The 72,089-nt window shown below is 43.9% G+C and overlaps 1 protein-coding gene across 2 annotated transcripts; it reads right to left on the reverse strand.

The window, feature by feature from the left end:
• Nucleotides 1–20,513: 20,513 nt before the first annotated feature.
• On the reverse strand, nt 20,514–34,381 carry LOC142587933 (BEN domain-containing protein 5-like). 2 transcript variants are annotated; one of them, XM_075699312.1, is made up of 4 exons: nt 34,000–34,381; nt 32,592–32,691; nt 26,261–26,474; nt 20,514–20,638 (listed from the first exon to the last, which is right to left on the reverse strand). In XM_075699312.1, the coding sequence occupies exons 3-4, from the start codon at nt 26,448–26,450 to the stop codon at nt 20,529–20,531; spliced, it is 300 nt and encodes a 99-aa protein (XP_075555427.1). In that variant the 5' UTR covers nt 26,451–26,474; nt 32,592–32,691; nt 34,000–34,381; the 3' UTR covers nt 20,514–20,528. The 2 variants fall into 2 exon arrangements, with proteins under 2 accessions (XP_075555427.1, XP_075555425.1); XM_075699310.1 differs by having other exon boundaries at nt 32,605–32,691; nt 34,000–34,378.
• Between the last annotated feature and the right edge of the window lie 37,708 nt (nt 34,382–72,089).

Here is a 72,089-nt window from a genome sequence, read left to right on the forward strand (position 1 = left end):
ATATCATCAGCGAATCGCAAGTTACTAAGGAATTCTTCATTAACTCTTATCCCCAATTCTTCCAATATAGGTCTGTGAATATCTCCTGTAAACACGCTGTGAATAGCATTGGAGAGATCGTATCTCCCTGCCTGACGCCTTGATTTATTGGGATTTTGTTGCTTTCATTATAAAGGACTACGGTGGCTGTGTAGCCGCTATAGATATCTTTCAGAATTTTTACATACGGCTCATCTACACCCTGATTCCGTAATGCCTCCATGACTGCTCAGGTTGCGACTGAATCAAACGCCTTCTTGTAATCAATAATAGCTATATATAAGGGTTGGTTATATTCCGCACATTTCTCTATCACCTGATTGATAGTGTGAATATGGTCTATGGTTGAGTAGCCTTTACGGAATCCTGCCTGGTCCTTTGCTTGACAGAAGTCTAAGGTGTTCCTGATTCTATTTGCGATTACCTTAGTAAATAGTTTGTAGGCAACTGACAGTAAGCTGATCGGTCTATAATTTTTTCAGTCCTTGGCGTCCCCTTTCTTATGGATTACGATTATGTTAGCGTTCTTCCAAGATTCCGGTACGCTCGAGGTCAGGCGGCATTGCGTATACAGGGTAGCCAGTTTTTCTACAACAATCTGCCCACCCTACTTCAACAAATCTGCTGTTACCTGATCCTCCCCAGCTGCCTTCCCCCTTTGCATAGCTCCAAAGGCTTTTTTACTTCTTCCTGCGTTACTTGTGGAATTTCAAATCACTCTAGACTATTCTCTCCCCCTTTATCGTTGTGGGTGCCACTGGTACTGTAGAAATCTCTATAGAACTCCTCAGCCACTTGAACTATCTCATCCATATAAGTAATGATATTGCCGGCTTTGTTTCTTAACACATACATCTGATTCTTGCCAATTCCTAGTTTAATCTTCACTACTTCTAGGCTTCCTCCGTTCCTGAGAGCATGTTCAATTCTATCCATATTATACTTCCTTATGTCAGCTGCCTTACACATGTTGATTAACTTCGAAAGTTCTGCCAGTTCTATTCTAGCAATAGGGTTACAGGCTTTCATACATTGTCGCTTCTTGAAGAGATATTTCGTCTCCTGCTATAGCTTACTGGCGTCCTGTCTAACGGAGTTACCACTGACTTCTATTGCACATTCCTTAATGATGCCAAAATATTGTCGTTCACATCTTCAGCACTAAGGTCCTCTTCCTGAGTTAAGGCCGAATACCTGTTCTGTAGCTTGATTTGGAATTCCTCTATTTTTCCTCTTACTACTAACTCATTGATCGGCTTCTTAGGTGCCTGTTTCTTCCGCTCCCTCCTCAAGTCTAGGCTAATTTGAGCCCTTACCATCGTATGGTCGCTGCAGCGCACCTTGCTGAGCACGCCCACATCTTGTATGATGCCAGGGTTAGCGCAGAGTATAAAGTCTAATTCATTTGTAGTCTCGCCATTGGGGCTCTTCTACGTGCACTTTCGGCTAACCCGCTTGCGGAAAAAGGTATTCATTATCCGCATATTATTCTGTTCTGCAAACTCTACTAAAAACTCTCCTCTGCTATTCCTAGCGCCTATGCCACAGTCCCCCACTGACTTGTCTCCAACCTGCCTCTTGCCTACCTTGGCATTGAAGTCGCCCATCAGTATGGTGTATTTTGTTTTGACTTTAAGCATCGCCGATTCTACGTCTTCATAGCAGCTTTCGGCCTCCTGGTCATCATGACTTGGTGTAGGGGCGTAGACCTGTACGACCTTGAATTTGTACTTCTTATTAAGTTTCACATCAAGACCTGCGAACCTCTCGTTAATGTTATAGAACTCCTGTATGTTACCAGCTATATTTTTATTAATCAGGGGTCGGAGTTCTAGTTCTCCTCTCTCCGCTAACCTCCTGTAGCACAGGACGTGCCCGCTTTTTAGCACTGTATATGCTTCATTTGCCCTCCTAACTTCACTGAGCCCTATTATATCCCATTTACTGCCCTCTGTTTCCTTCAGTAGCACTGCTAGACTCGCCTCACTAAATAACGTTCTAACGTTGAACGTTGCAAGGTTCAGCTTCCAATGGCGGCCTGTCCGGATCCAGGGATTCTTAGCACCCTCTGCTGCGTCACTGGTCTGGCGTCACTGGTCTGCTGCGTCACTGGCGAAACAACTGGCCGCCGTGGCCAGTTGTTTCGCAGCTGCTGGGGACTGAGGGCCGGATTTTGATTGTTATATTCATAAAGCAGGTTGTGGCTAAGTAATGCAAGTAGGTGAGTGCGTCGTCTCCAATTTCAATGTATTTTGTTTTTCGTATTTCTGCCGTGTAGACAAGCAAAGGTTCTCGAATCTTGCCATGTTTGGACCTTGCCTTCTTTAAAACATGGTGCATTCCATTTTTCTTCATGAGCGATTAATTTGGCCTTAGCGGATACCGTCGGATTTCATGCCGTCACAGTGTTAAGTGGCAGGCAGGTGTCGTAGCCAAGCGTTTTTGTTTTGGTTTACCAAGGCACTTAACATGATGAGAGTGGTTTTTTTTGCATTGGATAAGCCTAATTTACAGTGCAGGTAACATTATTATTCTCTATAGCATTTCTTTAGCTCAGGTACGACAGTTTGCCAAGCAGATCTCGCTCACAGGTTCTGGCCTTCCCAGCGTTCGACGTGATAAATTCATCATGTGATTTCAAAATAACTTTCACTTTAGAATCTTAATGAAGTTCCTGCACGGTGCGCGGTTTCGCCATTTCGTACGACATCGGTTTCCACAGACAGTTTTATACAACCCTTCTCGAATAGCAAATTTTAGCAAAATGCGTTCTTATCCGTGCTGCTATAGCTACACTCAACAAGCAGCAAAAGAAAAGAAATAACTACATTGGATTCTCGGGACTATGATTCCGTACGCTGAGCACGCAAACATTTCATTCTATCCGTCACTATTGCAGACAGAATTCTGAAACTTCTTCACTCGGCAATACATCGAGGTGCCCGCATGCAAGAAATATAAGTTGGCGCACTTCATCCCGATTTTCTTTTGATTCACGTGGAACGCCCGTAAACGTACCTTGGAGTTCCCGACAGCCTGATTGTGTGTGCCTTTCGCGGTCATGCCACTAATATTTGCTCAGCAAGAGGGCCGCACAAAAAATACCGATGTCGGCAACGAACAGCGAAACCCGGAAAAGCTTGGTCGAGTGCAGGTTTCTCACTTATCTCACTCAACCGTCACTCTCGCATTTTCTCACTTAACGAAGACTCTCAATCATACTTTTTCTTCGATTTGGCGTCCACTAGGAAAGATTAGAATGTAAGCACTGAGGTTGTCTGCAGCGGAACGTTCATGTATGAATGCACATCTCCTTACGTACGAGCTTGGGATGAAATAATGTTGACAAAACAACAAGAGAACTGACGTTTCGCTTATAGAGCACTTGGCGAGAAAATATTTTTATCTTGGTATCGTAACGTACGAACTGTATGTTCATTTGTCTGGGTGCCATAGTGAGCCAACATATGGACATAGAGAAGATTAAACGTGCGCTATTTATCTTAATTATTTATAATTGTCGACTTTTCACGCGCAGTTACCATTAGCGTTAAAATAGTACGTCATACCTCGAATCAATAACGTGCAGATGTGTGCACTTAAAGATAATGCGCAGCTATAGATTACTGGTAAACAGCATTTTATTAATAGAATACTCCCGATCGAGATACTGCGTTTCTGTAATATATATAATATTTATCCTATGCAATACCAGGAACTACCAGTTAAAGATAGAGCAAATTGGTAATCAAAATTTGTCTCTTGCAAAAATGGAATATAGAAAGACAGGTACGATCGCCACGTCCATGTTACCAAGGAATCTTTAAAACCTTCGAACTGTTAAATTTGCAAGTTCGCTACCTTGGCCATTCAACTAACAGCTTCTGTGATAGCCACTTCAGTGGTCGAATATAAGAGCAGTTGTCCTAGTTACAGTGTCCGCGAAACTACCAGCGAGACACAGCAAAAAACTTCTACTGGAAGCTCGTACAATTGCAATTAGAATTTTTTGATACATTAAGCCAGTTTTCATGAAATCTGTCTCTCTGTTCTCCGTTAGCCTGGTTGACACCTACTAGCGTCTTTTATTGGTAGTGCATTGTCTACAGGATGGAACATGATATGCCGAACCAAATGGGTCCAACACTAACCACCGAAACAACTTGGGGCACGGGGTGTCCATCTTTGTTCGTCCATCTTTGGGACGCGGGGTGTCTATACTTGCCATCTTTGTTTAACCTATCTGACGACAGCTTGGGTCACTTAGCATGAGCCATTCTTTATGTGCTGATCTGGCAGGGAAAAAATTACATTAATATTTCGCAGGTGCGGGGCGGAATTCAGCCCGAATTATACATAATCAGACAACCTTGTCTGAATAAGTACTCAGACACGTGTGAGCCTCGTCTTTGAGGGTCCAACCTTAATCTGAGTGACATGCTCATTTTTGTAGCTTTGTTTCACGCTACACCTAAAATGCCCCCACCTCCTCCCCCCATATACCTGAGAAATATGAGTTCCATTGATACCTTTTTGCCAGGACTGAAGAAAAATGAATCTGGGTTTTTATGCAACAACATAGGTCTCTGGAGAATCCAACATTCACCGCAAAATGAAGGCTACACATGAGCTCACACTTTCAAGAGTGAATAAGTATTTGATTAAGAAGGCTGCCTCCTTGGTAAGCAAGCTTCCTTGCAATATATGAAGAGTTTTGAAATCAGGGAAAACTTAAGCGCTTCTTCTTGTCGAACTGCTACTCATTTGAAATTAGCTTACTGGCCCCTAGAGCAATTTAGCAGTAGGCTGCCGTGTAAAGGAAGTGACAAAATACTGTTACACGAAAAGAAAATATGAACACGGGTAGGAGCAATTATTTGATACATTACAAAGATGAAAAAGCAAGACATGAAACTAACGCAAGATATGTATCAGCGGATAATTTTATTTATTAACAAAAATGATTATATTGTTCTTATATACATTTATCTCGAAACTCTAGCACGCAGTGCTTCTGCTTGGCCAATCATATCAGCGAATAAGGCTGAACAACACTACAATAGTGCGAAAGTAAAAATTAAAGTGAAAATAATATTATGATAATAATAATAATTTGCAGCACTTGAAAAATAAGTGCTATACTTTGTCTTCTTTGACAACACTGAATGAGGTACAAGAGAAATCAGCTGGCGCACATTATTACATATTGCAAACATGTGTACATATTTAAAATAAAGAATAAATGTGCAGCAACAAGGTCAGTTTCAGGTTAATGATCTCTCTGTTGGGAAAGTAAACCATGAAGAGCCTAATAATAAGCTTCAACGGTTCCGTACGCGAACGTAATGCAAGGATTACTTTATGATTTAACGATTACAGTTAGATTTTCAGTTTTTTGTAGAAAAATACACCGCCTTTTTAACGATTTTTAGCATCCCTAATGCTATCTATATAGTTAAATTTTTCTGGAATGTACTTACATATGTCCCCTATTATTGACGCGTCCACTTACAATAATTAGTATCGATTGTCGGTGTAACATGCCGTTCTCCTTGTGTGATTGTTTTAGCTATCACAGATGATTTTTTTTATAATTCACATTGTATCCAGAACAAAGTTTAAGCGTAACGGTATAACTGGTGTGAATTAAATATCTGAAAGTTAGTAATGATAATCATAGATGCAATTGTTTGTAATCGCGAATCGAAAGCTATATGTCTTGCTATTCTTGGAAGAAGCTTATTAATCTTATCTCTCCTACACAGCAAGCCACCACCACATATTGTCAAGCCACATCGGAGGCCGCTTTTGCCCTATCGATTTGTACGCCTTACACTGTGCATTACCAGTCGCTAAGTGTGACACCCTATATATGTATGATAACGCTGCCCTTATACTTGTTGCACACTCGTGAAACGTCCACGTGTGATGTGGGGTTACAATTAGAGCTCTCGTAATTAGATACGTGTAAGTAAAGCTGTATGGTAAGGTAAGCTGTATGGCATGTTAGGCTATATCTGTCGAAACTTCTATTCCGTTCCGTCATCATTAAAGTTAATTTTGTACAAGACGCTAATTAGAAGTAAAATGGAATTCGCTCCATCAATTTAGGACCCATATGATGAGGCACTAAGCCAGTCTCTCGAACGTGTTCAAAATATTGTCTCCCATTTCATCTTAAGCAATTATAACCGTACGGCGAGCGTAAATTCTATGAAAAACATCCTGCAACTTCCACCGCTTTCTGCTCGTCGCAGAAGGTCTCGCCAAGCTCTGTTTCGTAAAATATGCTTACCATAATTCATATCTGCGCGATGATCTTCTTTCATCCCTAACCTACATATCACCTCGCATTGATCACCATCACTAGTTGGAGTGCCGCAGTGTCAGTGTCGCACTAGACCTCGCCATCAATCTTTTCTACCTAGGAGGTGTCAAGAACGGAACCACCTTCCCGGCAGATTGATTGCTATTGAACACCACGCACAATTTTGTACGGCCATAATCGACACCATCGCTTCGGGCTTCACATGTCTATGACTACGTGACTTGCTGCCTTCTTTGTTTTCTTTGTTCTGTACCTTTTTTTTACAACACTGCCCTCTGTAATATCTTGTGGTCTTGAGGGTATAATAAATGAAAGAATTTCGAATACACATCAGATTTCGTTTTACCTTTGTTCACGAACATGTTATTGGCCATCCAGCTTAACAACTTACTTATCTCTTCTTGCAGGAGTGCCGTTTCTTCTAGATACGAGAGGGTGCGCAGGAACAAGCGCAGTGTTTTCAGCATATAGATACGTATATGAAATTACTATGAGAGCATTAAGGTCATACTTATACATGTTGAACAGCAAAGTATGGGCACATTGAGCCCTGGGGCATGCCATGTTCTACTGGAAGTCTTTTTATCTATTGCGCTTTCTAACCTAATACAGCGTTACTTTTCTGCCGAATAGTCATCGAACAATTCAGCAATTTTCCTGCGTAAACCCTTAAGCTTTAACTTTTCACTTCGTCAGACAACATGTACAGTATCACAGGCTTTGGTCATGTCCAAAAATAAAATTAATGTTATTTGATTCTTGCCTAGCGCTTTGTTAAAAACGTCACTAAAGGTTTCTGCTAAATATATGGCTGCCTCAATATTTCTTGAACCCGGTTTTGAACCCCACGTTTATTTTAAATACCAACCAAAACCTATGAAGTATACTTTGCCATGGGGCTTTAGGAAACTCAAAGATCGCTATATGTCCGTAGTAGTTATGGTCAGTATTAGCACCCTGTTTATAAACTGACCGCGTAGCTGATATTTTCATTTTAAATAGAATCTCGCCTGTTGAGAAAATACCGTTGAGTATACGAAAAATACTAACTGATGATGTGTGGTGTTTTTTGGCGCAAGGGCCAAGTGTGGCCAAAGAGCGCCAGGCCGGTGCTAATGTGTTCGCAATGGAGCTATGATTGACGAATGCAGATGATACGGTGGCTGTATAGGAGCCTAAAAACAGTTGCTCTAGTGTGCATAAAAACCTATAGAAGATAAAATTATGCCAATGATTAATGGGCTGTACAATGAACACGAAATACGCATTGTGAGATAATTATCAGATAGTGACATATCTCATAGATATACTTTTTGCAATAAGCACTGCTGCCTTAACATAGCCCTTGGGATGCAAGGGCCTGGAGGCACGTGCTTTGCAAGACAACGATCACAGCGGCATCCTCTAAGAAGAGGATGTGCTATGAATTTATGGGGCTAAAAACTTGAAAGTCTGCATCGTTCAAGAAAGCTATGACGGCTGTGGTGTCAAAGAACGCTTCTTCACCAAGAAACATTGCTGGATGGAGAGGGGTGTGGTGGCGATATACAAGAGGAAAATGTCTCTTTCTCTCAGCTTCGCATTCCCGACACTCCAGGAGTACGTGAAGAACGGTCAGCCTCTCACCACATCTACCACACGTTGGAGGCTCATTTCCTGTCAGTAAAAAATTGTGGGTGCCATAGGTGTGTCCTATCCTGAGTCGACAGAATAGGACATCAGTACGTCTTGTTTTCGTTTTCGGGGGCCAGAAACCTAACTTTGGCTTAATCAAGTGAAGCTTATTCTTAGTTTCCATGTCCCATAAGCGTTGCCAGTGGCTTCGCAGATTCTTCCGTAAGAGAGGCTTCAGATCTGTAACAGGGACCGCAGCCGTAGGAATAATTGCATGTGAGGTGAGTGATGTAGCCATTTCGTCAGCTAGTACATTCCCCTCGATGCCTCTATGGCCAGGTACCCAGCATATGATGACATGCTGGCCAGCGATATACGCTCTACAGAGAATGGAATATAGTTCAGTAAGTACAGGGTTTTTGTGTTTACAGAGTGACTTCAATGCTTTTACGACGCTTAAGGAGTCTGTGAATATAATTGTTTTTTGAAGATTTGATTTTCTGATATGTTTCACAGCCGACAATAGTGCGTGGGCCTCAGCCGTAAATATACTTGTTTCAGGGTGCAGTACACCGGATTCAGAGAAAGATGGACCAATGGCTGCATAGGACACCCCGGCATGCGACTTAGAGGCGTCAGTGTAAAACTCTGTGCACGAGTACTTGTACTGTAGTTCTAAGAAATGCATTTTAATATGTGTCTCTGGCGCATGTTTAGTGATCTCTACAAAGGATGTGTCACACTCTATCAGCTGCCACTGCCATGGTGGCAACAGTTTCGCTGGAGCCATAAGACAATATTCAAGCACCGGAACACCCATTTCCTCACTAAGGTTCCTTGCACGCAAAGAGAACGGTCTTCTCGCTGCAGGTCGGTTATTGAAGAGCATGGCATCGGTCATATCGTTTACGCATAAATAAGAGGGGTGTTCAGGGTTTGAAATTACTTTGAGGAAATATGTAAAACTGCTATATGATCTCTGAAGATGGAGTGACCATACATTTGCTTCTGCATAAAGGCTTTGTACGGGGCTTGTCCTGAAGGCTCCGGTCGCGAGGCGGATTCCTAAATGATGGACAGGATCCAACATCTTTAAAGCACTTGGTGTAGCGGACTGATATACTATAGCGCCGTAGTCAAGACGTGAGCCAACGAGACACCTATACAAGTTCAAGAGACATTTCCTGTCACTGCCCCATGTTGTACTTGATAGAAGTTTCAATAAGTTCATTGTCTTGAGGCACTTAGCCTTCAAGTATTTAATATGCGGGATGAATGTCAGTTTAGAGTCCAGTATAATGCCGAGAAACTTTTGCTCGGCGCGTACCGGTAATCTGCTACCAGACAGCTCAATAGCAGGACATGATACTATTCCTCTCTTATTCGTGAAGAGAACGCATGTACTTTTCTGTGGGCTCAACCTAAAACCGTTTTCTTCAGCCCATTTTGCCACTTTATTTAGGGCATGCTGGACATGTCGTTCGCAGATAGTTAAGTTGCAAGATTTAAAACCAAGCTGCACATCATCTACATACACAGAGTATGACATTGTTCGTGGGATAGCCATGCCCAAAGAATTTATTTTCACAATGAAGAGTGTGCAGCTTAGCACACCACCTTGTGGAACCCCAGTTTCCTGGGTGAAAGACCTTGACAAGGCATGGCCCACCCTAACACGAAATGTGCGGTTAGAAAGGTAACTTTCAATGATACTTAGCATACTCCCGCGGATACCCATAGCGGAAAGGTCTCGAATAATGCCGAAGCGCCATGTGGTGTCGTATGCTTTCTCCAAATCAAGAAATACGGAGAGAAAAAACTGTTTATGTATGAAGGCATCCCTTATATTAGCCTCAATGCGGAAAAATACTAACTGCTCTAAGTGTTCTAATATATACACGTACGTCGATATGTGTTATGCAATTTTAACCAGTTGGTTTATAGTAAGTTATTGTAGCTAACATACTATGCAGTTCTGTTTGTGTCTTCGCAGGCAAAAATACTGAGTCGAAATGCCTAAAGACGAGATTCCTCGTGCGAAGTGCCACAAACAACAATCAACTCAGCGACAGAGGCAGCGGGAGTGGACCGAGGAAGAAGATACGGGCAAAGAATTGCGACTGCCGCAACAAAGAAGGCAATTCGTTGATTTTAAACGTCCCAACGAAATTGCTGAACAACGGCAGAAGCGATTTGAGGAAGACTGATTGCACAAAGGTGCTAAGCGCACTGCCGAAACTAATGAAGAGCGACACGCCTCACTATAGCTGCGGACGCTGCATAGCAGCATAGCAAGGCCGACGAAAGTCTGCCTTTGGCAATGGCTGAGACGTCCATCCTCAAGCCGGGCTTCATCAACAATCCGTTAGGCTTTGCGTGTTCTATGTGTGACAGACTGATATGGGAATGATTTAGACTACTTCATGGTCTCCATTTAGCAAGCGACCTTTGCTTCGGCCTTTCGCGATGTTGCGAAAATGTCGGGATAATGTACATTCGCAAGTTATTTCGCGGTTGGCGCAGCCAAATAATCTGTAACTATTACTTTATGGTGATGTATCGCTAATTAGCTCACGTTTGTATTGTAATTCTCGAGGGAACTTTCTGTTTGATCGCAGAGGCATAGAGTGCAATTATTGTCAGGTTTTGTGGGCTAAGATTGCCTAATATGATTACATTATCGCACAGTGGAGTTACTACCACGTTACCAATGTGACCGTAACGAAAACCAGAAAAAAAAATGACTGTCATTGTAGTTGTTTTCCAGCATTCAGAAGCCACTTGAACAAATTAGCAACTATGAGAGAAGGAAACAGAGAACTCGCTCGATGAGGCTGGTGGTTATAGGGGCGGGTGCAATGTTTGCTCAAAATACGCACCACACGCACGTACTTACAAAAGCGCAGGCGAACACAAGCGGTCACATACTAGATTTTCATTGACTTTTATGCGGAACTAGTGTGAATATTGGATGTGAAGTAGATAGCTTCTGCTTTGAGCCCTATAACTGAGCGTTGTTCTGGCTAATTCTTTGTTCTGTCTAAAGTTCCGCTTCAACTTGGTAGAAGAAAAAAATGTTAATGGCCCAAAAATACAGAAAGGAAATCATCATCATCATCATCATCAGCCTGGTTACGCCCACTGCAGGGCAAAGGCCTCTCCCATACTTCTCCAACAACCCCGGTCATGTACTAATTTTGGCCATGCCGTCCCTGCAAACTTCTTAATCTCATCCGCCCACCTAACTTTCTGCCGCCCCCTGCTACGCTTCCCTTCCCTTGGGATCCAGTCCGTAACCCTTAATGACCATCGGTTATCTTCCCTCCTCATTACATGTCCTGCCCATGCCCATTTCTTTTTCTTGATTTCAACTAAGATGTCATTAACTCGCGTTTGTTCCCTCACCCAATCTGCTCTTTTCTTATCCCTTAACGTTACACCTATCATTCTTCTTTCCATAGCTCGTTGTGTCGTCCTCAATTTGAGTAGAACCCTTTTCGTAAGCCTCCAGGTTTCTGCCCCGTAGGTGAGTACTGGTAAGACACAGCTATTATATACTTTTCTCTTCAGGGATAACGGCAACCTGCTGTTCATGATTTGGGAATGCCTGCCAAACGCACTCCAGCCCATTCTTATTCTTCTGATTATTTGCGTCTCATGATCCGGATCCGCCGTCACTACCTGCCCTAAGTAGATGTATTCCCTTACGACTTCCAGTGCCTCGCTGCCTATTGTAAATTGCTGTTCTCTCCCGAGACTGTTAAACATTACTTTAGTTTTCTGCATATTAATTTTTAGACCCACTCTTCTGCTTTGCCTCTCCAGGTCAGTGAGCATGCATTGCAATTGGTCCCCTGAGTTACTAAGCAAGGCAATATCATCAGCGAATCGCAAGTTACTAAGGTATTCTCCATTAACTTTTATCCCCAATTCTTCCCAATCCAGGTCTCTGAATACCTCCTGTAAACACGCTGTGAATAGCATTGGAGATATCGTATCTCCCTGCCTGACGCCTTTCTTTATTGAGATTTTGTTGCTTGCTTTATGGAGGACTACGGTGGCTGTGGAGCCGCTATAGATATCTTCCAGTATTTTTACATATGGCTCATCTACACCCTGATTCCGTAATGCCTCCATGACTGCTGAGGTTTCGACTGAATCAAACGCTTTCTCGTAATCAATGAAAGCTATATATAAGGGTTGGTTATATTCTGCACATTTCTCTATCACTTGATTGATAGTGCGAATATGGTCTATTGTTGAGTAGCCTTTACGGAATCCTGCCTGGTCCTTTGGTTGACAGAAGTCTAAGGTGTTCCTGATTCTATTTGCAATTACCTTAGTAAATACTTTGTAGGCAACGGACAGTAAGCTGATCGGTCTATAATTTTTCAAGTCTTTGGCGTCCCCTTTCTTATGGATTAGGATTATGTTAGCGTTCTTCCAAGATTCCGGTACGCTCGAAGTCATGAGGCATTGCGTATACAGGGTGGCCAGTTTCTCTAGAACAATCTGTCCACCATCCTTCAACAAATCTGCTGTTACTTATCCTCCCCAGCTGCCTTCCCCCTTTGCATATCTCCTAAGGCTTTCTTTACTTCTTCCGGCGTTACCTTCGGGATTTCGAATTCCTGTAGACTATTTTCTCTTCCATTATCGTCGTGGGTGCCACTGGTACTGTATAAATCTCTATAGAACTCCTCAGCCACTTGAACTATCCCATCCATATTAGTAATGATATTGCCGGCTTTGTCTCTTAACGCATACATCTGATTCTTGCCAATTCCTAGTTTCTTCTTCACTGTTTTTAGGCTTCCTCCGCTCCTGAGAGCATGTTCAATTCTATCCATATTATACTTCCTTATGTCAGCTGTCTTACGCTTGTTGATTAACTTCGAAAGTTCTGCCAGTTCTATTCTAGCTGTAGGGTTAGATGCTTTCATACATTGGCGTTTCTTGATCAGATCTTTCGTCTCCTGCGATAGTTTGCTGGTATCCTGCCTAACGGAGTTACCACCGACTTCCATTGCACACTCCTTAATGATGCCCACAAGATTGTCGTTCATTGCTTCAACACTAAGGTCCTCTTCCTGAGTTAAAACTGAATACCTGTTCTGTAGCTTGATCTGGAATTCCTCTATTTTCCCTCTTACCGCTAACTCATTGATCGGCTTCTTATGTACCAGTTTCTTCCGTTCCCTCCTCAGGTCTAGGCTAATTCGAGTTCTTACCATCCTGTGGTCACTGCAGCGCACCTTGCCGAGCACGTCCACATCTTGTATGATGCCAGGGTTAGCGCAGAGTATGAAGTCTATTTCATTTCTAGTCTCGCCGTTCGGGCTCCTCCACGTCCACTTTCGGCTATCCCGCTTGCGGAAGAAGGTATTCATTATCCTCATATTATTCTGTTCCGCAAACTCTACTAATAACTCTCCCCTGCTATTCCTAGTGCCTATGCCATATTCCCCCACTGCCTTGTCTCCAACCTGCTTCTTGCCTACCTTGGCATTAAAGTCGCCCATTAGTATAGTGTATTTAGTTTTCACTCTCCCCACCGCCGATTCCACGTCTTCATAGAAGCTTTCGACTTCCTGGTCATCATGACTGGATGTAGGGGCGTAGACCTGTACAATCTTCATTTTGTACCTCTTATTAAGTTTCACAACAAGACCTGCCACCCTCTCGTTAATGCTATAGAATTCCTGTATGTTACCAGCTATATTCTTATTAATCAGGAATCCGACTCCTAGTTCTCTTCTATCCGCCAAGCCCCGGTAGCACAGGACATGCCCGCTATTTAGCACTGTATATGCTTCTTTCGGCCTCCTAACTTCACTGAGCCCTATTATATCCCTATTATAGGAAATAAAAAGATATAAAACGAACTCTGCAATCAGCTATTATTATCATCGAGAGAAGATGGGGAACGAGACACCCGATTTTCTTCAATCACGACCATATAATGCCAAAGGAGAATGACGCTTCATTGTCGGTCATCTTTATAAGGTCTTGTCATGATTATACACACATAAAAATATTATAATTGGATATTTCCCTTTCTTGTGTGCATGCAAGTCTTAACCACTCTTTATGAGATCACTTCGGATCTATGAAACACGTCTACACGTCTGCTGAATGTAAGTACCTCCGAAATGATCCACTCCAGAAACAAATAATGCGCAATATTGATGCAATGCAGAGTGGTGTGGTTTCAACCGACTGTGTACATCGAGTAAGCGTGACTCTGTTATCCGTAAAGAAACAGCAAACCATGACACAAGCCTGCATACGCAATAAACGCTCATAGGTATCTTCAATGTAGACATACATCCTAATGTATTAGTGCGTGAAATTTCACACCAATTATTTCTGACATTTGGCCTATGCAAAGCTTCGTAACGCTTTGTGACGAATAATGTTTTCACCAGTGAACTAAGACCAATCAAATGTCGTGCGGCGCTGCATCATCGATTGCTACCACAGCGCTACTTCAGCCTCTATCCAATTTTTTAATTTTTTTTTTGCTGCCTCTGCACATCATGTATACTGCATGGCTCGCATTGTGGCTAATGGCTCGTTTGGAACTTCCCACATATTTTTTTTTTCAGAGAAGAAGGCTAATAATGCAGATAAGCTGCAGATTATACGCTCCATTTAAGCCTAATTACTTTACGGATCCGCAGTATGTTGAGTAAGGATCAAAAGAAAATAAGAGCGATGATGTAAAGAAGAATCAAACAGTACCCATGCGCTGAAATTATGCTGAGCAATAGAACGTACCATATTCTGGACTCAAGATCCTTTGTAAATGATCTCCTAATTAGAGGCTTTGTTATGGTCCGTGAATAGCTGTAAACACTTCTCCTAACCAAAAGAATGAGAAAAGATTACCGGGACAGAAATTCAAAATCTACAAATTATGAAATCATTTATCACGAGGCCTATTTAAAGTTACCTATTTGTATAGAAGATGTTATATAAGGCACTGGAACTTTTGAGGGTGTTCAATCACGAAACCGCAGCGACAAGGAACTTTCGAGAAGAGAGTTTTATGCCGTATTTTACGCTAGCAGTAGCATTATCTTCCGGCTCAACTTATAAGCCGCACGTTTAGGAGGGTCCCATCCATTTTGAGGATTTAGAAGAGGCGAGAATGTGATATTCTACAAAGAAAAGCACATTTCATAAAGGGATTCTAAACAAAAATAATTCTACCTTGGCTTTGCTGCTTTGAGCTTTCTCCTCCCGAAAGCTATTTACGTTTCCTAGGTTCTTCTGACAGCTTAAGAAGCTTTGCGACTTACAAATCGCTGGATACGATGGAAAATTGGCCTTCTTTTATCCTCTCTTGGTATTCAATTGTTTTTTTCTCCTCTGAAGACTTAAGGAATGGTCCCTCGAAAAAAGAAATCTGTGAGTAGGCTGAGAAGGTGTAACTTTTTCTAGATTCTCATTGTTACTGCACTAGAGAGAATGACTTGTTGAAGAGCCAGTGAAGAAAATATACGGTTGTATTGTACCTGGCGCATTGTCTCATATCTACTATATAATATATGACATCTTGGGCAATACAATAATATCTTCAAGCTGTTTCTGGCATGTGCATACAGGCTTGTTAAATTCACGTGCGAAATTGAAAAAAAGTTTTAGTACCAGCCAACAGGATAGCAACCACAAAAATATGTCACCGCCAGACGGCACCGTATTACATAACAAATCATGTACCACTCCATAAGGAAAGCCCTACATCGCGTCCCTGAAATAGTGAACACCAGAGCCAGCGTGAAAGTTTACAGGATGAACGGGCGTAGGTTCACTCCTTTCGTTTAGCGCTCGCTTTCGGTTTATGGTCCAATGTGCTCGCGCAAACCTGCTCTTCTTTGCGCAACGTTGACACAGTTTGCAAGTAATGTAGCTATTCGAGTTCCTTGGTGATTCATCGGAGAACCAAACGCTGGGTGTTGCGTATAAGGAGAGGCGATGAGGGAACTTTGCCCACTTTGCTTTAGCTCACGGCATTCATTGGGACAGGAACTGTGTGGACATTGCAGGTGACATCTTTTTTTCCCTTCGCCTTCGCCCGGATGTTGGATACAGAGTCGAATTGAGGTCACATTTTATTGCAGCTCGAGGTTGAGTTGAGAAGGACGGTGGCTTGATGCGCGCCGTCTCACCGCAAGCATAATATCGGAGGTCACGTGATCAAGAGCATGCTAGGGGTAAAAGGTGAGCGTGCGCTTCCGCCTATAGGTCGACCGTGGCTGCGCGTGACTGTCCGCGTGACAGGACTGGTGCGCCGGTCACGTGACCTAATTTCGTGGCAATCTGCGCGAGGCGCAAAGGTGATAGCGAGCCTACATGGCCGATAGCTTCATTTGTGCTTGGTTTTCCGTCACGTAGTGCTGGAGGTAGCTTAATCTTAAGTTCACAAGATGCGTTGAAGCGAGAGACAGCACGAAACGTTCGCTGACAGCCATCGGCGCTCTTCATCACGGCAGCGTTTCGACAGCGAGTATCCCGCGGTCATCGAGTGAAATCGCTTCATGCTTGTCGGTGCGTGCGTAACACCTTGCTTGTTAATATAATGACTAAGCGACTCTTTACTGCAGTCGTTGCGGCGGTTAAATCTACGAACCTTACTCGCTGTAGTTGTATAATACTTTGCTATCGCTCGCAATGTTTCGCCTTTTGGGGCAAGACACCAACTTTTTTTCATTTAGAAGTTGAAACGGTCTTTGCCCCTGGCCAATGTGAGGCGCCATGTGAGTTACAAGTAGTAACCAAGAGCTACAGTGAAAAATATATTCAACGAGCACTTCGCCGCATTGATAGATTAAAAACATGTTTTCAGAACTCCCTACCTTATTACACGTCCGTGTTTCAACTTCTAAATGCTAATTCGTTAGAAGCAAACAAAATGGATTCATCGCTGACGCACTGGTCATATTAGCTCTCTATATATTGGGGCTCTGTTATCTGTTATAATCCACAGGTTGCGCCTCGTGTAGGTCGTGTGTTCATGGCTTTCTATGCCCTAACAGGGCTGGGACTTTGAGAAAAAGCGCTGTGACTGCAGAGGAATCGTAGGACGCACAAGCTATTTAGTGCGGGAGTATAATAGATGAGAAAAAAAACTGCTAAGCTTGAAAGAGAGGGTATCTGTACTGTATATACCTCATCGCCTCTCCAGGAATTAGCATTTGTTTATAGAAAGTCACATATGGAAGCTTCAGAATTTTCAGCGAATGGTATTTAGTAAAACACTAAGTATTACACCCGTGGAAGCGTCTGAATTCTTTATTATTATGTGTAAGGAAAATTCCAGGAATCGCTGTTAATTATGGCGTCGCGTACAAATGAAGACAAGATGTCGGTACAGCCGTCAGAACATGTTTCGGGAAAGAAGACTGTCAGTGAAAAGTCAGAAAAAGAAAGTGAAGCCGAAAAGCGAAAAAGGTAGGGCGCTGCACCTAAAAACTGACTATATCCCGGAAAAACTGTTGTTCTCATCTGATCAATTTCTTCGTGTGGAACGTCAGTCCGACACAATCCGACTAATACTCACACATTATGACGCTTATCTAAGAATTTGGCCGTTATGCTTGCCAGGAACAGGAACAGCGTGTTCACCACATTTGTCAAGCCAATCACACCACTTGATCTGAGAAAGACAATGATTTTCATAAAATAATTTCGCTCATAAGTTCAGCCCTCTACCTTCAAGTTAACCCCGTGTTTTTTACCGTTCCTCCACTTACAACCTCCACCTCAACCCATAAAATTGTATGCAAGCCCCGTTCCACGACAGAAATCAGTGGGCCTCATTGAGATTTCTCGGGAATTATTGAATAGCGTAGCGCCGTTTTCGTTCAGGGCGTAGTGCGCCACTTAACAAGATGGAGTGGAGGAAGAGATTTGGGTCACGACCCGTTCAAGAAAACGCAGTTAGTGTGTTCCTTCACTTGGTGCCATTTTCTTTCTTTCTGTTCACCACCACTTCTCCTCCCCCCTTCCCCCTTGGGTAGTACCAGAGTCATCCATAGTAAGCAGAGTATGTAGAGTCTGACAACCAATAAAGAAAAAGAGATATACACGGCCTATACTGTCCATATCACGTGCTCTGATTCCTCGTCAACATTACAGAGCCTTACTTGTGTCGTGTTAGTCGACCAAATTGATCTCTCTCGACTATTCCGAAGCTAGGACGACGTACCGCCCAGTTCGTCACTGAGAAGAAAACTGTCGGCGAACGGCCGAGGAGTCACCACGGTGCACTTTAGTTTGCCCCACGTGGAACTCGGTATGTTGTAATATCTTTACGCGCGCACACTCACCACGATACCGTAAAAGAAGCGCCAAGCAGATAATAACATTTCCTCTTAGAAAGGAGAACGGGCTATCGCTCTTTCTACAGCAAGCAATGAGTACACAGTGACTGATACTATTGTGAAAAACTTCGAAGCTGCGGAAGTGAATCGCACACGAGTGCTGCGAGTCAACAGGGGGACACGTGGCCAAAAAAAATATAGAGAGGATCAGTTTGCTTGTCAGCGAAATGAACGCAAGCCGTCCACTCAGATAAGCTTTCCCAGAAGAACAGAGCTGAGAAAGATACATAAAGAAAGAAAGTAGCAGGAAACTAGGCCAAACAAAACGTAAGAACGAAAACGGACTATGACAGAGCATTTGAAGAAAAGATAGGTGGACAAGGAATAGCGGAACGACGTTTGCTTTACATGTGTCTTGTTGAAGCGTTTACAAAGATACACAAACACCCGGACCCTTTCCACAGATATTCGATGGGTCTCTTTTTGTGCGGAGCACTTTTTTAGGAACTGATATCTAGGCCCCTGCTCCCATGCACTGTCAAACTTCGCGTAAATATGCCGTGTCCTTTCACTTACTTTCTTAACAACTTTTCATGCGTTGAAGCGGGAAAAGGAACTGGAACGCCGATGTATTTCTTCGCAAAGCTCGGGAATTATTATGTCTAAACTTGTGCCATTTTGAGAACTAGTTCCAATTGGATCTTCCTTGCAAGCTCCCAGGTTAAAATTTATAAATTGCAATATCTGCTGTAATTAGTTCTAAGCATAATTACATAATTTTGGGTAATTGTTCACTTATTCGTTTCAATTTCTAGCCCACATATTTTCCGCCTGTTCGGTCACTCTAGCTAAAAGATTATAATTACGCTATCTGGTCGCAGATAATTTTGAGGACAGGGCATGTGTCCGGCACTTATGACACGCAGGGGTGCTACACTTGAGTGAAGCCTTCTGGTATGAAACACGCAATTATATCCGGCTTAGGATACACGGGCCTTCTCTCTACAAGAACAGCGCATTCGATATTTTTGTGTAGTGAAAAGGCTTTTAAAAAATTACACCAAACTTTAAGCTTGGAAGTTCATTTGGAAAAGTTATCGACAATCGTCTCCGCGTACTGGAGGCGCGAGTAAGAATGCAGTGACAAGCTTTCTTTGTTCCATTCCCATATGAATTACAGCAATTTTGAAGCAATGTAATTCTCGCGCACTGGAGTGAGAGATGGAGTTTCCTTTTACACACCTTTGTTTCAATACATTTGTGTACCAAATTGCGTAGCAGCACCGAGACGTGTCACCAAATAAATATGTGTATAGCTTCGCAGTCACACAACAGCGAAAAGTTTCTTCGCTCTGTGCGAGAGCTATTTACTTGTTTTCTTTCTTTGAGTAGCCCTTAACGCTATCAGAAAGCGTTCTTCAAAACAGGAAATACCCGGCGTTTTGGAAAAGCTTTATAAACGTGCAGGCCTCAAGTGCCAGGGAAAAAAAAGTTATTCGGGCACTTTCAGTGGCATGTCTTCGAGCTCCCCTTTGTAATTGAGCGCACACGTCTGATAACCAGTATTTTGAAGAAACCGTGCAGGATATGCGATTTGAAAAAAAAAAACACAATTTCCCATGATTACGGGGTGATTGCTACCAACAATGAGAAGCTGCCCTATTGAAAATTTGCCCGATGCTGGGCATAGTGGAATCCATCATCCATCATCATGGTGGATTATGGTAGTGGGTGGCATGCTGGGTGACGGGTGGCATGCTGGGTGACGGATGGCATGGTGGGTGCTGGGTGACATGGTGGGTGACGGGTGGCACGGTGGGTGCTGGGCGGCATGGTGGTTGCTGGGCACGGCGGGTGCTGGGCAGCATGGTGGTTGCTGGGCACAGTGGGTGCTGGGCGGCACGGTGGGTGATGGGTGGCACGGTGGGCACTGGGTTGGATATCATCGTGGGCGCAGCACGTCAAAGGCAAGTTGTGTGATGAATTGAAGGAGCAGCCATTGCCATTCGGAAGCTCATGACGGGTTATCTTTATGTGATGTTGAGTCTTGTGAAGTGTACAGTCTGTATATACATGTTGCCAAGATGCGGCTATTTTCATGCCATAACAAATCAATATGTAAAGCACCATACTACGTAGCATATCATCACACTTTATTGAAAAAGCATCACTTGACTTGTACTGTATTTACTTTTCCACTCGCTTGCTCTGGCGTCCTGCTAGTGTAAAAGAGAGCTCCAAAGGTGCTTTCGCACGGAAGCAAGGTGGTTCTCCGGATGTGGTGCAGGTGGCATCATTGGATGGTCACTTATGTATTTCGCCAGGCAGTCTAAAAGGAGAGTGCAATAAATATATAAGTAAATTGTTTTTCCAATGATTTCTAGCAATAAGTGAATGAAGGAAATCTGCTCTAATCACTTCAAAAAAAGTTTAAGATAACAAAATGCAGCAAATGTCACACACAAACATGCTACCCAGGACGCAAGCCAGCACAGGTTTATTTGCAGTGAGTATGCATACACATGCATCACATTGTTTTGCAGATTTACATGGAATTTTTGTATGTTTTTTGCCAAAGCCACGCCTCTTCTCATCTGGAGGTTGGCTTAACTGCAAAATTTAGACACATGGGAGCTGTACTCAAAGCCTTATGGGGTGGATATTTGGCTTCTGATTTTGCATAATTTGTCTGCTCTTCAACCACCCAAATTCTTGTCAAATTCAGAGAGCCACAATTTGGCTACACTGTCTCTAACGCATGCAGGGGAGATGCAAGGTGCAAGCTGTCTGATTTGTCCATTCTATCATTTGTTAGCTTTACTTGTTGCTCGTGCAGTTGGTGAGGAAGTCGTAACTTTAGCATTTGCCATATAGGCATAAAAGATTTCATGTAAAAGCTGTATAATGGCTGGCTTGCAAGCTTTATTTAGCTGCAAATGATGGCAACTAATGTTTTAAAGTGAAGCTTTTTTTGCCTCTTCTCCCAACATTACGGGCGCTGCAGCTGCTATGGTCTTGTCATGCCTGCCGTTGGATTTCTTGCAACATTACTAGATGGCGCTCACCTCTGCACATCCTGACCGGCGCTGCTGCCCCAGCATTTCACCGTTAGTGTGTATTGCACGTGCTGTGCTGGTTTTAATTTCTATGCGAGAAAAATGCAGCTGCTGGGCTGTGATAGTGTAAACATTAGAATCGTCCTTAGTCTGAAGAGAGCGCTTTGAGCTGGAATCTCAACAGTGTGTTCGCCATGTATGTAGAAGGAGCCCATTAACACGCGCCAGCAAGGCGTGCACTCGACGTCGAGGACACCCAGACTTGAAAGAAGTGTCACACAGAACAGGAGCGTCTTCGCTACGCAGTGAAATGTAGTGCAGACCGCGAATTTATGTATACATTGTATACATACAATTACAATAGCTAATTGAAGTATGCACAGCCTCATAATTCAATTAAAGTTTAATATTTCTGCCATGATGCGGTGCGCCATGTGAGGCAATGACAACGCTCCATTCCTTCTCAGAGATTATGAACAATGACTCGCAACAACGCCTCAAGCAAACACATCTCCCTGTGTGTTCTGTGGGCTATGCAGACAAACAGAAGTGGTGCATGCAAGGTAATGCTTAACATCAACTCGCCACTTTCGTATTGGACTAAACACTGAAAAAATTACAAACTTGCCACTAACATCACCGTTAATTATTGTCAATCAAAGCAAACAATGTGTGCTTCGTGTACATCGATTCTCACAATGCATGGGATCTGCCATTTTTTTTCTGCTTTTCAATCTCCATATTGCTACTTTGCTAAGGTAACCTACATCTTCAATGTAAAAAAAGCCCAAAGAAGCATCTTAACGTAATACAGAGCAATCTTTCATGCTCGTCTGTTTAAAAAAAAACATATTTATGTAGGAAATGAAATCTTCGGCAGAGTGTTGATGCGACTACAAGAGTACCTGGTACTTTGATCCATAAAACAATTGAATCTTGGCAGAAGAATGCCAGTTACAGCCACACTATACAGTCCTTTCTAATCCAGGCTGGCGGAAAGCGCTGGAATTCCGCATGATGCCCAGCACCTTGCTTTTCTTGGCACCGACAAGAGGCATGAAAATTTTAGGATGCTTTGCGTAGAACAAGATCAGCTATGCAGATCAGAGCGTACATGCGACTAATGTTCGAGGTGCTTTCTTTGTGTAGCAGTTCTTTCCTCATTCTTATTTAAATAAAATGAGATCACTGAAAGTATGCCGAAAGTGCTGATAGGCCATGTCTTACAAACTTCAATAATCAGAACATCTAAAATCAAGAAAGCGGCTGACAGATGGAATAGCACACAGTGGTATGAAGGTTATAAACATGGATGAGGTGCCTCAGAAAGGCTGACCAACTTTTGAGCTATCTTCGTCAAAAGTGGCCTGGTCAGCCTTGCCATGTTAGTTTTAAAGGACTAGTAGGGTGACATCACGTGCAGTTGTTGTCAGTGGCAGCTGGTTGTAAAGGGAGAGACTTTAAGGAGAATGAGCGCTGTCGTCTGTAAGCATGGTTCCTAAGACGAGGGCACAAGACCGTGAGAATAGGAAGGCGGCGAGAAAAGAAACAAAAGAAAAGGAGAAAAAAAAGAGATGCCAAGAGGCAAAAAAAGAAAGACAAGAAAAAGAAGGGCATGGGAGCGTGTTAAGGAAGTGAGGGGTTAGGGAGCATTCAGGAGTATCATTGGCGGCATCTTTCTGCCGTTTTAGAAGAACTGGTCAGGCGGTCAGTGTGCGAGTAACAAAAAAGACCCCAAAAGATATCAGTTGAAAGAATGACTTGAGTAGCGTAGCAGCAACGCGTCGGGTAATGTTGAAGAAATTAAGATGGCGACAAGGAGTCTGGGATGCAATGTATGTGGTAGCTGGCAGGCAGAGGCATGGTGTTTTAGGGATGTCAGCCTCAGTAGCTCAACGCAGGTGTCGTCACAGTGGTATATAGAGCTGGTGATACCCTGTGTGACTGATGCGCAGAAAAACGTATCCTGGCATCTGGGATTTTGGATTGTGGTGGTGAGGGTGTTCAAAAAATATGATAGAAAACAGACAAAAGGGGGGAACTGAAAGTGGAATAACAAATAGGAGGGTTACATGAGCAAAAGCGGGCGGAGGCAGGTGTACATGGGAAAAGGGGTCATACAGTTGATATAAACATTAAAACACGAAAGAATATATTAAATTAAGTAGTAAGCAGGTAAAAATTTGAAACGGTGGAATAGGTGAGGTTAAGAATTAAGTTTAGCTGGTGGCACAATGTGTTTTGCGCCTTGGTTGATGACATGAGGCTTTCCGATTTAAGTTACAGCTTTAAAGTTTTTAAAGATTCTAAGTTGCTGTGTTAAATTGATTCCCATTGGATGTAGGCATTTAAACTTGTGTATGAGGTATGATTCCAGATATTTCCTCTAGCGAGGTGAGCGGAAATTTGTAGTCTATAGAGCCTTGCTTTGTCACATATGACATGTTCATTGAAGTGGCTGGCTACTCCTTTAGGTAAATTGTTTTGTATCTGCGCGGTGACCGTTCAGTCTTTTATGATTTTTTTGTCCTGTCTCACCTATGTATTATTTGCTACAAGTGGCACATTCTAGACAGTAGACTACATTGCTTGATGTGCAGATGAAACTCGAAGTTACGTTGTTTGAGTAATTTGATGCTGTACTTAATACTGTAGTAGTAGATTAAATATGTTTGCATGTAGAGCACCCGGGCGGCCACAGGGACTGGTTCCTAACTTTGTTGTTGTTTTTAGTTTGGCACATACAAGAATATCCTTAATATTATAGTGTTGCATCTCAAGACTACTCTGGGCAGGGCAAGAAAAATCTTGTTTCTGGTTGCTGGTGAGAATTGGGTAGTATTTATTGAGGATGTTGTTCATGTTTGGGAGTGTGAGAATTTAGTAGTAAGAAGAGGCGCTGTTCTTGTGATCCTAGGGTGGGGCTTGAGCACGTCGGCTCAGTCAAGTTTGGTTGCATCGGTGCAGGCTTTCTGAAGGGCACTCTTTGGGTGGTTCCCGTTTGATAGGGTTTCTTTAGGGTGATCAAGTCTATCTATGTAGTCTTGGTTTTCAACACACATGTGACGTAGCCATGTGCTTGGCCTTTAAAGATGCCTTCTTTGCAGTGTGGCTTGATGGTGGCTTGTATATTCTAGGTACTGTTGTTTGTCAAAAGGTTTCCATACAGCATTGTCATTAGTGTCCCAGTGTCAATGTATATTGTTTAGTCCAGAAAGTTTATGCGCTCCACTGAAGATTTTGATGCGAATTTTATTGTTGGCTGAAAAGAATTTAGAAATCCTACATATTTATCTAGGCTGTCTTGACCATGTCACCATATTATGAATATGTCGTCTATGTATCGTAGGTATGTGTGGGGCCTGTCAGTGCAGCGCAATAGGAAGTCTGTAGAATCCCCATAAATATGTTCGCATAAATATGTTTTCCCATGTACATCTGCTTCCGCCCGCTTTTGCTCATGCCACCCTCTTATTTGTTATTCCAGTTTCAGTTCGCCCCCATATTTGTCTGTTCTTTATTCTATTTTTTCGAAACACCCTCACCAACATATTCCAAAATCCCAGGCGCCAGGATACCTTCTTCGGAGCCTCAGCCACACAGGGTATCGCCACTTCTGCATACCGCTGTGACGACACCTACGTTGAGCTACTGGGACTAACGTCCCTAGAAAGACCGTGCCGCTGCCTTCCAGCTACCCTATGCACTGCATTCCAGACTCCTTGCTGCCATCTTAACTCCTTCTAAATTATCCGACGCATTGCTGCTATGCTACTCAAGTCATTCTTTCAACTAATGTCTTTTCGGGTTGTTTTTGTTACTCGAGCACTGACCGCCTCACCGGCTCCTTTAAAGCCACAAGAACATGCTGCCAAAGACACCCCTGAATGCTCCCTAACCTCTTGCTTCCCTAACACCTTCCTATGCCCTTCTTTTTCTTTTCTTGTTCTTTCTTTCCCTCTTGGTCTCTTTTTTTCTCCTTTTCTCCCCGCCTTCCCACTCCCACTATTGTTCCTACGTCTTAGGAATCATGCTTACAGACATCAGGTGACCGCGCTCATTCTCCTTCAAGTCTCTCCCTTTACAACCAGCCACTCCTGACAACTGCATGTGACGTCACTCTACTAACACTTTAAAACCAACATGCCGAGGATGACGAGGCAGCCTTTGAGAAGATAGGTCCTCCTAACGAAACGTTGGCCACCCTTTCCGAGGCACTTTATCCCTGTTTATAACTTTTACATCCCAATAATCAGAATAGTGTTTTGAAATTGCATGGCTGTGAACGCTGCAGATTGTAAAGCAGCACATCAGTTGACCACAGTCAACACTTTGGACGGCAGTAGTTTAAAAAGCTTCTTTTAGACCATACAATTTGCCAAGCTGTGTAGGAACCCAATTTTCTTGAGAAGCATTATTTCAAAAAAGTGAAATGAAAGCTGCAGCGTGAAAAGCTACAATAACGCATGCCAAGTCTACATTAGAAATTTCAAAGACAATGAGGTGCTTAAATGTTCACTTCTGTTAAGACAATGAGCAGCAGGTGAATGCAAGCTATCAAGGTCCTGTCAAAATTAACCGCTCGTGTAGCCACCCGACTTTCTTGATTGTTTTTAATTGAAACTGATTATGGGGGAAACTTTGTGGGCGATTTTCGCCGGAAACCCATATCCCGAAATTATCTTGTGCTGTTTTTCATACCCACAGAGACATTTAAATTGTGTGTCGAGACACAGTGCATATACAGCAGAAGAAAAAGATATAATATATAGGCACTTGCCTCATTCTTGCTTTGGCATTTCTTGTCGCTCTGTATACATCATGTAATGCTAACTCATTCAGATAACTTGTAGATATGCAGTTATGTTTCTCAAATGAGGTGACTGTTGACTTACTCTTCAAAGCAGCCACTTTCTCCGGTGTTGCCGGAAGCTTCCAAGATGCGCGGCACATTGTCCGGCAGGCCTGTCCAGTCAGGCTGCTTTCACCTGCTTGCACTGGTGTCCACAGGTGCCATGCCACCTCTAATGGGTACTTTCCGTCGGAAGCAGACTTGAATATGTAATGCCACTTGTTGAGTGGCATCACAAATCCCACACCAATCTGTACCTGCAATAGATATGAAGTGTTTTTTTCCTGAGCAGTATTCTTAACACTAAAACGCACTTGTATAAAACAATATGATATAGGTTAATTAGATCCGTCAATTTCTGATGCAACTCTATAATTTCCTATTTCTGCCCCTCGAACAAGTTTAAAAAAAACTGGGGTTAAACCCAACCTCACCAAGAAATTCATTTTTGTGTAAAGGATTAAACTAATAAAATTTTCCCATTTTAAGGGCAGCAAACACTCATATTTCGTACAGTCTAACCTTGCAATAATGAAATTAACAGAGAAAGCGAAACAATTGATTCAAATAGGCGCACCGCCATGCAGAGAACAGTGCAAGAACGAGTGACGTCAAGGCCTCCAAGATTGCAGTGTCACACGGAGAACAGTGCAGCACGTTACCTAGAGACCTACGCGCGCCAGTCTCCAAAATCCACCACCATCACACACTACATGGCCTTGTTCTAAAGAACATTGGAGACATGCCTTGAAAGTAAGATTACCCTTGCATGGTTGAAAACAAGTGAATTCCCTTGTGGGCTCTGAAAACCACTCGCACCACTCACTCATCTCAGCAGTTATATTTTCGTCATGACTAAACTGCAGCGACGAATGCGCCAAGTCCCGTCACAACTTCAAACTTCAGAACTCAGTGTGCACGCTCCTTTTACTGCGACCAGGTTTGAAATGTTTGTTGTAACAGTACAGCGCTAGTACAGCGGCAGCGGAATTCTCTTTAGGGACAATTGCACCTTCTACATCTTTTTGTAGGTTTTTGCGCAATATGTTCGTTGCTGTTTTTTGTCATTAAGCCCTTCAGTTGATGTCTAGCGCCCGTTCAGACTGTGTCTCTTTGTGTGTGTGTGTGCCCTTGCACTTGTCATGATGTCCAAGTTCAGCTACCACCAACTAGAACTAACTTTTGCATTAATCAGAAGTACATATTAGCACGCTTTATAAAAAGCCAAAGGATTAGCACTATGCTGACCGGAAATGAGAAATGGTAAGAATATTCTGGCTGAAAACAACATTTCATGTTTATCAACACTGACGGGCAAGTAATTAAGTTGGTGTACGTTAATGTTTACCTTTTGAGTGATACAAGGGACAGAAAGAAGACAACAAGACACAAAAGCTACCAATTCAACATTAATTTTGGTGCAAAAATTTAAGATAATATTTATACTGCGTGTGCCCTTGCACTGCACAAGCGATCTTTTAAGACAAAGGGCACAAGTTGCAATACAAATGTACAATATCATGATAAACAGTACTTGCATAAAAATAGAACAAATAAGCACGGAGTGATCACTATTCCGTGTCATTTAGAGAGTATTCCTCTTTGTAATGCAATCATAATGAGCACTGGCTGACAGATGTCCCTCTTTTTTAAATGGTATGCCTCAGTGATATTGTTGATCAATCGGTTGCCTTAAGTAAACAAAAGAGATGAACAATCTAAATCTGGCGTACATCACCAGTTGTGTCAATGCATTGTCAAGTGGGACGAGCATGCTTGTCCCTTGAGTGAATAATGGTGCTCTCCTGGGCACATGCTTATACAGCGGCCAGTCTGCCCCATGTACAAGACCGTCTATTCTTAGTACGAAGATGGTGCAGAGTGGCCGAACTCCGCGGATTGCCAGCGCGCATTGCATGGCTGTGCAACGGAGCTAAGCGGCGCAGGCGCACAGGGGCTTAGAGGTGGGACTTCATGTCATGTGTCATCCGCTAAAGCATGGCGTGCTCCCGCACTTTAGCAGATGACACGAAGCTCCACATCCCCCCTGCGCCATGCACGCTGGCACTCCGCGGGGCGTGGTCACGCTGAGTCGTGTTCGTGCCAAGAGTTGACGACCCTGTGCATTTGACCAAACATACACATGAACAGAGGCATAGAATACACTACTAATGACGGACACAAGACATATTTAGTGGTAATTTATACAAATCTTCTTTGCCTGGACGCCTTTCTCAATGCGCTTGTGGAATGCTATGCACACATATTTCGAGAGAAAAAATAAAGTAGGCAGGTATGCCGCACAGTCCACAAGTGAACTGAGAAAAGCGAGCAGGCAAGCGAGGTACGCTTGGTTAAACATACCACGAAATATGTCTAGTGTGTGTTAGGGGCAGTGTACTGCATTCCAATGTTAGGAAGCTGACAGGCCAGGAACTACATATGTACCAAAGAAATCACCACATTTTACTGAGAAGACCGGCATGCTCGTCTGACTTGGCCGTGCATTGCCGCGATAGGGCTTTAGGCCAGATTAAATTAGTTTATCTGTTTCCACCCACGGTGAAAAATTGACAAGAGAAATCAGAGAGGCATACCACAAGACGTGTGAGCAAGCCCCCATTATGAATGCATGAAAAAAGGCGTCATTTCTAGATGACAAGGGATAGAAATTAGTCTGACTATTCACCTTTTTTACGCATATACTGTTTATTGTGATTTTTTGCCTTTGTATTACAACTCACATTTTCCTTCTGAAGGAACTTGTGCACAATATAAGCACACATTCAGTGTTATTTTTATTCCTTCTATCAAAATATTCAGTCATCACTGGTCATGTTGTATGGTCTCCCTTCCTTCACTGTGTAAATTTTGTCCTCAAGTTATATGAACTGACTGGCAAACTCAAAACGACACTACAAATTTCACCTAGAGGATACGGCTGGTTCTCAGAAAATGCACCAATACGGCGACAGGTGTCTGTTGGCACACTGTAGCAATAATGGGTGGAAGCTACCTTTGACATTGCTGCAATACATCAGTTGTCACATGGCTACAACCCTTAAGAAACAACAGAAATGTAAGTGCACAGCAAAAACAAGCAGGTTCATCAACCACAAATTTGACTTCAGCAGCCAGAACATAGACAGTTTCATGTAGCTAAAGCATTAGCTAATATGTGGAAAATACATGCACAAGCACCCTTAGCTTGAGATACCTGCATACCAACATAAAACCATGAGTTGCAGTGCATATGATGCTTGTTCTTGACACTAGTATTTTGTGAAAAATACTTTTTGGATTACGTACCATGCTTTCAATTCATTTGCCCAGTAATCAAAGGCTTTTGACAGCATTACACTTTGTACTTGCTAGTTGAAAATATTCTCACGTGAACAGCACCAAGCAGAATAAATAGAAAACTGCCCACTGTGCTAACCAAATATGTGGAGAGACCCAAAGTAATAGAATTATTTCTGGACCGCTGTAGACTTAGAGCTTGTTGGCTGATAGTCACTATTAAAATTACGCCACTGCCAGATGTTCTGTGTGGTGCTGTTGAAATCAAGTTCACTTGATGAGCAACATAGCAATAACCAGCAAATGCTTTAGCAATAGCGAGCAGGCAATCTTGCATGTGCAAAACTGCATGCTTATTTAATGATAGTGCATCAATAGACTGAACTATGTACCAACTATGTGGTCTATGCAGTATAGACAAAGTCGAAAACGATGCAACTGGACACAGACTCTGCCACAATGCCTACTTGCATGAATGGGTATAGCTTAAGAAGAATATAAATAAATGTAGAGAAAGAAAGCAAGCTTACTAGAAAACTCTTCACTGCTGTAGTACTTACAGCACAGTGAATACTGGCCTTCATTTACCATTTAAAGAAATTCAAGCTCGTGTCTATTGTTCTGGGAACTTGAGAAATAATTGTGAAAAAATGTAGAAGGTTAGGCTAGTTGGCGTTGACACAGCTCCTGTGACATAGTTACTAGCACAAACAAGGCGTACGGAATAAAGGTCGGACTAGCCAAAGCGGTAGACTTCTACTGACAAGCTTTATTCAGAAGAAACATGCAAACAGGCCACCGCATGCTCAGTTAATGTGGAGACAGATGCATAAAAGAATGTGCCACATAGGGGATAACGAAATGCACATAGAAGCTGATAAGCATCCACAAGAAGCCATTACAAAGCATTCACCAGATTTTTCTGAAGACACAACACTTATTTATTAGCTGGTACCAGTGATGGAGTGCTTATGCATTCATCAGTAGCTTTCGAAATGCAAAACACCTCAAACATTTCCCTATATAACTGCCTGGCAAACTGACTGAGCACTTGTGTGCTATGAAAACATGGGGAGCACTTATGGGTACTTTAACAGTGATCAGCCAAGTAGCCAGCGCCTGTGAGAGCATTTACAGCCTTCCGGTACTCCCCAAGCCACTCATTCAGGCACCTGTTTGTTCAATATACCACTTTCCGCAGGGAAGTGCAATGTAGCATACCACCACTACATTTCAGTTAACAAAGCAGGTGACATGCTCCTTAGTGCATGTACTTTGACGCCCGGCAATGTTTACCAACTTGCATATTCTTGTGAGCATTAGCGGTGCCGAAAAAATGCCTACACCAAACTTGTTCGCCACCTTTCTTCTAGGCGGTGGGACACCCTGTGTATGTATGGCAGAGCTGCACGGCTACCACTGCGACATGCGTTACGGCACGTCCAGTGGGCAGTGTGGTAGTGCTAATGACTTTCTTGTTGTGCTGGCTTTGCTGTTAAAAACATTGTGGGTGTTTTCGAACAGTGTTCAGTAGGACTCAAGTTCACACATGAGTTGCCAGAAGATGATCACCTGCAATCATTCGATATTCGTATAATTTTAAATCATACTTTCCTTATTATATATACTCTCTTAGGAAAACGAAGCCCTTGCTCGACTACCGTTTGGCATACTCCATGTTAAAGGATGCATAGCTCCTAGCTGCCCGAGAGCTGTTCTGGTTAAATCTTGTGCACCAGGTTTCCTGCAGCGCTCAGCAACAAGCGAGCCATTTATGTAGGGCTGGGTATCTCGATAACACTTTGGTGTCAACTACTGGGAGCCTCATTAAAGAGGTAAAAACAGATCTGGCAGCTGCTCGGTGCAATAACGCACGTGCCAGTGGGTGCCCTGTGGATGTGCCATCTGTACATGGGGTGTCCATCACCTAAACAATGTGGCAAACCAGTGCAGTGTAGGTGTTTTCTTCAGCGCCACTAGAGCTCGCAAGAATGTGCAGGTTGGTAAGCAACGCCGAGAATCAGGGTACATGCACTAAGGAGCATGTCACCCACTTTTTTAACTGCAATGTGGGGGTGGTATACAAGATTTCACTTCCCTGTAGAAAGTGCTGTATTGGACAAAAGGGCAGGTTCTTGAATGAGAGGCTTAGGGAGCACCGGAACGCTGTAAACACTCTAGCAGGCACTGCCCATTTGGCTGACCACTGCCGAAGATGTGCTCGTAAATGCTACCTGTGTTTTCAAAACAAGCAAGTGCTCAGACGGTTTGGCAGGCAGTTAGATAAGGAAATATTTGGTGTTTGGCATTTCAAAGGCTGATGATGAATGAATGTGTAAGCACTCCTTCACTGGAACTAACTGATAAAGGAGTGTTTGTTGTACCTTGAGAAGAACCTGCTGAATGCTTTGTAATGGTTTGTTTTGGGCAGTATTGGCTTTGTTGCGCATTTGGTTTCCTCCCATGTGGAACATTTATTTATGCATCTGTCTGCAGATATTTTTGAGCATAAGGTGGGGCCTCATTGCGTGTTTTCTGAATAAAGGTTGTAAGTTGAAGTCTAGTGCACTGTCTTGTCCAACTTTTTTCAATTAGTCTTGTTCGTGCAAGTAAACCTCACAATAATTGTAATACCAATGTTAAACAATGGTAACCATGCTGCATGCTTAGACCTGTGACATATTTGGCCCATTACACTTTTAATCCTTACGTGTGCAGAAACTGCACAAGCGTGTAGCCTAAACGAAAAAAAAATGTGGATATAAAAGGTGTAACACAGGAAAGTTTCAAATCAATAAAACAAAATAACAAGAGGTAGATATAATGTGTACTAAGCAAAATAAAATGTAACGTGCAGCCAAGTGATTGATGCAAGAAAAAATAAACCTCAAGACATGTTAGGTCTAGCTTTAAAGTGAGCAAGGTAATGTGTACATAATGTCTACAGACACAAATAAGCAGCAAGTTGAATAAAGTTGAGCAGATATTTAGCCTATTTAGTAAGCACTGCTGAGTAATATGTCCATAAACTTATTGACGAATGATACTGAGATCCTACTTTTGCAAACACATACACTTCAGTCATACCTGACCAGACCATCCGATTACACACAGTGCTGCTGCAGCCATAGCTCCTCCCTGACGTGGACACTGTTGTTGGTCACGGCCTTGCCCCTGCAAGATATGTTCTGTGTTAACTTATAGCAGTGGCACTTTAAAGAAGTCATTGTGAACACATGCAAGGAGCACAGAAAAAGTCACAAAAACAATGTTTGCACCACTGCAGGGTGGGAACAGAGCACAAGGTCAAAGTTACTGATGAATATTGTGATAATAGGGACCTCTTCATGACAATAAAATTTTTAAGACCTACAGCTACAGTACATTACAAACAAATGTTTGTTTACGTAACAATTCATTTTTTTTTTCTATCAGTTAAGCAACTTTCCCTTGTCATCTCTAGTTATGTCAAAGTTATGTCAAAACACCTTGTCTCAAAACGTAAGCTGTAGTAGTAGCAAGCCGTAATTGCTTAAATTTTTTTGCCCGAACCCTATGAGGGAGATTTTGTGCGCGACGGCTTTGAGCGAGAAAACGGGCCGTCGCGCGAACATATCGCTCGTTCTTTGTCGCCTGCTTCTGGAAATCTAGAATTCGTCGCTCGTCGCCCAGAAGTGCTATGAGCGAACAGACAATAGCGCGAAGCCGGAATTGTACATCAGTCGAGTACTACCGCTTGTTGCACGGAACAAGCAAACGACTATTTTGATACGTGCAAGGTTAAGAACCTACTGCAAGACTTTAAAGAAATGTTTTACGCTGCTCCTTTGAGTAAAACACAGCAAACTAAATTAATAAAGCACACTTTTGGCGCGTATTTGCTGCCCTCATACCGGCAACACCGGGGAGACGGCTCTCAATGTCGTCGCTCGCATAGGGTACGACTTGTACGGAACGAGCTAGCGCGTCACCCATCTACATCGCGTCTCTGTCGCGCGCAAGACCGCTCGCATGGGGTACGACTTGTAGGGAACGAGCGAGCGCGACAACCATCTACATCGCGTCGCTGTCGCGCGCAAGATCACTTGCATGGTGTTTATACTTTTTCCCAATAACTGCTCACAAACCGACAACCGCGTAAACAGACATTATTTTCAACCTCGAAGCATAAGTAAGAGAGGAAACGTCATTGCAGTAAGAATAGGTAAAGAGGCAGATGAGTCTTTATTATCCAACTTTAGCAGAAAAGTGGCAGCTCGCGCAAATGAGGACTGTTGCCGAACCTAATCCCTCTCACCGGAAGGAAGCGCTCACCAAGACTTTCAATTTAGCATTAAGCCAATAAGCTTGCGCAAGCAAATTATGTCAACCAACGCTCAGCAAGCATCGGCACAGTCAATGTCGTCGCGGGAGTTCGATTTCTTACGCTCGCAAGGCACTCTAAGCACACACGAGAAGCAAGCACAGCATGCGTGTACTCACCTTTTAAATGGTACGATGCGGTCGAAAAGCGCCCTCCAAGTTGCCGGAGCTGCAAAGTTATTCCCGCATACATGCAGTTGCGTAGTGGACGACCTGCGGAACGCTAATAATGCGCATCATTTCTTTGCGGCGCCCACCGAACTCTCCACAACCACCACGGACAAAGGGAACGCACTCGATGGCATGAAAATCGTTGGTCCACGTTTGCCTGGCGCACCACGCATACCGCGAGTTTGCAGCGAGACACAAGCTATCTTCTGGCACTTTTGTGCACGCGAACTATGTCACAATTCATTACAGCAAACGCAAAAACACGATCAAACAAACACATCGTAGCAACTCGTACGACCGACAGCACATGTAAACAAGAGAACAAGATTGGTGGATGGATACTATGAGCAACCACTTTGAAACGGGGTGGTGGGTGGCGCCACCTGTGAAATTGGGAGTTTGGTTGGCCTCCGCTATGACTAAAATAATAACCAGCACACACTCGCTTTGTGCCTTGTTGCGCCCAACTGCATATAGATGTTGCAATACATAAACAACCATCGCACAGTTTATATTATCCGCTATACTTTAGCGCAGAAAGAAATTCTATGACGTGTTTTCGATTTCCAGGAGCTTCCGTCGCATGCGGGCAATAAAAAGATGGCCTTCGAGATTCGCGTATGCCATTCTTAGGAAGCCTTCTCTGGGCTGTAATTTGAAGAAATATATATAAGAAGGTTTAGTAAACAAGAAAAAAAAAGGTGTGGAAAGTGAGGGGGTGGAGCCCCTAGCCCAGAACTCCACTGGCTTGTGCGGTCCGCCGTGCCTGGTCGAGGCTGGCGAGCCAAGTCTCCCATTGCTCCCTTCCGGAAAGTTTGCCGCCTACTTTCAGCTGTTTTGAAGCCCATCCATGCCCACCCACGACGCCTTGCGCTACTGCCCGTGCAACCTGCGCCGTCACTTCGTTTTAAACGACTTGTTGCTTTCGTCACCCTCTACTGTAGCAATAGAAATTGTTGACATGATCTCGGAGGTACACGTCCAGTGTGCGATGTTTCCGTGCGCGTTGTAACTTATTCAGTCAGAAAGCATCAAATCTACGAGAATTAATCGCTCGTGTGGCGCGGGTTACACCCGTGTCATCCGCATTGCTTTCGTTTTGGTGTGGTGAATGTGTGCGTATTGCGCTCCTGTCGTGCATGCCTTCTGTATTTATCGTGCGGCGCACGAATATTCCTGGAAAAAACCGCATGTCTCTGCCGCGTGAATGTGTCTTATGTGGTGGTGCCAGAAATGTGCGGCGGTGTACAATATGTTCGCAGCCAAGTGCTACCGTGCATTCCAGCGAATAGACGCGGCTGCTTATGCACGGTTTTATTCAGTGTTTCTTCATTAGCTTTGTGATTTACTTGCGTCTGCGATAGAATCCACAAGGTACCCCAGTTGAAGAAGACAGCAGGAATTCATGTCGCAACTAGCGAAATTTCTGTTGTACGACAGAAGTTCCTCACGTTTCCGTAGTTGACAGACATTCCTGACGTTACGACAGAAATTCTGATGTCGCAACAGAAGCATTCTGTCGCGAAGGCCAAGATCTCTGAAGTCGCAACAGAAACGTTCTGTCGCGACAACAAGAGTTCTGAAGTCGGAACAACAACTTTCTATCATGACAGCGACTCTGACATTACGACAGCAATTCTGACGTCGCAACAGAAACATCCGGTCGCGACGGCCAAGAGTTCTGAAGTCGCAACAGAAGCGCTTTCCGTCGCTGCCCTTTAAAATTGTTTGTCAGTTTCGCATCGGTGGTGTGCACTGTACTTTTCTCTTGCGCGGTATTCAACCGTGCTTCTCTCAAGCCGCCAATGCTGATAGCACCGACACCGGTATTAAAGTCGACGTGGCCAATTGTTATAATTGTGCCGTGACGACGCGGCACCTACCCGCCTCCTCAAAATCGGCCGCTGATCAAAATCATACCATCTGCGGGAATGGCTGCGTATCCGTTTTGTTTTATTTGGTAAGATGTGGCACACAAGCCTGTGGACTTACATGTGCGGTTACACTGTCACATTAGTTAATTTCCCAGAATTATTGCAGAAGCTTATGCGAAGCGGAAAAGAAGTTTTCGGTTGTTCCACAAAGTTGCGTGAAAACTTGTCTCGCTCGGGTCTCATTAATCTGGTACAGCGCTGCCGTGAGAAGCCAGTATGCTGTCAGAATGAAGACTCATCCACGAGTGTTTATGTAGCTATTTTGCGTTGAGCACACGAATTATGTGCGCGCTCAAAAGTGTAAAGAGCGAGAGACAACTGTCGAAATTAGCAGTAACAACCCTAACAATGTCCCCGGTCGCCGTTGTCTATTTCTGAATTTCTTATTCAATATGCATATCGTACAGCAAAATCGATGTTCTATCACTCCACGATGTACTACCTGTCGATCGTAACAACACTTGTGCTCTTCTAGAGATGTGGCAGCTGACGCGGTGGAGGGAACCCACATCTTGGCTTTTAAAATACAAATGTAAACAGCAACGGAGACAGTGGTTTTTACTGTTGACACAGCCAAAATGTACGCTGAGAGATAGCAGCGCCGTGGTGCAGTGGTAAGATGCTAGGCTCGTGATCCTTAGGTCCCAAGTTCGAATCCCGGTTGAGAAAATATTTTTTTATACTTTTCTTTTTTTGTACTAAGAAATTTACATTTTCCTTAAAGAGGTCTCTCAATTTTAAATTAAATATTGATCAGGTTGTGTTCTTAAAGTGGGACATGACGTCACATTGTGACTAATTTTGTCTTCTTTGCCTTCTTCAATAAGTGTCCTGTTCCTGCTTGACACTAAAATGCCTCTAGTTGGGTTGAAATATCATAGCAATCAAGCTGTAGAAATCGTGCTATAAAGCAAAATTTTTCTTCACTATGTGTTTCACAAACCACCGCGTACACCCACCATTCACCCAGCATGCACACCATTTACCCACCATTTACAGTTGACCCAGTACGTACATGCAGTATTCACCCAGCACATCCATCATTCACCCACCATTCCCACAGTTCACCCAGTATGTACCCACCATCCTCCCAGCACGCCCAGCATTCACCCACCATTTACACAGGTCACCCAGTAGTCATCCCACCATCCACCCACTACACCCACCATTCACCCAGCCCGCCCACCATTGAGACAAGTCACCCAGTATGTATCCCACCAATACATCCCACCATCTACCACTGTACCCACCATCCACCCATTATACCCACGATGAATTCCACCATCACCACCAAGTTTTCCATCATGCCCAGCACATTTTACATCATGCCCAGCATAAAATTCATGATGGGCAATGCTGGGATTTTCAATAGGGTGTAAGACAAAAAATCCTTCGAAGGTTCTGGCTTAATTAAGAGCGGTGAGCAATTTATGTTAATGGGTAATGACTGCAGCTATTGCCTCATGAAATTAAGAAGTACATGTTTTCCTGGCTTGTACAATGCGTACCTGGTATTTGTAGAGTTTGTGAAGTTACAACCACAATGAGAAATGCTTTTAGTTTTATGTAAATTATATCTGTTTCACCAGACAAAGAGTTTCAAGAAATATCTAATTTCACGCAATTACGTGGCTTATGCCATTCGAAAGTTATATTTTCATGAATGTACGATTGCTTATAAGGTATATATTTTTGATCTCTTTTTCTTTCCTTCAATGGCCATAGAATTGAGAATGGGTACTCCACAGTAATGATAAGTGCAAGGTAGCGATAGAAAAGGACGCGGAATGAAAGTTTCCCTTTCAATCGTCAGGCTAGTCATATGAGCGACCAATTATACCCGTTAAAGATGGGGACATGAACGAAAGCAGCGCATCGTAGTAATATCAGCACCAGGGCAGCTGGCAAGCTTTGTTTGAGATATAAGTTATTTTCGGTTATATTTAAGTTCTCCTAGTGCGCGATTGGATATACAACAGGAAAAATGGCGTTCCGCCGCCACATTCGACCTCACATGAGGCTGATAGAAAACGCTTTTGCGATAAAGGTACTACCGCACTCATCTTCATAAGTTCGCAATGAAGCCCACAAATTGGAGTTTATGTGAGGCATATTGAGAATTATGACACATCTTTGAGCAGGTTACCCATTTCTAGGGAAAATTCTTGGAGTGATTTGACTTTTCCAGGGTGGGTAAACAAAATAATAGTTTTATCATTTGTGACGTAACACTGACACACAAGCGTTCAGCTTTCAGCGAAAAATTAAAGCTAAATTGGGTTACGGTGTTTGGCCTGTTGCAACAATCAATGCTTCTTTTGTGAAATCAAAAGAAACGGAACTTTCAAAGAAGTGTGACCAAGCTAACACACTCAGCCTTGTACCATAGCCTCCGTAGAAAAACAAAACACTTACAGAAGTCATTTCTAAACACTACTAGTACAAATTCATGCAGTAAACTCGTTGCAGTAAAAGAATAAGCATTTCTTGAGGCTAGTCTTCAGTGTTATAATGAAAATGCTGAAATTGAAGTTTACGCAACATTGCCCGGGTGTGAGCAGCTACCCATTGGAAAAAGACGTGTGCTTCACAGATTTCTCTTTTACAGCGAGGCTGTATATTGACCAAGGTTCCGTATGCTCTTCGTGTGCTTCAACAAAAACTATCATCACCAATGGCTCATACCACCGTAAGCGCTCATACCCCTGTAAGAAATAAAAAATTGCCGACGATTACGTTACTTCCTAATGCGAAATTTGAGCGCAGCAAATAAGCTGTTTCACCTTTTCGATAGATTGAGGCAAAGAAATCTAGCAACACATGGATGCGCTATCACAGAATTTTTTTTTTATTTTTCACACGTACTCCTTTAACAAAGATTCCACTAACAGTTCTTGACAGTCATGAAGGAAGCTTTGTGGTCGGAGAAATAGACTGATATATGTTCGACTTGGTACAGCAATGCTTGATTCTCAAAGACGAGATGTATACAAGTGCCTCGCGAGGTTGTCACAGCCGTGGGACGCGTTACGAGCGAGAGGAACGGGATGTTCTCCCGCATAAGTGTTAGGAAATTGCTGTTTGTCTTTATGTCAAGCCGCCACCGATCTGGCTCTCTGATTGCCACCGCACAGGGTGAACGGCCGCGGCAATTTCGGCTCGGGCGGTGCACATATACAGATCCGCCGCCACCGATCTGGCTCTCTGATTGCCACCGCACAGGGGTTGCATTGGAGGAGGAGCGAAGAAAGGAACTAAGTTCGAGCCGGCGCTTTGACAACCGGAGACTCGCAGGAAGAGGGGGGAGGGGGGCGGCGTGTACACCCAGCGGCAAACGATGGGGGCAGAAGCGCGCGCAGCAAGCGGACAACACGATAAAGGGAGGAGGGAAGAGATAGCAGCGACTGACTGATGCCGCTGACGCCGATAGTGAGTCAACCCCAGCTGCGGAGTTGGTTTCTGGGACAACGAATAACCGGCGCGTCGGCAACTGAAGAGCACCCTATCCGCCACACAAGAACAGGGGGGGGGGACCCTTTCCTCCTCTTTCTGCATGGCGGCGACGGTGTTCTATGCAGTCACGTTATCTTGACTCTCTAGCGGCGTCAGCGGCATCCAGCGGTATCAGTCGATCGCTGCTAGCGCTGGGGGGATGAAAGGGGGGCGGAGCTGGTTAAGAGGCCGACGACGACGCCGACGCGAAACCCAGGAACGGACGCCAAAGAGCTGCGCTCTAAAAAATACCTATGACTCATAGCTTTAAAGCAGAGGCTACAAGCACTCAGCAAAATGAAGGGAGCAGTGCTTACACTCTTTCTAATCACGCATACAACATACAGAACAGCATGTCAAAAACTTTCATCATCAAACGCGCATACGCCCCCCCCCCCAAGCAATGTCTCATACCCCCGTAGGGAATGGATACCTCCGAGCAGCGCATTTCATTTGTGTTATGCAGCTGCTATGGGAAGGCTTCGTGTATTTAGACAAATAAACAGCACCGATCAAGACAATATATGCATGTGCGCACATTGTGGGACAATGACTACCTCTCAAGACAGTAAATAAATTCGTATCCTTCTTCGAAATTCTGTGTCACCTTTGTGTCGTGTGCCAAACAACTTCGCTGGTCATCCACTTTACCAGAGTGGAATGACTCCAGATATTTCGGGCTCGTTTCTGCTGCACCTAGAATATGGATTTCCACTTCCAAACGTCTCGCATTTTCTTTACAGATTCCTCTGCGCAAGCCTACTTTCCTGCAGCGCTGACGGCTATAGCTTTCTCCCCTTTTTCATTTAGACAATCGCAGGGCAGAGTCATTCGCTTAAATTTCAAGCCAAACAGACATTGAAAAACGAGACACGGAGATAAGAAGCTTTTTTAAAGAATAAAGCGACAAATGACAGAAAGAAGCAAAAGGAAGATCCAATAGAGTGTACATGAAAAAAATGTAAAGCTCCAGCACTCTGAGTTTCAGGACGCAAAAGGAAGAAAGGAGGTGGAGTTAGAAACGGACTAGGGTCAATGTTGAAGGCGAGGGGAATGACAGACGGCTGCCAAGAAAAACAATAGTTATGGCGCCTCAGAAAATGGTTTACTGTGAAAAAAATATTGAAATCAACTTACAGCGGTTAGAAAACCATATGTGGAATAGGGCCTGAAGAAAGATAAGCATCAATGAAAAGAAACAATAGAGGTTAATATACTCTTGTGAGAAAAATAATGTCATGTGCCTTAAAGATAAGAATCAATGAAAAGAAACAATAGAGGTTAATATACTCTTGTGAGAAAAATAATGTCATGTGCCTTCTTCTTACTTCTTCTAAAGCATTACCAGCTCTTTTATCGTGGAACATGCGGTCTTTCGACCTCGAGGCAATGTACATTTCGGTGCTTTCCATACCTTGCCTTGCATAACTCTTCTTTATGTAAATGTATTTTTTCTTTTCCTCTTCGTGGCTACGGTCTCATTACAGCCTCGGCATTATTATGATATTTTTCTTGTTCATGTTTTCGCTCACAACCAGTGCCTTTCCTACGCTTAATTTGAAACCTAATTTCCCAACCGCAGCTAGAAGTGAGCGTATTCTACGGTTGCCTAAAGAAGGCAATATAGACCACAAGTAAGAATCTCAACTGCCTTATTCAGGTCACTATATCGAGTGACGCACATTTTCCTCAGTGCCGTAGTCAGTTTTCACTCAACAGTGCTTGTATGCATATTCGCGCCCTCGTCGTCATTGTTCACTTTCCCTTTACCATTTTATGAACTTTACTGATACTGCATTGCATAACTAATGTGCTTTCTAACTTTTTTTTGGACCAATACTGGGATTTCTTTCTTTAATGCCGTATCCTTTGAGCCAAACGCATCCCTCAGTTCAAGTGCGTCCTCTCCTTGAGAGCAAAACAAATAATAATAATAATAATAATAATAATAATAATAATAATAATAATAATAATAATAATAATAATAATAATAATAATAATAATTTCCCTCCTTGTTATCCTCCTTGGAACGCACACATTTTTTTTCTAATTCACTCGTAGATGGCATCAATTATTTTGCGTCACCCTCTGTTCACACCATTGTTGTTTGCATGGCTGGTGCGAGCGGTAATGTAATTAAGAATAGGGTATTCTCCGGCTTCATGCCTTGATTTTACCCCCAAATTTCCAGCGATCGTTTTAGCCGCAGCGCACACCCACGATTTGACATTGGCAAGAATGGCGTTGGTCGATTCTTCCACTCACAGCCCAAAGAAGCCTTTTGATATTTTTAGTGTCGTTCTCGCTCCCTTACTCCTTGTTTTCCTCTCTGTTGTTTCTTCCTTCAGTCCCTCTTTCTCTCCCAAAGTCTTACTTCAGCCGTTCCAGATTTGCGTATTTATATCTCTTTCGCTGTCGTTATTTGTGTACTTCCGTTCTGCAACTTCTTGTGAGCTTCTTTAATCCATGCAGAAGTTCCTATCTCTATGTCCACAAGTACCTACTGTACCTATTGTACTTTACTTCTTTTCTTTAGTGTGTGCCAGCAGTTTCATTCTCCTCACAAGATGGCGGAAGGCGCTGGCGAGACGTGGAAATGAATGCCGTAAATTACACAAACACAAATAATACTCATACTACTGCTACTAATAATAATAAAAGAAGTAGGGATGCGAAGCGGTAAGACTTATTCGTCTTGTGCTCTGTGTAAGCATGTCGTTCGCGGAATGAAGGGTCCAGTCCTGACAGCGAAATTGTTTTTTTTCCTCTTTCGCAGTGCAGGGTAGCAAACGGGTTGTTGCTCTGAGTAACCTCCACGCCTGCTTCTGATTCCTTCTCTCTCTATCTCTCTCTGTCTGTCACAAGACTCACTTCGAGCACTCGATCCAATATTGAATGCCGTGTCCGGTGCGAACAAATTACAGATAACGCATCCTTCTCTCTACAGGTACCACTCTGTACCTATGGAGATGTGGACGCGAACAAATAAACAAGAACGAACATCTTATTACTCGTGACCGCCAACTTAGCATGCTTTATCTCCAGTGCGTGAACCTACATTTAGTCCTACGTCGCCACAGCTGGTTAGGGCGTTTCACTTAGATATGCACGCTGTCGTGAAGCTGTATTTTAAGAATGTGTAGACTGCTTCGTCTCGCCTCAGCGTATACCGTGAACGAAGGGCAGGAGGAAGCGAAGAGGCGCAGAGATGCCTCAGGAAAATGCCCCTGATCTTTGGCAGGTAGCCAGTCGTAAAAACGCCGCTTTCTTATACACGGCACGTATCGAAGAATGGACCCAAGCGTGCAGCAGAAGGCTCTACGGTATACAGCCGGCGAGGACTTTTTGCAGGATTCAGTGGTACTTACGGAAGTGCTTGCCATAGGCTATGGGACACGCCCTAACTTCGCTACTTTTGTAAGCAGATGCTCTTGAATAACCAAGCAGTAATTTCGCATAGCGAAAATATACAAAGCTGTTTTTAGTGAGTAGAACTTAGCGGATGCTACCTTTATCTTATTAGAGCGCGCGATTTAACACCTATTATTATTATTTTTTCTTCTGCTCAGGACACACAAATACATAGTAGCTTTTCTGCGAGCCTGACACCATCCCATATTAATTCCTTGCCTCATGCCCCCATCTGAGTCTCTCAGATATGAGCCAGTTTACTGCCTGTCCAGCCTTGCGTAGTCGTACGCAGACTTCCTCGAAGTTTTGGGTTAGGCAACAGGTTTCGACAGTTCTAGCAGAAGGAAGCTGAAGATGAAAGCTATCTTGCCGTTATATGTTTGTTTTTTCTATGGCTTACTCTATATACTTCCCTACGTTAGCGAGAAGGATCGATTAAATGCAAGAATCACGTTCTTTGGCCATGTGTGTACTCCTTGGGAAAGCGGCTAATGAGCTCGCGAAAAAAGAACATAAAGCGCTAAAGAGAGGTTATGTGTGCCTAACATTTGCATTCCGTTTTTCTATGCAACCAAAGCATGTCGGTAACTCTCGCTTTCCAAGCCACTATCCAAAGCCTCATTTTTTTATCGGAGCAGATGTTCATTTTAGCAGCCGCACTGCTTTCCGGAAGTAAGCGACGTACTTCTTTCTTCTTTGTGTTCATTTCTTTTCTCCCCCTCCTTGCTTCGTTGCTTGTAGCATTATTACACAGGCACGAGATCCAGGCTGGAAGTAGTCGCCTATGGAAACAGCTGCCGAGCATGTTTCTTGCGTTGGTCCTGATTCCTCCTTCTTTTTTCATAGTCTCACTTACCTTGGAGCTTGCAGATACCGCTTCAGCTAGCAAGTTCCAGGATTTCATGGCAGCCCTTGCATAAATTATGAATACATTATCTGCGCATGCAACTATACTGAAAGCCACGCCAAAAGCTTCATTATAGTGGGAACATTTTCTTGTCTCTCCTGTGCTTGGTTATTAGCAAGAATAAATTCACTTCCTAGCATGGCAGCGATTGTGATTTTCTAGAGGAGGCCTCAATGAGTTTCTATTTCTTTGCATGTTAAAATTACGTTGTATATTCGGTCTCTGGTTTTAGTGAAAAATTGTCTTAGGGTGCGCGAATTTCGCAGATTTGCGAGGCAGTGCCCAGCCGTAACGTCGGTTTTTTTTTTTTTCAAGATTAGCCCGCAAGGAGTATGAGGAACAAAAGAGAATATAAACAATTGGGTAAATGAAAGAAAGCAAAGGTAAGTAGAAAAAAAAATCTGCAGCCTGCACGGACGGCAGATACGTCGTTGCTGCTGTCTACGAACATAATGAAGATATGCACTGATGTTATTCTGTTCTCCCGGGCTAATTCCATTGAGCTTAGCAGCGCGCATCATAATTAAGGATTACCTGCAATCGTTAGGACTAACAATAAAATCCCTGTTTATTCCACGGATCTAGCTCTTTACCTTGTAATATTTATGGTATAATGATTATCCCGAAGTGTCCAATAGCATACAGTCATATGTATAAATTTTTGTATTTCTGAATAATAGTTCAGGTTGTCCCGCACACCAATTGGCAATTTGTTGTCATTTTATTTTATGCCAGAATAAATGTTCCTTTATAGCGTCTAGCTGCCAGTGAAAAATGTTCGCACGCTATAGACAACTACGGTATGGCCCTCAGAAAAAATTCCCTGTGGTTCGGTAAGCGTTTAAGTACGTGGGTATGTATTGCAACGCTAGTTCTCAATAATAAGGTTTCTCGCCACCACTCTACCAATACCATTAAGAATACCGAATGAGTAGTTGTCACACAGCCAATGCAGTTCCTTGGAAGATGGTATTGGTGTCCTTTTACTTTATTTAGTATGATCTGACCTGGCGAAAAAATTTGCTGCAGCCTGAGAGATGCGTTTTGCGTATCTTCTCTTCAGAAGAAACTTTCGCAGGTAAGTTTACACGCGGATTTGATGATACGGCATGGAAAGAAAAGGAACCAAATACGTGACAGTTTATTGGAGCCAGACAAGCTCGACAGAACGCAACAAGTGCGGCCTCTTGTCATATTTCGGTTTATTCGCACTTCCATTTTCCCTCCGTGGATTGGTCCCAAGCCACCTGCAATCTGACTAGCCTCCCTCACGTTGCGTCTCTATCTTTCTCTGGGCAGCCCACCTTGGTTCAGGCAACATACGCCTGGGTCAATGTAGCTTGGCGGCTGATAGAACTGTTGAACAAACTGAATAGAGTAACAGAGATAAATTACTCCCTCTTCAGCGTCAATGAGCTATCCGCGTTTGTCATATCCGAGCAGCCATCGTGTCGAGTGACATTAGTCCTCGTTTATGACGACGTGTACAAACACTACACTCCGAAGTTTTGACAGTAGCAGAGCAACTGAGAGAGGTCAGAGTCCGAAAGCAGGAAGTCGAAAATCTTCATCTATCTTTCTTGACAGTCCATGTTCGTCGGGTTATGAGCGCCCCCTCTCCATGTTATTGTTCGCACGTTTACATGCCGGACATGTGATCCACAGCACGGAGTACGATACTTTTTTTTTGGGGGGGGGGGGCAGAACGGAACGTGCGCAGCTTTGTTTGTCTACCCTTTGCGTACGTCGTTCATCCACATACTCTGCACAAACACTTCTCCGCGTGAACGCAACAAAAGTTCTCGTGCCCAGATCTTTCCCGATCGGCACACAATGGGAGACAAAGACGGCGTAGTACTAAATAATCGCCATAAGGTAAAAAAAAATAAATAACGGAATTACCCCTGCAATCGTTGATGTACATGTGCATCTGGCTAAGGGTTCACAATTTTCTATTTTACTTTACTTCTTTCTTAATCGTGTGCAGTTAATATAATATGACATAAAGTTTACATTTTGTGCAGTTTTATTGCCTTACGAACTTCTATAGGTCGTAAATTAAAAAAAAAAGATATTTGCCCTGTGCATGAGAACTTGCACGGATTATAAGCGGCAAATAGGGATTGTGCAGGGAAAAATAATTATATAAATCATGGTACAAATTCAAGGGAAATTTATATTTTCCATCAGTAACCACTGTTTTCAACATGAGATCCGAAGGTGAGACCGGAATCATGAGACCGGAATCATCGCCCTTTCACAATGGACTCTAGGTTTTGTTCAGCTTATGACGTTGCGGATAGACTCAAACCAGTCGTCACTCTAAAAAAAATAAATATGGAGTTTTACATGCCAAAACCACAATCTGATTGCGAGGCACCCTGTAGGGGGCTGACTTCAGAAATTTGGATCCCCTAGGGTTATTGAACGTGTACTTAAATCTAAGTACAAGGGTGTTTTCGCATTTAACCGTCACTGAAATGGGGCCGCCGTGGCAGCGATTCGATCCCGCGACCTCGTGCTCAGCAGCCCAACGGCATAGCCAATGAGCAACCAGGACGGGTATTCGTCACGAAGCGTTTGACACCGTGTTTGTGTGCATATCTGTGCTGTGTGTGTGTGTTGTGTCATCTGATGATTTCCTCATGTCATATATACCTAGTCATTTCACAATTCATACAGGGAAAAGCAGGCGCCGACAGTTTCTAATCGCATTAGTTTCAGGAAATCAATCAGTCATCGATGAGTCAATGGCTACATTTAATTAATGATACTGCTTATATCCAAGTATGAGAAAAAGATTTCAAAATAAGGTACAAAAACTAAGGTACAATTTGTGCCGCTTTTGAATTTGAATACATCTGCGCTATAATCACGCTCATAAGACGAGGCCTTGAGGAAGAGCCACTGGGAGAATGGTCCAGGTCTTCATACACTTTCAGGCGCCTTGCCAAGGCTGGTTGGTACGCCAGGTGGTTCTTATTCATAGACAATGAGCATTATTATAGACTTACTGTGAGGAGAGGATGTCTATTGAACCTACTCGTCTGGTCCTCGCCATTACGGGCTGTTATCTGTTCACTGTTATTCAGACACCTGACTCTTTTGATCTACGCGTACGCCTTTGTGCATCTTAATGCACGGCGTATCTCATATCTTAGAGAACAGACTAAGGAAGCGCAAATCACGGAAGCACGAATCACTGAAGCGCTTAGCATATAACAGCCACAGCTAGGGGTATTTAGAAAACAAATAAGAAAGAAATCTTCCGCTAGACGCCATGCTCCGCACTAGCGTGCCAGTTGAGAAACTGTGCGAGCCATCAGTAGTGCATGTGTTTTTTTAACGTTTCATCCTTGTTGTCTAGAAATACCTTTTTTTAAGCAAACTTCTCATTTGGATTAAGGTATTATTGTCATCCATTCGGCTACGTTCGATAGAGTTCCGTTAAAATGGATTCTTTGGAAATCCAAAAATTCTTCTCAATGCTGCATATCATGCGAATTCAACTGACATCCAAGTCACCAAAAGCTTGAGGGAAATCAACAGTTTCAAGGGAAAAGTAATAATCACTAGGAATGAAGGAGAAGCATGCGACAGCGGGCATATATTTAATGAAGGAAAACAATAACTGAAAGTAATAAAGGAAACGAGGCGCCAGCAACCGTGCGATGTCTATGATGTCATACGAAGTGAGCTCTCCTTTACTCTCCTTTCCTTGGTATCTCTGGATATAAACTTATTCCTATACATACGAGACACAGCCGCTCGCCTCGACGTGTTGACGAACATTAACTACCGTCTTTACTACAGGCGTCGCCAAGCAGGCATTACTACCAGCAAGCAAGCGAAAAAGTAAACATGGTATTCGAACGCAAGAGTGCAAGCACAAGCCCATCGGTATGCGATGAGTGAGAAAATTTGGCGAACCATCAGACACATTCATTTTAGTGACTCGGCCATTTGGAGGTGTTTCGGGGAGCGAGAAACATGTCTTTACAGACGACAGGCTCAGCAATGTATCATTAGTAAGCGATTACATATCTGTTTAAATTTTTTAATAGTGCAGATTATATATCTCTTTAGAATTTTTAGTAGTGCATTTCCCCCACACCATTCAGAAAACCTAAGTGGCATAATTTATTGTTTAGTCATAGCATCGAACTTGTAAACAATTTTCTAGTAGTTAATTTTCTATAGGGCGCCGTTCACCACAACTGCGCTACTTAGGTGTCCAGATTCACAAGCCGAAAGAAAGAAAACAAAGTGTTGGCGCCATATGCCAGCGTATCTGTTCGCACAAAAATGCAACCCAAATGAAAGGAGTAAATGGGACTATGTAATATCGTTGAGCAGGCAAAGCAATGTCGTGCAGCCTCTTGCCAAATCACGACCCCCTGTTGCTTTTCCTTTGGTACACAGCGCACGGTAATCTTGATTATACGCTACGGTGTGAGCGAAAGGCTGTACATGCAGACGTTATGTATGTTTGTACTTCCTCGTAGCAAACACTTCGAGTGCATTAGAAGCACACGTATGGCTGCCTGAGACATTTGGAAAGAGCGAAAGCAAGTTGGTTCAGTGACGGGTCGATGTGGTAACAAGAGTAGAGCTTCTCACGTTGCATAACAGCCCAGCCCATCACCATGGCTTTTCTTTCTCGCTGGACAAACGTGTACAAGCTGTAAAAGGCGAAGACAAGTCGCGCTGTATCAGCGATTTGCGCAGCGACGAAGATATACGAGGCTGCTCGTGTATCAGCGACTCCTTCTTCCATGATTTTCCGGCGACATGCGTGTGGGCAGTCGGGCCGCAGGGCGTATCTACCGCTCGTTGCCATGTGGGCAAGAAAATCGTACTCGAAGCAAAGCCACAGCTGATGCATTAGCCGCGGTTCGGGTGAGCACCAACAGGAAACGGTAGACCATTACCTTAGTGGTATCGCTTTTCTTTCACGTTGCGGGAGTGTTCTGGGGCTTGAGGTCAAAGAGGACATGATTTCGAGCGATGAAGCCACACATTCATACAGAAGTCGGCCCAAGGTTATGATCATATTACATGAAAGCACGCTGTAGGCTTGGAACGCGCGGCCGTACGGGCGCATTCCAGCAAGGCAAACTAAGAAACGAAACGTGCTTCCGCAAACAACGAAATTTCGGCAACAGGGTGCCCAGAAACGTGTGAACCGTTCTTGGCTAAGCAGGCTAAGAAGTGCCTGTCAAAAAACACCTACAGGAATTCAAACATTTTTTGGGGGGCAGTCTGCCGACTCTTAGAGCTCTCGCGATTGCCCACCTTTTTAAGTTCTTGGTAGCGTGACTTCATAGTGTCATCTTGTCTCTTTCCTTCTTCCATGGGCGCAGCGTAGAGGAGGCGTAATTATCGTAATTGCCTGCTCGTCTTCAAAGAGAAAACAAAAAGCGAATACGAATTTCCGAGATTTTCGTAGATGGTGCTCTGCGGCATTACAAATTGCCCAGAGGTGAGTAAATTGTTCATCGTCATCACTGTCACCTATGTTGTTATTGTAATCATCATCAGCCAATTTAATGTCAATTACAGGATAAAAGCCTTCCTTCTCCCTGATGTCCAATTACGCCTACCTTACGGCAGCTGGCGCAAGGTAGGAGTAATTATGGCTAATCGTGTAGCGCAATATTTTCTAATTGTGTTACAGTAGCTAACTGATTACTCTCCATGACAGCACTTCCCTTCCGTTGACACCCAATGTGTCGCTATAAAAAGACCTTCGCTTATCTGGCCAATAAGTTACATGCTCTGCGTAGTTCAACTTCTTCCTCGTATCTTAAACAGTCGCAGCTACCCCCTTTTGCTCTCAAATCGGCACCACGTCTTTGCTGTCTCATGTATTTACGCCTTTCATTTTTGATTCCATAGCTTGTTGCGCGCATAGGTATCTGCAGTTTTTAGATGGCCTGGTCGAGTTCTCAAACCAGCACACGTGTTGGATATACAAGGCTAGAGCTATAAGAATTTGTCGCCGTACAACTACACCCATTTAAAATTTATTAAAGAGAGCATTGCTAACCTATGTCTTGGAAATGCTTTAAAGAAGTCGTACCATCAAAAGATTTACACAAGCCTGAAGAACCAATCGGAACGGTTGTCTAAAGTCTAGAGATTTTTTCAAGTTTCTGTAGCAGAGGGGTTGCTGAAAAGACGGCTTGAAAAAATGGCGCAGAAAATAACACTCGGGGCACCACATATGAACAGACGCAAAACAAATGAAAGGTAGGGGTTATGTCCTGCCTACGTAGGACGGCAGACTGTCTTAAAACATTGCTAATCGTGCGAATTCAAGAACTGGTTTTTCAGCCTCAGAAAAGATTGGAGTGCGTCGAATGACAGACCCGCGCCCAAAAGCGGGGGTTGGGTGTTCCGAGAGACATCGGAATCCTTTTTGGGGTTGTGAAGAGGTAGTGGTGTACGAGTTACCGCTGTCCTTCGGTAGGGATCACATAAGACAGAGAGCACGATGGCTTAATGACCGCTTAAGAGAGTAAAGCTTAATTGGGAAAAATTACCATGACGGTCATCTGTTTGCTCGGTATCCCGAATGCGGCTGAAATTCTTTGTTTGGTGAATGTGTGGTTCTGGTGAGGCACAAATTTTAAGAGGTGCGCGAAATTATTGAGGCACATGCATATGAATCGGAGTGGTCAAAGCTATGTAAGTACGCTGTCTACCGACTCGATGAAACAACTTTTTTAGAAAGCTCAGTTTGTCATATTGATCAATTGTGGCGCTACGGTTCATGATGCATAAAGCTTTTTTTATGGGAATAAATTTGGTGAAGTTAGCCCATTGCGTGGTCTTCGTCTTCCTTCGGTCCTCCTCCGCTGGCGCAAATAATGTTTTTTTCCAAGTCTGAGTACTAATATTCAAATCATACTGTAGTGATATTTTAAAGTTTCGTACCTTCAGGGAATGTGCCGTTCTTGCAAAATAAAGAATTTTAGTTTATGTGGCAAATAAGTAGCAAGGCCCATGTATTAGATATGAACAAAAGGGTATTAAATAAACGCCTGCCGATCTGAGTGATGCAGACGGTGCAGCGATCCAACCTGTATAGTTACCTGGAACATTGGGTGTTTGGCCACCTCAGCAAATTGACCTTCAGCTGTAATGAAGTCCTCAAAAGAGGTGCTTAGAATGAAATCCTAAACCGTGCACCCCTTTTGAGATGTCTGTCATTAAAATATCCGACAGTATACATTGGCGTTGCAGTTAACAGTTTTCCAACGTGCTTTTCTAGTGGTTACGGATCATCTTAGCTCGATCACCAATGCATCTTTCAGCAGTCCTTGGAAGCAGATATTTCGAATGTAGAGCTAGTCTAAAGGTTTATTTCAGGCATAGGTGCCTTCGCTACCGTTCGACTTTAGTTTAGTAATTGCTACTTGTTGCCTAGGTGACTAATTTCAAATGTAAATGGTAAATCGTTTTCATTATACACTATGGCGTTGCGATTCCAGTGCAAGTAATGTCCGCTATTTTAGGTAATTCATTTGAACAGGCCAAACAAGGCTCTAAAATTCATGCGATTTACTGAAAACTTTAACGAGGCATCTCGGGCACACTTTTCGCCATCCTGCCTACGAATACACCTAAAGTTATGGGTGGGCTGAGTGTGACAAATGCCTTCTCTTGAAGTTGCAGTGCACAAATCGTTGTTTGGAGGGGCCTAGACTGTTAAAAGGTATGTCTTGATGCAACGTCTCAAGCCATTTAACTCAAGCCGACATTATTAAAACGGTTGTTATTGTGCGCTGACAGGCAAAGATGCGTGAAAAGGTATTTTTCCAAGAGCATTCTTTTTTATGTTCTTTCATGCTAAAATAGGAAGGGCATATTTTACAGCCTTTCGATATGTAGCAAACACACTGTCATTTTACACTTTTGTTGCCATCGTTTTGTGCTGTGCCAATATTAGCTATAAAGAACAGGCGGTGGTTTTTTTTTCTCTCCTACCAGAGAGATAACAGCTAAGCTGTTTTTTCACCGGCAGAGTCTGCCCCATTCCTACACTTATTGTGCTCGCGGTTGATGACGGTTAGAAAGCAAACGAGGAAGTAGTTCGCATAAATTTGCCCAAAACAGCGAGTGCGCTGTAAGATTTCCTAAATCGAAACGCCTAAATTAGCGTTTGGGGCTGACGGTAAGCTCGGGAGTAGAAATATTTGAGCACTTCCGCCATACAATCTCCCGAATCTCTTTGGCATGGGAGTGCCGTTCACCTTCTTCTGCTGTGCTTAAGCTTAACCGGCCACTTTTACGCTAAATAGCTTTTGCTATAATGTAGAACGTCAACGGGCTGGTAGTGAGTGCTGACGATTTGTTGTCGTCTTCGCGTTTGAGATGCTGTTTCCTCTTACGCTGTGAGATCTCTGGGGCCAGGTAATCGCGCCGGTCTGTGCGTCATTTCTCTTGCAAACAGGTTCCCAATCAGGTTTCCTTCGTTTCGAAGCTGGCGAAAGTGGATCACAAATTTGGATGGTTTCAGATGGTCACAAAACTAAAATGCTTGATCACATAAAAGTGCTTCTAAATGGGAACAAAACGAATTGAATTAACTCTACGAGCAACGAGCTCACTTCAAACAGACGCCACTTTTTCCATGGACAGTGTCGGTGACAAGCAACGCCGCAAACAGAGGGATAACGGAGCTTTGGGCGAATTCCGTCAACTTTAAGCCGCCGCTTCGTCAACACCGCTATCTGCAGTTTCGAGTGCTCCAAAGTAGTTCACCACAGTCGCACAAAAGGTACAGGGGGAAAAGGGTTGCTCGAGAGAACCAGCGTAAGGCGGAGACGGGAAGTTGCTGGTGCCACAAAGGAGGAAGCAATGATATATATATATATATATATATATATATATATATATATATATATATATATATATATATATATATATATATATACTCGAAGAAGCCACCAGCAAGACCAGAGCAGCGAATGTGCCAAGGCGTATGCAATGGCAAAGGAGTACCGCGCGCGGATTATTAGGAGGGCATTGACAATATATTTCGGGCTGAGCGCTCCCTGTTTGGTAAACGGCCCGAAAGATATATTATAGCTACACATCACATAATCTTAGGGAACCGCGTTTTCCATAAAATACATAGGCGAAGCTCAACCTCTCTTTGTACACGCATACTTCCTCATCATATATAATTAGCCGAAGAGCCAGGGCAGTTTTCGGGCCACGAATTGCCTGGATTCATGGCGAAAGCCATTGGGTTGGGGTGGGTGGGGGGGTAAGCATGATGCACGACATTTCATTAAGAGAGCTCTCGCGCCATCCGGAATGTCGGCAGAGCTTTCCCGCTGCCCATTGGGGCTGGAGCGTAAGGCTTTGTTGGATGCTGGTTCACTGCTTCAGTGAATGATGATAGGTTCCAGAAGAGGGTTGTAGCGCCGAAAAACACAACACACAGCAAGCGAGACGGGACAGGCGCATGGGGGGCAAGTTAGTGCATGTTTCCAGAAGAGGGAATATATGAATATACGCGAATATGGAAGAATATGGAATCTGTAGAAGAAAGAATATGCCTGTCCCGTCTCGCTTGCTGTGTGTTGTGTTTTTCGCCGCTACAACCCTCTTCTGGAAACATGCACCAACTAGCCCCCCAACAAGTATTACTCAGAATGAAGATAGGTCGTGTTGGGCCCCCTTACAAAAATTTTTAGTAACATTTTATAAACCGTCTTTAGACAAATGTTACTAGAACCTATCGACATTCTATAAACCGTCTTTAGACACCGTAACAACTTCCTAGTAACCTCCTACCGACTATTGGCCACCGATATTGAATTGAAAGTATAGATATAAAATGTCGATAGAATTCTTACCGACTGCTTATTATCTTATGTCGGTAGAAAGTGTCAACTGTGAAGCGACTATTTATTGACTACCTTTATACATCCTAACAACATGCTAGTAACATCCTGTCGACTATTCGCCACAGACAAATAGTTGACAGGATGTTACTAGGAAGTCGTTAGGATGTATAAAGGTGGTTAATAAATAGTCGCTTTACAGTTTTTAGGAAGTACATAAAAATTTTATTCAGAGGTAATTACTAGAGCAATTATATATTGCAAAAATAAGCTTTCATTATCTCTGAATAAAATTTTTATTTACTTTCTAAAAACTGTGCATTGACTATTTATTAACCACCTTTATATATCCTAACGACTTGCTAGTAACATCCTGTCAACTATCTGTCTGTGGCAAATAGTGGCTGCCAAGTGGCTAGGTGTGGCATGCAACAGAAGAAGACAGGTTTACATTTGTGCTTGAACACATCCATTTAATATCCCCGGGCTATTAATGAGGATGAGTTCTCCAGCTGCCCTGGAAGTAGGCTGAAATGTTGCGTTGTGTAGTCTAGAAAAGAGAAGAAAAAAGGCAATATATTAGTTTTGCTACAGTGACATTGCAACACACCATGCATTTGTTTCTTAAAAAGGAAGTGCACAAGACACAAGTTTTCAACCCTGTGAGCTCTAAACATCTCCACCTGTTTTGTGCGAAGTCCTAAAATGCATGAAATGACTGAATTAGTGCATTAGAGCTGGGAGCGTGATGGATGTGCGTAACACCAACAGATGCATGACACATAAGCTCTATCATACCAGTTGTCATCTACAAACAAAAGCTGTAAATCAACTTCAGTTTAATGAACTTCGATATTCATATTGTGACCAGTACATGGAAGTTTCATGTGTGAATTATCTTAGGAAAGGCAAGGTGCCAGTCAGAACTGTGCTGCGGCTTTGCTTGGCCACAGGTACATGGAAGAGTTGACTTTTGTGTTGCACTTAAGAACCACGAAATGATACAAGCAACATGTAAGCAGTTGAACAGGCATTATGGACGTTCTACAGCAAGATTAGAAAATGCCTTTGCTGTGCAGGCAGACATTGTCAAAGCGAGCTTGTTACTAAACATGTTCGCTTTCCACAAGACAGGATATTATATTATCAGTGCATTCATATGACCAGGGCCTCTATCACAAAAATACATACGTCAACAGTAATGACAATTTTCTAGTTATGGTGGCAAAGCTTGCATTATAATATGCTATTATAATCAGGTTAATAGCTATTTTAGCAGGAAAGAAAGGAGTATACCCTAAGATACCACTGAAATTGCCATGAAAGGAGTTTTGTTGAAAACTGCACAAAGAATATTAAGATGCTTCTTTGTGACACACATACCTAGTATGGTGTTGACCTTCTTGGAAACCAACGGATCCTTCTGTGGAAGGCATTTGACAGCCGCCCAAAGAAGGACCTCCCTTCAACGTCTTCTATTGAAAAAGGAGCTTTAAGGAGGCCCTCCGCAAAGTGAAAGCCCGAGTTGTTAGCATCCAGGCACAGCCTCTTCAGCAGGCCCTTTTCAACATATACACCGCCACCGATGTCTACCTGTGAAACAATACAACAAGCACAGATTCATTTTACACACGTATGATCAAGGAATGGTTAGGAAATAGGGTAAGGTTTGTAAAAACAGAAGCAGCTGCTCTTGTTCATTCGGTTTAAAGAACAAAGCAGCCTTACGTATACCATACATGCATTGTACTGAGCTGTGTACTTTTACGTAAGACTAGAAAGTATTGGGAACTTCAATGCGAAAGAAACCCATGCATCTGCCTAGAACTAAGCAAATGTGTGTCACCCCTTGACACAGAGTCAGATCTGGTGCTGTTTTAGTGACTAGCCGACATTGAAAGCTTCAAGCCTCATCGAGTATTGGGCCAAGCTGTGCTCGATTAGTGACACACAAGTGCTCGAGAACTATCAAACAAGATGCAATTGTCTTCAAATACAATTCTGACTTCCCCTTGCAGACATGCAGTTTTCAATTTACTGACTGCACTTGGGTGTAAAGATTTTGTCTGACAGAGTGAATAAACCACATACACAAGCAGCATTTTCATAGTTAGCATATTCTTTAATAGGTACTGATACCTTCAATTTAGAAAGCCCTGTATATTTGGCCTCATCAAACTAATTTCATAAAAGGTTTGTCAAGGTAGAAGCATAGAACTTCAGTCATTAGAAGACAGGTGAAAGGAGTTAATTATTGCAATTATTACTGAAAATTAAATTTTAGACGGCTCATCCTAATGAGAAATTAATGTAAGCAGTTTGTACATGTAACATAAGCATTTAGATATCAAAAATAGGGGTTAGAGAAAACCTTCCCTTGGAGGTTCATTAGTGCAACAGCCATGCCCTCGAGGAGACATAAGTTCTTTTTCTGTAGGCAGAAAGAGGCTCGAGTATTTTATTGACACATATATGTGCCCATGCATATATGTTATCTCTGTTGTAAACCTTTTTTTCGTGTACATGCAAGGTGTGTTTATAACATCTCATTGTGCACAAAATTTGCGTAATAATTTAAAGACCGCGATTTTGTAGCGATGCTATTCCTTCTCGCTATTCGTTAGTAGTCTGACCGACGCCCCGGCCCGTGCTACGTACTGCAACTGCCGGCCGTTAGCGGTGGGCGAGAAGAGTGATATAGAATCGAGGGGTAATAACGCTACAAAATCGCAGTCTTTAAGTTATTACGCACTGCCGTAACCCACGATTGCAAGAGCTGACATCTCGTTATTATGATTTGGTTGGTCTGTGTTTCTTAAAGGCCGGCGTCTGATTGAAATGTCTAGATTAAAAATAAACCTCGTTATTATAATATCGGCCTATATCCGCTCTGTAACATAGAAGACAAATGCGCGAAGACACTCAAGAACATAAACAGTACACACAGGTTCTCGCGACGCGGACCTCCAAACCGAACTGTATACATCCAAAAACCTTCATACAAGCTTCTATCTGCTTAAGCGTCAAACATTGCAATCGTGTGTCAACGCGCGAAGCCCATGATACATCGACGTATATATTACACACGTACTGTACTTGCGGGAATGCCTATATAGCGAATAACTTCTTGCCAGGAAACTACCGAACGAACACCAACTTTCAATGTGTTTTCATAATTGTGTGCCCATTCAGGCATAGCAATCAAGGCGGGTAGCGGAATGCAAGTACGCTGTAACATCAGAGGAAGCTTTCGTGAAATTGCTTGCTAAATGTGCACAGCAACGTGGCTAACATACGATAGGAAAGCGCTTTGCTCTAGCTAGTTACACAACGCTCATTACGTAAATCATAAGCTTCAAGAATGCGCGCAAGCGCCAAACTTGCTTACCTTTCAAGACTTGGCAAACGCTCCTTCGTCTAACAGGTACAGAGGCACCGACGTTTCTCTGGCGCAAGCACTGTAGAACTTCCGATGAACTCCAGCTCCACAAAGCACAACCTTCAACAGTCTTCCATACACTACGATTCGAAGCCCCAGTACCAGACTTTTTCACGAGAGCGCGGGCAGGCAGCTCGGCAGAACAAAGGCAGCTCGGGCAGGCGCTGTACTAGGGCACTCACTGTCGACACTGGTGGATCACACGGCGAACTAATGGCGTTACACGAGTCCGGAGGGTTTGGGATGGTTACTGCACACGACAAGGAGCATATTTTGTCTAGGCACTTCTAAAATATAACTCAAATACCACCTTACTGCAAGGAGCATTCACTACCACCAACGTGGTGTGTCGACCAAACAAATACTGCCGTAGCGCCACTCTGCGGCTTTTAGAAAAATGTATCTGAAATGAAAAAATTGCGTGTTTTTTCCTAATAACATTTCGTAGGGTCCTTTAATAGATTTTTTGGGTCCAAAAGTGTGTATATTGTACTTTGTGATACGAAGTTTAAGGAAATGAATATATAATAAAAACGAAGCGGATGTTGCCTTCAAGATTCGCAATTGCTTCAGGTGCATGCAGCTTGCAAAAGCACGGCCTTCGAGATCGGACTTTGTCACTCAAAGGAAGCCGTAGCTGGGAGGCGGACAGGCATTTAGGTCCCAATCGTTGGGTTTACAGTGTCTATGTAGGCTTCCTTATTTATAAAGAATATACAGGGACTTAAGAGGAAGCTTTAGCTCGGGTGCTCCTATCTAAATACATGTAAAAGCAGAATTCGTTTTTCTCGGCAACCACTGCACCAAATTTGACGAGGTTTGTTGCATTTAAAAGAAAAACTTAAGATCTAGTGACTGCTGGTTTCGGATTTTTGATTTAGGTCGTCAATTTTTTATTAAAAATTGGCAAAAAATGAGAATTTTCAGAAAACGAAACTATCAAGTTTACAACTCTATAACTCAGCAACGAAAATTGATAATACAATTACGTGAACTGCATCTAATAGTACATTTAAAGCGGACAAAATTGATAGGTTACACATGAATGTGAAAAGATATTGTAAAATGGAAATATATGTTTTGCAGAACCCTTGTAAACAACGTAACACATTCACGTAAGATATAAAATGACGTATCGAATTTGTCCGCTTTCAATGGTCTGATGGATTTCGCTTACAGAACCGCAATATCTGCTCTTGATGCAGAGTTATGAATTTGTGAACTTCATGCTTCTATTTTTTTCAAACTTTCGAATTTTCGAAAATATTTTTAACAAAATTCAGGATCTAAATAGAAATTCCGTGACCAACAATCACTAGAATTTCACTTTCCCTCTCAAATGCAACAAATTTCATTAAAATCGGTCCAGGGGTTATCTCAGAAAAACGTTTTTGCGTTTTTACATGTATTTCGAATAGGCCGCATCGGAGTTGGGCCCGAGCTAAAGCTTCCTCTGAAGCCGAACCATGAGCGAGCTATACAGACACACGCGGTACGATTCGGTGTCCGATCCGACGTGCGGCGCTGCATGCTCCGGCATGCGGGATACGACGATTCGGGGAAAGATTGAGCGGCGCGTAAGCTCCGCCCACATCCAGCTCCCCAGCTTGAGTTCATATCCACGTCGAGGAACGCAATATAAACATCTCTGCACAACACTGCTTCGCTTTACGCGAACACTGTCGATAAAATTATCGCCCTGCGAGTGACAGAACACTTCACGACGGCGCGTTGTCCACTGACGGCTCCACTAAAGCCAGCTATAGGGCCGGTAGGCATAGCTAGGCGGACGCTGCGGCCGACGGCGCTTGCGATCCAGCCCGAGCTCGTCGAAGAGTGCTTATTTTTGCCACAACAATTAACACTGTGCACATTAGGTCGGTCGTAATTAAATACAATTGGTTTACTCGACGCAGTCGTTGCGAAGGGCAAACGTGCAAGCGAAGCGAGCGGCCTCGCTCAGACGGTCGGTGCGTGATGTCTGCCCGCGAAATGCCCTCGCGTCGCGGCTCCCGATCTCGCCAGTAGCTTAGTGCTAGTGTACTAGACGCTGGTTTGCATAACAGGCACACGTTCGAGATAATTTTACTGAACTGGTAACTATTTCATGTCGGAAACAAACTTCAGCAGGCAAAGAAAAAAACAACTGCGAGAAACCGGCCAGCCAGCACCGCCTCCGTTGGACGATGAAAATCTGCCCGGTTTGTCGCACGCCGGACGTCCGATCCGGCGCTTCGGCACGGCAAAACATCTCGATTCGGGCTGCCGTTTCGGCGCGTTGGACGCCGGGTCGGACACCGAATCGGACCGTGTGTCTCCCGCTTTGGTTGGCGAACACGAGCCGATCAGCGCGCCGTGCGTGCAGCTCCATCTGCTTGCAATGGTACATGGTCTACGGACTTCTTTGACACCTACTGAGCACGAATTCATGATCACCGCTCATATGCACGCTTCCCATGGCGCTAGCTGTCGTGTTTTCGAGCATACGTGCCCTCATGTTGAATTGGTGAGACCACATTTCCTCTTAGCGTCCGGTATTAGAAGCAATTTTTTTTCTATGAACATTCTACTATCATCTGTTACTAGGAAGTTAGGAAAATAGTTACTGTGCAAAAAAGCATTTTTTTAAAAGCGGCCAGTCTTTGCATATTCATTTACAGGTGAGATGATGTTATCTGTTCATTTCTCACTAAATCATTTTTAACAACTTTCTAGTAACCAGTGTTACTAGAAAGTTGATTGAAAATTGAGGAAATTTACACCTGTGCATAAAACAAGACTGTCTTGCACCAGCCATGTTCACTGAATAATTATAACCTTATTTAATAATATACATGCATGTTTTGTAACTTGGGTTATGTACTTTAAGAACATAATTATATTTATTGACTTCCTATTGAATGGTGTTTCTAAAAGGTTAAAATAGTGTGTCTTAACTTTCTAGTAACTTTCTTTTTACATACTGAAGTTAGAAAAGAAGCAACCAACTTTTTTTTGACAAACGTTACTAAAAAGTAAAAGTCAATAGGATGTTACTAAAGTTGATAGGAAGTTGATAAAAATTGTAAAGAAAGTAAGGAAGCATTTTTGTATGGGTGGGATGTCCGATAAAGCTGAAGTGAAAGGATATATGCGAGCGTATGCCTTAGTTGTCAATTATTTGATGAAATGTAGGAGCACGTTGGCAGTGGCGTAGCCAGAAATTTCATTCGAGGGTGGGGGGGCTCACGTTGCAGCTCGGCCTCCTCCTTGAGAGGAAACATTAGGTCGGATGCTCCTGTCTAAATACATGTAGAAGGAGAATTCGTTTTTCTCGGCAACCACCGCACCAAATTTGACAAGGTTTGTTGCATTTAAAAGAAAATCCTAAATTCTAGTGACCGCCTGTTTCAAGTCTTCGATTTAGGTCGTCAATATTTTATTGTAAAGTGGCAAAAACCGAAAATTTTCAGAAAACGAAGCAATTAAGTTTACAACTCTGTAAATCAGCAATGAAAATTTATATCACAATTCTGCGAATTGCACATAATTGTACATCTACAGCGGACAAAATTGATATGTTACACATGAGTCTCAAAAACTAAGCGTTATCGAAATACGGCTTTTGCAGAACCCTTGTACATAACGTAACCAATTCACGTAAGATACAAATTGACATATCGGATTTGTCCGCTTTGAATGGTGTAATGGATGCCGATTACAGAACCGCGATACCTGTTATTCGTGCAGAGCTAGTAACTTGTAAACTTCGTGCTTCCATTTTTCGAACTTTTGAATTTTTCAAACTATTTTACACAAAGTTCAGGCCCTAAATCGAAATTGCGCTTCCAACAGACACTAGAATTGAACTTACTCTCTCAAATGCAACAAATTTCATTAAAAGCGATTCAGGACTTATCTCAGAAAAGCGTTTCTGCGTTTTACATGTATCTGAATAGGCCGCGTCGGAGTTGGGCCCGAGCTAAAGCGTCCTCTTAAAGAATTTTGCCTAGGAATCAAATATACGAATAATAACTTCATTGCCATTGCCAAAGATGCTGCAAACGAATTCTTGAACGCTACGCACTGTCAATACAAGTAAAATATGTATTTTTTCATAAAAGAATATACTCGTATGTGCCAAACATTGTGCCTAACATAACTGATGTCAATGCTTCCACGTTTTTTGTCTATTTAATAAGTAAAGAAAAATCACAAGAACTTTAGAACTACATCAGTTCGAAGCCAGCAAGGTAGTGCTTGCCGCTGATATGAACAATGTAAAGGCCATGAATTGAACAAGTTCAGGACGAATATGTTAACGACGCTTTGTCATTCAAGATCCTTGTTTACATTCTTGTACATATGCAACGGCCAGTGAAAAATCTCATTGACGCTGTCATTTGTTCCAGTGTATTACGCAGCAGCAGCTGTCACCGGTCGTGTATCGTGAGTAATTGCACCTAAATTATTGTAGCAACAGAGAGCACGTATAAAAAGCAGGAGTTCTGCAGAATATACGAGGCCGAGTCAAAGGAAAGTGAGCCAATGCGAATATATGACAAACGGGGTACTTTAATTAAAAGTAGCCCCAATGAACATTTAGACATTTGTCCCATTGACTAACGAGTCGCGCGATTCCCGTCTCATAAAGCTCCTTGGGTTTCTGCTTTGAAACGTCTGCAACTGACTTTCACGTCATCGTCCGAGACGAATCTGGTTCCCTTGAGCTGTTTTTTCGGTTGCCCAAAACTGTCGAAGTCGCAAGGCGATAGGTCTGAGCTGTATGGCGGATGTTGCAGCATTTCCCGCTTGAACTTTGCCAATTTTGTATTAACTACATCAGCGAAGTGGGGACGGGCATTGTCGTGGAACAAGATGATCCCATTCGCCAATTTTCCACGTAGTTTATTCTTGATTGCGACAGGCAGCCGATCCGGCGTTTCACAATATCGGAAACGATTGATAGTCTATCCAGGCTTAGCAAATTCCGTCAGTAATGGCCCCCGACGATGAAAAAAATATCGAACAACACCTTTTCGGCAGAAATGATAGCTTTTGCTGTCTTTGGGGGTGGTGTGTTCGAATGTTTCCATTGTAAGCTTTGCGGTCGTGTTTCAGGCTCGTATACTAGTGGCATGATGGTTCGTCTCCGATCACAATTGCAGACACGAAATCGTCACCCTTATTGTGATACCGGATCAGATGAGTAAAGGCAGCGCCGACCTTCTCCGTATTCTGGCGGTGGTTCAAAATCTTGCGCGTCCATTGCGCACCCAAGAGACGATAGCCGAGATGTTCATGAATTATGGCGTGAACCAAACCGTGACTGATGTTCACACGCACTGCCACTTCATCGATGCTTATCCTCCGTTCTTGTCTCATCAGCTCACCAACCTTTGCAATTTTGTTAGGGATGATTGCACGATGGCTTTTGCCCGGTCTGGGATCGTCTTTGCAAGTTTCCCGTCCTTCTTTGAACCGTTTGTTCCAACGCTTCACAGTGGCCAATGAAATGCAATGTTCAATTTACACGGCAGCCATACGGCGTATAATTTCTTCTTGGGAAACACCTTCAGCTGTCAAAAACTTTACAACACCACGCTGCTCAAATTCTGGCGCGTCCGTTACGGCCCGCAAGCATGTTCAACCCAGTGTATGAGAGCATTAAAGAACATTTATCCTCACACCTGCGTGTCAATTTCGTAAATTGGAGATGCCTGTGTGCTACGCGTAGGCCTTGGAGATAATTAACAGAACCATAATTGCGCGGGGTGAGTAGGCTCACTTTCACTTGACTCGTACTCGTACATAAGAAATGCGGAGGTACAATGGAATATAGAAATGCGAAGATACAGCTTGATAAATTGCAAAAAAGTACCTCTGGAAACAAAGTTCACTGCACGTATACACAAAACATCGCAACAAGATATTTAAACACACGTATAAGTAAGTCTCCAATAAATCCACGTATCTAAGAGAAAAGTCACGGTATATAATGCGTCAAACAAGACAAATAAACATGATGCGCAATCACAGATTCACAGAATCCTAGATCCGGCCCCCATTCCATCCACTATCCCCGATGTATCGCGCGCGACAGAAGGCGGTGCGCTTGCTCCTCACTTTTCTCCCTTGCGCACACAAGAATGAGCCACCATCGCCGGCTCACCCATTCCACCGACCCCCCACACGCTTTCACTCGCACATACAGCATGCGGCGCGGGGTCACGGTGTTATCGCCTTTGGACTTTATGCTGAACATGAGGGCGACGGCGACGGCAGGAATGCGCCTAGAGTGTCCATATAATTGCTATCGCAATAATATAATAAGAGTATCCGGCAACTGAAGCGTCCCATGGCCCATTACTTTCCGCAAAAGAAGTAACAAAATAGAACTTTCACCATTCGACAATTCGCTGCACCGCAACAACGCTTTCTTTTTCCTTTTGTGGGGCGGGGGCACCGTAATGAAAAAAAAAGCGCGAAATATGTTGGTCACAATCAAATGCCTACTTTGGGCAACTAATGTGGCTATTATAGGAATATCGAAGAAAACACGAGACGCTTGGTCCACCAAGAATCATGCGCATACTGCTCGGTATCATACACCAGCGAGACAAGACTTTCTGGAGAGGTTGCGCTCAAACGAATGCGGTGCAATCCGTCGAGTCCCCACAGGGATGGCGCCATGCGACCATTGTTTCTTTTTCTCGTCGGCTAGCCGGAAAGTGTCCAAAACTCTGCAGGCGAAAATGCGCTCGGCCAGAGAAAACCGAACGCGCACCGAAGTGCTCCGCGCGGTGGTCGGGGCAACACGAGAAAAACGCATGCGCTCTTGCTGGCTCTGACAGCCCGCGGGTAGGGGACCGAGAAGAAACAAATTAAAGAGGCTCAATGTGTCCTCGTGATTAAAGGTCAAAGTAGAAAAAGCAAATAAGAACGTTGTCTGGCTTTAGCGTCTTCACTGGATGGTTTGGCAAAGGCGAAAAAAAATGTTGATATTTTTTATGTGATATGATGGCACGAATGAACCACCACGACCCTTCGTCTCATCGGGCCTCGCTGCGGGCTTTGTCAACTTGTCTGATAGTGTGTTGGTTTGGCTGGTCGCGTTGTATGGCCCGATGTACGACTTTGGAAAAATCAATGCACCTTTGGCGTCAAATATTTATTGAAGCATTAAACTTACACAGTACTGCAATTGAAATTCTAAAACACACGTTTGGAAATGTCAATGCGCCTTTCAAGTCAAAAGTTTATTAGCACTTTATACACATACAGTTTCGGAATTGACATCCACGCGCTCCGTAAATTCCATGATAGAGTGTAGATTCCGCAGCCTACACGAGATGCCGCGGCGAGCTCGTTCGCCATCAAAACATCCTTGAAACTGTGATGGGGGCTGCTTGCGTTATGTGACTCCCGGTGCATGGGCGTTGCCGCAAAATCCAGCCCGAGTTCGCAATTTTCGCGGTGAAATGTATTTTCGAGCGTGAAAAAGACGCTCTACACAAAATCCAGAATGATTTCCGGCACCAGGGTTTGCTTTGGTCGGCGGTGCATGGACAGCACAAAATATTTCGGGGGGGGGGGGGGGGTCTGAAGTCCTATAAGCCTCCCCCCCTCTGGCTACGCCCCGGCACGATGGTGACATTGTGACACAAATCACACAGAACCCGCAAGTGCATAATATATGTATATTACTAAATATGCACATTACGAGCATCAAGATGAAGCAAATATATCGAAACGTCATTACCCTTTCATAAAATACGCAAGTGTCGATGTGTTTACGGGAATATGAATGCTTCGAAAATTAACCAACGTGAATACGTAAGATCATAAAGATCCGTTTAGTGCAAGGGTCATCGAAATAAAAATAATGATAATAATACACAAAAAGTGAATGACCACGAAAAAGAAGTGCCCTGCGATTTCATTACTTATGCAAGAACTAGCCAGATTTTAAGAGCAAATTAGCCTGTGTAAATTTTTCTTAAGCAGTATGTTCACCAATAAACCGGTTTCAACAAGGTCGTAATGCTTAGTTTGATATAGGTTGTCAGGTGGTATCCGTCGCGTTGCCATTGCGTCAACAAACTTATGTTCAGAAGTTTGCTATGCGAAAGTAAAACGAGAAATTGGGTCTTGATTGCCCGAAAAATATAATCAAACTGTTTTTTTTCATGGCTCTCGGTCGCAGATTAAGAACAATCCGCTATGTTTATTTAGTGCTTATGGTGTTGACCTGCGAAGCAAGAGGTTGCAGGATTGAATCCCGGACACGGCGGTCGCGTTTTAACGGGGGCGAACTGCGAAAACAACCGTGCACTTAGATTTCGGTGCACGTTAAAGAACCCGAGGTAGCACACATATCCGCAGTCCCCCACTGCGGCGTACCTCATAATCAGATCGTGGTTTCGACACGTAAAAACGTCATTTTTTTTTATTTCAAACCAAGTGTTAGATTTAGGTGCACGAAGTTTGTTCTTGGTGTTTTCAGCGACACTAGCCATATGGATGGAAGTATTACGTATGGAGCCCCCCACTATTTGCTAACTCTCGACTTCGCTTTGCTCAAGGCATTTTCAACCTTTTATCCATATCCTTCTTTTGTGCACTGAGCGATGTTTGCCTCGCTCGTATTTTCTTTTGTTCAATCTGTGCACCTTACGATATGTTGGTAAATCATAATATCTCGTGTGGTCTGCATGCAGAACAGAAATCGCCAGACATTTGCCTGGGCTTTTTAGCATTTTACCACTTTTTACTGGAAGAACGATTCGGCGTACTAATGTTTCTCTCTCTCACCGGTTCTAACAAAACCTTTGCCTCACTGAAAAGCAACGGCTGCTTAAAGCCATCTGTACAACAGTTTCACAGGTATGCAGTTTTATATGTCGTCTGATGACGTTTTGCTGTTTCCATAGCGACCCAATCTAAGTTACCACTTGTTTCGTCCTTGAATGCAGGGAGATTGTTTGGTTGTACGCGCCGTATTACCTGTTCGTTAAATTTTGTTATGGGAGAGCAAACCGAGAAATTGTGTCCTGATTGTGACATTCTTGCGTAGAAATATGAAAATAAAATAAAGCTTGTAAGGAAGGAAGGAAAGAAAAAGTGGAGAAGGAAAGCAGGGAGGTTAACCAGTTTTGCCTAACCGGTTTGCTACCCTACACATGGGAGCGGGATGGGGGGGATGAAAGATGGGGAGAAGAGATAGAGGGCACAAAACACGGCACACACATCGTTGGTTACAGTCGGTCACTCTTGTGCGGTACGTGACATCACTGTCACAGCCGCTTGTCCAAGCCCGTATCCGTCATAAACCGAAGTAGCCCATTCGTCGCCTTCAGCTGCGATGACTTCCGTCGGCGATATGTGAAAATGGTTGCAACTGACAATGGTCTATTGTCAAGGTGCGCTAGAACGGACGCCATGGACTGTCTCTGAACATTATATTCAGGACAGTTGCACAGAATGTGTTCCAGCGTCTCCTCGCAAAGACAGGCATTGCAGAGAGCGTTGTCGGCCATTCCAATGCGAAACGAGTAAGATTTCGTGAAGGCCACCCCTAGCCATAAGCGATAAAGCAGGGTGGCCTCACTTCGGCGGAGTCCGGTTGGCATACATAGATGCATCAAGGAGGGCAGGTCGTGTTGATGATTGCTGCGGGTGGTCTGGCTGCTGGGTGTGCACCATAGAGAGAGCGTGATCTCCCGTGCAAGCACTTGAAGTCTGCTGGCTGCGTCGGACCGTGAAAGTGGTACGGCCTCTTCCTGTGTGTCTTCAAGAGCTGTCCGAGCGGCTTTATCGGCGTCTTCATTTCCGATGACGCCGCAGTGACTTGGCAGCCACTGAAACGTCACGTGATGTCCTTTCACATGTGATGTATGGAGTAGGCATCTAATATCCAAGACGAGCTGTTCGAATGGCCCGCGACGCAGAGCTGATAGTACAGATTGTAGGGCTGCCTTTGAGTCGCTGAAAATTGACCATTGTCGAGGTGGTTCCCGATTGACAAAACAAAGTGCAGCTCGAAGAGCAGCTAGTTCCGCAGATGTAGAAGTCGTTGGGTGGTCAGTCCTAAAGCTGATGGTAATACCTCTTTCTGGGACGACTACAGCACCGGACGAACACTGGATGTTTGTGGAACCGTCAGTATAAATATGTGCACGGTCTGCGTACCGCTCGTGCAGAAGAAGCAGAGACAGTTGTTTCAGCACAGGCGACGACATCTCAGACTTTTTCCCGATTCCTGGCACGTTGAGATGGACTGTGGGGCTGACAAGGCACCAAGGGGGCATCGATGGTTTAGATGCAGCGGTGAAGCCCGAGGGAAGTTTGTCGTTGTACTTGACAATAGTTTTTGAGAACGATGCTTGGTGCCTGTCTGAAGGTAGTGTTCCAAGGTGGTGATAGGGGGCCCGTGCCAAATGTCTGATATGCGTTCTCAGGGTTTCCACCGTGATGTGAGTCTGCATTGGATGGTCCCGAGCAATCGCAATAGTTGCCTCAGTTGACGTGCATCTCGGCAAACCAAGACAAACTCTGAGTGCTTGAGCTTGCGCTGCTTGCAGAACACGAATATTTGTCTTGCAGGTGTTGTTCAGTACAGGTAGACTGTATCTTAAAAAACCGAGAAAGAGAGCTCTGTAGAGTCTCAGCATTGCGTCTACTGACATCCCCCACGTCTTTCCTGTCAGGTATTTAAACAACTGGGAGGTTGCTGTTAGGCGTCGTTTCATGTAAGCTACGTGCGGGCTCCAACAGAGGTCTCGGTCGATAATTACGCCAAGAAATCTGTAGGTTCTGACATAGGAAATGGTCCGCCCATTGATTGAGATGACATAAGGCGTCATTGGTTTGCGAGTAAACGCCACTAGGGCGCATTTTTCTGGCGATATGCTAAGACCTTGTTCACACAAGTAGCTCGCTGTCAAAGTAGCCGCTCTCTGAAGCCGTGCACGTATCTGAGGACGTGTGACTGCCGAAGTCCAGAGACAGATGTCGTCTGCGTATACTGAAATTTTGGTGGTAGTTGGCAAGTGTTCAGCAAGCCCAATAAGAGCGAGGTTGAATAGCGTCGGGCTGAGAGCACCGCCTTGAGGAACGCCCTTGCTGGTATAGCGTCGCGTAGTTGGCCCATCGTCAGTTAAGACATAGAATGATCTTGCAGATAGGCAACTTGCAATCCATAAAAATACTCGACCACCTAAGCCAACCGTCACAAGAGCGTCGAGAATAGCCTCATGTAATACGTTATCGTATGCCCCTTTCAAATCTAGGAATAAAGCTGCAGATAAACGTTTACGGGACCTTTCGTGCTGGACATATGAAACGAGATCAACTACATTGTCTATAGAAGAGCGGTCACGCCGGAAGCCAGCCATGGAACTCGGATAAATCTTGTAGTGTTCAAGGTACCATTCCAGGCGGCCAAGGATCATCCGTTCCATTATCTTTCCTACACAGCTGGCCAACGCTATCGGGCGGTAAGAGGTGAGCTCTAGCGGGGATTTGCCCTGCTTCAAGATTGGCACCAGGCGGCTCACTTTCCATTCGTCAGGAACATTTCCCTCCTGCCATGAGGTGTTGTAGAGACTCAATAGTGCTATCCGTGCGGATTCTCCGAGATAGCACAAGGCTCGGTATGATATACCATCTGGACCCGGAGATGATGAGCGCCTGCAGAGAGCTAGTGCCGCCTCGAGCTCCTCCATTGTAAAAGGAAGGTCCAAGCCGCAATCTCGGGAATGGGGGACATCATCTCGGGCTGGAGGATCTGGACGAGTCGCTTGGTCTGCTATTCGCGCAGAAAAGTCTTCTGCGACATCGATGTCTTGCCGCACTTGGAAAAGCGCGAGTGCCTTGAATGGAAAACGCTGTTCCGGAAGGCAACGCAGACCTTGCACCGTTTTCCAAATGTGAGACAGCGGCTTGCGGGGGTCGAGTGTTTGGCAAAACGTTGCCCAACGTTCCGACGCTAATCTGTTCATTCGACGCTGAATCTTCTTTTGTATCCTCCTGGCTGCCCGAAGGTCATGGATTGATTTAGTACGCCGATATCGACGTTCCGCGCGGCGACGAAGTGCGAGAAGTCGCTCTAATTCTATGTCGAAGTCGTTTCGCGTGTGAGAGATCGTAAGTATGCGAGTGGCGTTCCGCATCGTATTTTTAATGGTTTGTTCTAACCCAGAGGGTAGGCCCTCGCTGCAGGCATCTTCCATATCAGATTTGAAGTTGGCCCATTGAATCGTCCGAATGGTATTTCGTGGGCCAGATCTAGACGACAAGCCTGTGATGGTCAGATAGGTGGGAATGTGATCACTCCCATGTGTCTCAATATCTGGTAACCACTTCACATATCTGGCGAGAGAGTTGGAGACAAAAGCAAGGTCGAGGCAGCTGCCATATGTCACGCCTCGAAGAAAGGTGGGGCTACCATCGTTCAAGAGAGTAAGGCCATAGTTGTAGGCGATGCTTGATAATCTTCGTCCTCTTGCATTTGTCTTTGTACTTCCCCATGCTGGATGGTGTGCATTGAAATCTCCTATGATGGCCCATGGGGCGGGGCAAACACTCAAAATATCCGCTAATCTTTTAGCGTCGAAATTGCTGGAAGGCGATATATACACGCCTATGAGAGTAAACAAGAGTTTGTTCTTTTTAACTGTGATGAAAATATACTGATTGTCGTCGTGGGGCGCAATTGGTTGCAAAACATAGGTGAGTTCACGTCGAACAAAAACGATGATCTTGCTGCATGCACTATTTGTTGATGACATGAAACATTCGTACCCTGACAGTCTGATTGGTTTCGACAAGTTGGGCTCACAAATGACTATGAGTGGAAAGACATTGGTGTACACATACTGACGGAAATCTGAAATTCGTGATTTTAGCCCTCTGGCGTTCCACTGCATGACAGACGCGGCCTTGACTTCTTTACGGAAGGATGGGGTATGGGTAGCCATCTTTCTAGTTGAGGGATTCAAGCACTGGGCTTAAGGCGTCCAGCACTTTAAGTGCGCTTCGAGCAGACGGTGTCCCCATCTCAACTAAAATCGTTCGGATGGCCTCCATGAGGGAACGTAGCACCGAGATGACTTGATCTGTTTTAGGTGAATCATCAATGGCCGGAGGAGGCTCCGGTGGCGCCGTGACCTTCTGAGGTTCCTTAGCAAGGGAGCGGCTCGGTAGCGTAGGCCATTCCTCTAAAGAAAGAGTCTTATCTGATGCCCTCGTGGAAGTGGTGGGCCCTTTCGCGTCGCGACTAGATGGTTCCGTAGTGGAGCGGGTACTATCGCTTCGCTCATGCGCCTTCTTTGAAGACGTACGACGGTGCCGACGTAGACGCCGACGCCGGACTACTTCGGCTGCCTCCCTGTGGGCCGAATTGTCTCTGGCCATTTGCTTAAGAACCGCGCGCTCCCTCTTGATGCGGGGGCAGTCTTTCGGCGAGGCTGCGTGAGGGCCGCTACAGTTGGCGCACTTCAGAACTATGGCACCGCAGGTCACTTCTGCATGAGGTTCAGCGCAACGGGGACACAGAAGCGAGTTGGGACACACGCCCTTTACGTGTCGTAGCCTGAAGCACTGATGGCATTGAAGCGGCTTCTGGATGAATGGTGGAACTGGATGTCGAAAATGTCCGACTTTAACGTGGGAGGGTATGCAATCCGCCTTGAAGATTACTTTTACGCAGCGCGTGTTCCCAAGACGGCGCACTTGCGTAGTGATCGTGCCCTCGTTTGCCGGCTTGATGAGGCTAGGTAAATCTGCATTTGGAATGGCAATGTCAATGTCGTAAATTACACCGGCTATCGATGTGTCGTCGATCGGGATGAAGGGGCGCATTTTGATTCAGCCAAGCTCCGTGATTTCTTGAAGTGTTCCAAGCGCACTCGCGTTGTACACGTCTATGGCGAGTATATTCTTGCGTGGGTTTATTCTGATGTCTTTAATTTGATCCAGCACCGCACGTTCCAGAAAAAATGGATAGGGCTTGCCTGTTCAGCAACCGTAGGTTGCTTGACGGTTCTTCCGGCATAAAGATGATGACGTGTGGCCAGCGCGCAGACCTTGACTTCATAGTCGTAGTGCTCGCAGGAGGTGACGGCGCTGTGTTGGCGATCTTTCTCTTCGCCCTCTTACTCCGGACGGGTATGAAGCCGTCGTCGGATGAGTCGTCTTCCGACATAGAGTACAGCTCGGTGTCCTCGGTGTCGCTGGGGGAGCCAACTCGCTTCCTTGCGGTTGACAGCCGTGATGACTTCTGGCCAGGCGGGCCTGTGGCAAGCTCCGCGTCCATGGTCGCAAGACGGGGAGGTGAGGCACCCCGAAAGGCAAAGAGTTCACCAGAAATGCAGAGAGCACAGAAACAAGCGTTCTGTCAAGAAGACACTTCGTCGTCTTCCCAAAACTTGTAAGTGCACACAACTACCAATATTTATAAAAATATGCAAGAGCTCTATGGAGAAATCGTACCAACAGGCATATTAGCGGTAGTTGTGAAAGCTTGTAAGTGCACACAACTACCGCTAATATGCCTGTTGGTACGATTTCTCCATAGAGCTCTTGCATATTTTTATAAATATTGGTCTAAGGCAGCGTGGACACCCGGTGTCCGGTGTAGGTACACACACACACACACGCACACACACACATACACATATATATATAAGGATTCGAAGAGAAGGAAAGTTTAGCAGGGGGGGCAGAAAGTCAGGTGGGCGGATGAGATTAAGACGTTTGCAAGACAACATGGCCACAATTATCACATGACCCTGGTAGTTGGAGAAGTATGGGAGAGGCCTTTGCCCTGCAGTGGGCGTAGCCAGGCTGATGATAATGATGATGATGACACACACACACACACAAATATATATATATATATATATATATATATATTCAAGTCTCAAATGCTCATTTGGAGTAGATTCCGTTTCACTGTGTTTTGTAGCTTCCAATGCAATACTTAAGGCACAAACAGAAATGCAATAGCATGACGC

The sequence above is a fragment of the Dermacentor variabilis genome, chromosome 7 (genome assembly GCF_050947875.1).
Source record: "Dermacentor variabilis isolate Ectoservices chromosome 7, ASM5094787v1, whole genome shotgun sequence".
In the NCBI taxonomy this organism is placed as follows: Eukaryota; Metazoa; Arthropoda; class Arachnida; order Ixodida; family Ixodidae; genus Dermacentor; species Dermacentor variabilis.

Excerpts from the sequence above, each read along its gene's own strand:
- LOC142587933 (XM_075699310.1), bottom strand. The coding sequence starts at position 32,646 with ATGGCTGCAGCAGCACTGTGTGTAATCGGATGGTCTGGTCAG. Across the intron at positions 26,475-32,604 it reads TAATCGGATGGTCTGGTCAG|GTACAGATTGGTGTGGGATT; the intron begins GTATGACTGAAG and ends TATCTATTGCAG. Across the intron at positions 20,639-26,260 it reads GAAAGTGGCTGCTTTGAAGA|ACTGCCTGGCGAAATACATA; the intron begins GTAAGTCAACAG and ends CTCTCCTTTTAG.